Raw genomic sequence first — 72,089 nt, 5'->3', positions numbered from 1 at the left:
TTCACTAAAAGACTTTGATCAAATACAAAAGTTGTACTGACCCACTTCAGTTTGGACTTAACACTGCCAAAATGAAACTCTTATTTAACAAAACTTCTACAGTATAACACAACTCAATGGATCTTTAACGAAGATCTCAAAATGCTAACAAGCTCGTAAGGTAGCCTTGATTGCTACTGATAAATCTTTTAAAAGTGAGCTGTGATATCTGAATGCGAGTTGTGATTTTGACAGAGTAACAGCAAGCTTGAATAGATTAGTAGTTCGCATGATGTATTCTCAGCTGCCCTCTTCACCTATTTATAGGCTTCTCTCTCAACGGTAATATTAAATATCATTTGAATCTTTTTATCTGTTGATTGGCACGTCGATATCTTCTGACATTCGTACACTGCGATCTCTGAAATGTGGCGTCCCACTACTAGTTGCAGTCTGTTTGTACTATTTTTCGGTTGTCGTTCTCAACTGATGACATATACAGTTGAGGGATCAGCTGAAAGATACATTGTAGGAAAACTCATAACTGATCTGTTTCAACTGATCAGTTCCCAACTAATCAGTCAGTTATAAAGCTTCTTCAGCTGATTACGTGTATAATTCATAGCTGGTACGCATTAGTCTTCAGCTTGTCGCTCGTTGCTTCGTTTCCTTTGATCAGTTAAACGTTTCGAAGCTTAGATTAGTTTGTCAAATCACTGAAATTTAGTTTCCAACAATTTCCCCCTTTTTGGTGATTGACAAAATGATCTTTTGAATAAAGAATCTTTTTAGATAAAATAATTTCTAATGTACAGATTCGTACAAAGAAAACAAGTAATCTTCAAGTAATAAATGATAAGAGAATGTCTCTTCTCTTCAGCTGTATCCTCTCTTATTCTTGCATTGACCTAGCTGCTTCCCCTTTTTTTGTCAAGCACATCAACCTTGAGAGAAAGAATCCTAACATCAGCTGCAATGTCTTTGACAACAGTCAATATAGTAGTTTGCAGCAAGTCGATCTTCTTTTAAACAGATAGTTCCATCGATTCAACTCTCTTGCTGATTGAGTCATGAGTAGCAGAAATACTTTCAGCTAGCTGTTTGAATAGATTTCAGTTTATCTGAATTAAATTCACTGGAGGAGTTCAACTTCAGAGAATGAGAAAGCTGTGTATTTTGAATTTGATTTATTTCTTGTATAATTTTGGACATGTTGAGTTGTATGTCCTGAATTTCTTGTTCTTACCGGATCAGATGGGTTAACTATCACCAGTTCTGGAGGATATGATTTCTTCCATCTGAGTTCAGCGTTTGTTGTATCCAAGTTAGCAGCTGCTTCAGTTTGCATCTGGTTGTTTTCCTCAGTTTCAGTTGGAGCTACTTCCTCTGAATTATTCTTGTTAATCATTGATCTGTTCTGAGTATAGCACGCAATCTTTACTGCCTCTGCCCAAAACCTTTGAGAAATACCAGAATCAGCAAGCTTCGTTCTAGCAGCTTCTTTAAGCGTTCAATTTCTCCTCTCAGCTACACCATTTTGCTGAGTAGTTCTATCTGCTAAGAGCTCGTGCTTAATTCTAGTATTTTCCAAAAAATTTGAAAGAATTTGATTGATAAATTCAGTTCCTCGATCGGATCTGATTCTATCAGTTCCAACTGATTTCTCATTTAATATTCTTTTGAAAAGCTTGATAAGTTGAGCAGCAGTTTGGTCTTTTGATTTGAGAAAAATAACCCAAGTAAATCTTGAAAAATCATCTACAACCACCAAGGTGTATTTCATTCTCCCCTAAGCTCATAACTGGTATTGGAACAAATAAATCCATATGTAACAGCTCTAAGCATCGGAAAGAAGATTTACTGCCCTTGTATATAAAGGAAAATTTAATTTGTTTACCAAACTGACATGCTGAACAAATTTTTTCTTTGGTAAAATCCATTTTGGGCAAACCAGTGACAAGATCGTGATTACTCAGATATGCAATATATTTGAAGTTCAAGTGATTTAATCTCTTATGCCAGAGCCAATTTTTAGAATATTTTGAAGCTATAAAACATACTGGTGCATAAGGTTGATCATTCCAACTGACTGTGTAGGTGTTCCCACACCATTTGCCAGTTAGTATGACCTCATCAGTTACATCTTTGACTGAACAAGAATGTTTGTCAAACTGAACTGAGAATCCATTATCGCATAACTGACTAATGCTAATCTGATTATACTTGAGATTCTCAACTTAAAACATCATTGATGATAAAGTTACCATGGAGAAGCTTACTCTTACCCACAGTTTTACCTTTATAATTATCACTGATGTTTGGACCAGTGAACTTGATTAGTTGAGATAGCAGGTTTGCATCTCCTGTCATATGTCATGAGCATCCACGATCCAAGTACCAGATAGATTCCTTGCTTGTACCTGTTACCTGCAATCACACAAAAAATACAACATTGGTACCCTTTTCTATTTGGGTCCAAAATTGATTAGTTCTTTAGGAATCCAGACTTGGATCAGTCTAACTGACTGTCCAGTTGCCGTATTCCAGATGGTCTTTCTCGATCTGTGTGTGCTCGATGTGTAGTGTGCAGGTGAGACAACATGTGATTTGGCTCTATTCAACTGATTGTTCGGTCGATATCTTTTCTGAACTGGCTTGTTGTTATAGTAATTGGAATAGTCATTTGAATGATTCCAGCTGAATTTTTTTGACTGCTGACTGCGTGAGTCAGTTGTAACTTTTGAGCTATAACCAATGCCATATCTTTTAGCCTTGTTCGTTCTTTCAGTAGGCCGTTCAACCAATTTACTTGGCTCAAATTGTTCTTGTATCGCAATTGATTTTACAAAGTGAATGTATTTCTCTTTATCCATTTTCAGTTTCGGCTGAGTATCATTGGGAGACATTTCATCTTGGTTACTGAACCCTAAACCAGTTTTATCAGTAACTGATTTTTGTGAGTTCTGTATATCAGTTAATGCAATAGATGATTTGTTCCAAGCCTGAATAAGCTCAGTTTGCTTTGAATTGTCAAGCATTAGTTTTTGAATCATTGATTGATTCCTGCTTCTTTCAGCGTTGAGCTCAGCAATTTCCCTTTTAAGACTCAACACATCAACTGATACATCAGTTGTAGTTTTATTGTCTATAGGATCATTTTGCTTAGCTCTAGCCTTTTCAAATGATAAGGCAAGCTTATGATACTCACTAACCATGTCATGCAGAGTTAAAATGAGTTCTTCTTTGGTGAAATCAGTTGAGCTAAAGTCAAATACATGTTGACTGCTTGACTCCAGTTCTGTATCACCAGCCATCAGACATTTCACTTCTTCTTCACTATCACTGGAACTGCACGAGCTCTCTGACTCTGACTCTTCACTGTCAGTTTCAGCCCATTTTTTTTTGCTCTCTTCAGCTAAGAGCACCTCATGCTTCTTCCGGAAGGACTTCTTATCTTCTTTGGGTCTCCTCTTGTGCTCATAAGATTTCTTCCTTCTTTCAGTTGAGCCTTGAATGTCCTTCTTGGGTTTGGTACAGTCAACAATGAAGTGACCGGGTTTGCCACAGTTGTAGCAAGCATTTGATTCCTCCTTGGAATTGCCTCTCTGATAGTGATTCTGGAAGTTTCCCTGATTTTTCCTCATAAATATTCCGAACTTGTTGATGAACAATGACATGGCATCATTGCCTAGTTGATCAGCAACTTTCTCTACTGAACCAGATGGTTCTGTTCTAACAGCAGCTAAGGCAGTTGTGACTGCTGAAGTAGAGGGTTCTCCTTCTCGAGTTTGCAACTTGAACTAATATGCCTTTAGATTAGCAAATAGATCATGAAGCTCAACTTTGTTGAGATCCTTAGATTCCCTCATCGCCATAGTCTTTACGTCCCACTCCTTGGGAAGACCTCTGATTATTTTTAAAGCAACTTCGTTGTCTGTATACACCTTTCCAAGTGCATTTAATTCATTGATGATGCAGCTGGTTCTTTCATCATATTCATGCATCATTTCACCAGCTTTCATTTTGATATTGTCAAACCTCTGAACAGCAATAGAAATTTTATTATCTTTGGTCTGTTCATTCCCTTCGCAAAGCTGGATCAGCTTCTCCCAAATCTCTTTGGCAGTCTTGCACATTTTGATTTTACTGAACGTTATTTTGTCCAGTGTTTTGTACAGTATGTCTTTTGCTACATTGTCCAGGATTGCTTTACGTTTGTCCTCAACAGTCCACTCATCTCTGGGCTTTTCAAGTCTGTGAGGTGCCCCCTCGGTGATTGTGACTGCTGTATTAGCTTTCAGAATCTTCATTGGTCCGTCAGTGATGACGTACCACATATCATTGTCTCGTGCAGCTAAGTGAGCCTGCATCCTGATTTTCCAATCATCAAAGTCCTCTCTTGAGAACATAGGGATTTTGTTGAAAGAAGACATGATCAATAATTTGAGTAAAAATATTCTTAGACAAGATACAACCGCTCTGATACCACTTGAAAGGATCAGTTAATAAGGTGATAAGTGTTTAGAAGGGGAGGGGTTGAATATACACTCACTGATTTTTAAATTTTTTCAGAATGATGGGTGCAGTTTCGTTACAAACTGACACTCGGTATCTCTTCAGTCGATAACAATCAGGTCAACTGAAATAGTTGCGGAAGTGAACTGACTGAAAGATAGAATAACTCAAAGTAACTGAATAAGAAAAACAAGCGATATGTTTCTGGATGTTCGGAGAAAAGAATAACTCATACATCATCCCTTCTATCACAAGGATAGGATTTTCACTATGATACTTTGATCAAATACAAACGTTGTACTGACCCACTTCAGTTTGGACTTAACACTGCCAAACTGAAACTCTTAGTTAACAAAACTTTTATAGTATAACACAACTGAATGGATCTTTAATGAAGATCTCAAAATGCTAACAAGCTCGTAAGGTAGCCTTGATTGCTACTGATAAATCTGATAAAAGTGAGCTGTGATATCTGAATGCGAGTTGTAATTTTGACAGAGTAACAACAAGCTTGAATAGAATAGTAGTTCGCGTGATGTATTCTCAGCTGCCCTCTACACCTATTTATAGGCTTCACTCTCAACGGTAATATTAAATATCATTTGAATCTTTTTATTCGTTGATTGGCACGTCGATATCTTTTGACATTCGTACACTGCGATCTCTGAAATGTGGCATCCCACTACTAGTTGCAGTCTGTTTGTACTATTTGTCGGTTGTCGTTCTCAACTGATGACATGTACAATTGAGGATCAGCTGAAAGATACATTGTAGGAAAACTCATAATTGATTTGTTTCAACTGATCAGTTCCCAACTGATCAGTCAGTTATAAAGCTTCTTCAGCAGATGATGTGTATAATTCATAGCTGGTACGCATTAGTCTTCAGCTTGTTGCTCGTTGCTTCGTTTCCTTTGACCAATTAAACGTTTCGAAGCTTAGATTAATTTGTCAAATCACTGAAATTTAGTTTCCAACAAATATGATTAATTTTTCTAAAAATAATAGAATCAAAATTATTTTACGAGATGAGCTTGATTTTATGAGGGAAGCCGGTTTTGAGCAAACGAAGAACTTTTAAAAGATCAAAATTATTATTTCGAAAAATAATTTTATAAACTTGTATTTTCAATTAAATAGGTGATATTGAGCCTAATTTACCTAGGATTAGTAGGCCAATTGCTCCTAAACCCAGAGTCCCAAAACTTAATCCCATTAACATACAAATTAAAATCTATAAAATAGGAATCTAGGGTCTTTTGACACCCCATACCAGCCGAAACACACACACACTCCACACATGTTTTCGAAAAATTGAGGAGGAAGAAACAAAGAGTCTTTCCTGCCCGTTCGTCCTTCTTGGCGCCCCACGCCAACTATTGTATATTCGAGCATTTTAAAATGCAAAGGCAAATTTATGAACTTCTTTGACGCAACATTAAAATCATATTATGCATGTTTTATGTATTTTTGCATTAAAAATATTGGAGTTCAAATTGCTTAATGTTTTGACGATTATTTTTTAAGTTTTGATGATTTTACACTTGTTTGAAATACGTTATGATTCCTAAGGACATGTTGCCATTAGAGTATGGTTAAGGGATGGGAAACAAGACGTTTGGGTAGGAAAAGAGAGCTAGAACTGAGCTAGGCTAATGAAGGATGAAACCTAGGGATTTTTAGGGTTAACCATGTGAGTTGAGGAACAAGATGGCTCGGTTCAGGGGGAAAACACATCATAGCTTGGGCAGAGGCCTGTGCTGGACCCGACTTGATGCTAGGAAGAGTCCTATGGAGGCTGGACATGGCGGCACCCCAAGTGGAAAGCAAAATTGAAGGGTTGGGGGCCTAGGTTGTGCGAGCGGCTCGGCCAGGGTGCAAGCACTACAAGAAAAAAGGCGAAAGACAACGGTTTTTAACCGTTGTCGTAGGTCAAAAAAACTGTTGTTAAAGCCACTATTGTTAAATGGTGCGCTCAAAGACAACGGTGAAAAACCGTTGTCGTAGACATCAAAGACAACGGTGAAAAACTGTTGTCGTAGGTATTGTAAAACCGTTGTTAAAGGCACTGTGGTTAAAAAGATGCGCTCAAAGACAACAGTGAAAAACCGTTGTCGTAAACGTTTAAAGACGACGGTGAAAAACCGTTGTCGTAGCAGTGAAAAATCGTTGTAAAACAAAAATATTGCGACGGTTTTTCTAAACAATTCCGTCGCTACGAGCGACGGTTTTGCTTGTCCGTCGCTCATTAGCGACGATTTGTATTATGATCACTATCACTAAATAGCGACGGTTTATTTTATGATTTCCGTCGCTATTTTTTTCGTAAAATAAAAAAAATTACGGTTATAATTTGATAAACCTAACAAAATAAACTAACAATCTTACTAAATTAATATATTTATAATCTTTAACTTAAAATTTAAGTTTAAGAAAAATCGTAGACAAAACGTGGAAGAAAAAAAACTTTGAGAAGTGAAACTAACTAAGGAAATGACTTAGGGGTGTGAAGAAATGACTAAGGATGTGGATATTTATAGACACTTGTGCGACGGTATTTGAGTAAACTGTCGCTAGTAGCGACGAGTTTCGCTTTAACAGTCGCTAAAGTAAATCGACGACGGTTTGTTAAAACCCGTCGCTACATTTCGCGACGAAAGGTTTTTAAAACCGTCGCTAAATTTAAATTTAGAGACGGTATTTCACAAAACCGTCGCTAAATATTAACAGATTTTTTTAAAAAAATTAGAAACTACGACAACGTTTTTTCAAAAACCGCTGTCTTTAACCAAATAAAACACTAAGAAACGACAACTTTTTAAAAAACAGTTGTCGTAGTTAAAAAACTATTCGAAAGACAATTGTTTACACAAACCGTTGTCTTTGACCCTTGACAGAATCTTATATAGACAACGATTTTTGAAAAAACGTTGTTGTAGCCCAAAAAAACCATCCAAAAGACAACGATTTTTAAAAACCGTTGTTGTAGTCTAAAAAAAATCGCTCATAGACAACGGTTGTTAAAACCGTTGTTGTAGAAAAAAAAAAAGCTCTTAGACAACAGTTTTTAAAAATCTTTGTTGTAACAAAAAAAAACGCTCATAGACAACGGTTTTTTAAAAACCGTTGTCGTAGACACATCAAAGACAACGAGTTTTAAAAACTGTTGTCGTAGATACATAAAAGACAACGGTTTTTTAAAAACCGTTGTCTATAAACGGGGTTTTTTAGGCTACGACAACGGTTTTTGTTAAAACCGTTGTTAAAAGAAAAAAGATAACGGTTTTAATAAAACCGTTGTTGTATGAGTGCTGTTGATTGAAGCTTTCTTGTAGTGTTAAGGGCGTGCATGGGGGCTCGGGGATGGTCAGGAAGGTTTAGGTAGGGTCTTAGTGGGTCCCTAGGCAGGCTGGAGGGTTGGATTGGTAAGGGGGAAGCCACACGCAAACCCTAGGAGAACCTTGGGCTCGCGCGCAGCTTGTTAATGGTAGAGGGTGCATGGCTAAGAGGAATAGGGCGTGGGGTTCGAATTAGGAGCTAGGGCTCGAACATGGCTAGGGAAAGATTTTTTTGTTCGAATCACAGTCGTCGGGGGCGATTCTTGGTTCTTGAGGGTAGTTTAGGTATGAAAAGTTTATATTGAAAGTTTGGGAAGAAAATATTAAGTTTGGAATTAATTCGGGAATTAAACGCTTCACGATTTAGTAATTAAGGAAATGAATTAAAAGGCTCGGGTTTGTGTCTAAGAAAAATATTAGAAGTCAAATTTAAGCTTATACGATGGTTTGGATAGGCTCGAGTCGATAAAAGTAAGAAAACATCAAAATCTGGAATTTTAGAGGCCAAGAGCAAAATGGTCATTTTACGTCCTGGATAGTACGAAAGGCTTGGCAGTGTCTCGAAGAATGATAAGGCATGCTAAATAATATTTTAAAACGTTTATGATGAAAATATGGAATTTTATTATTTATGATAAAGCTGAGCAATTTTACTGTTAAAATGCTATTTTTCGAATGTGACAAGGACACGATATTTTATGATTAAAAAGAAAATGATATTTTGAAGGATCTGAAATGACTGTGAAAAAAAATATATGATAAATGATTTTTTGGAATATCATGAGGGAGAAAGCCTAAGAGGGAGCCCGCTTATGGGAGAAGGCTCCAGAGGAAGCCCAACGATCGTGTTTCTATTTTACGTCAGTGCCTAGTGCCCGACCCCATGTGCAATAGTGAGCTAAGACTGATCAGTCGACCAGAGGATAAATGCTAGTCACTTTCAAGGATCAAACTTCACCCAAAATGATAAATGATTGACAACTTTACGATTTTACAGCTTTATGATTTTACGATTTATTTATGATTACAAGATTATTTTCAATAAAAGTATGATTTTAATGCGTGTGCTTGTATATGTATTATTTGTTCTCATGTCTAGAACGTGCTGAGTCATTATACTCACTAGATTTGAATGCTGTAGGTGATGATATTGAAGGAGGCGCTGACGCTTGAGTAGATCGAGGCAGACAGTACACTCCCGTGGGCCTTTATTTTTCGTATTAGCTTGATAGTTAAAATTTTAAAGGATTTGTTAATGATTTAATTAGAGACTTTTATCCTTTATTTTGAAGTTAGTTTGATCATGTTAAAAGTTGAAGTTGAAAGTTGTTAATTGATGATTTAGAGGTTCTATGCACTTGAGATTTTAAATGTTAAATTATTTTAATTTATAGAAGTTGTTTTAAATAGTGAATTTCGAAAGTGTAAAAAAAATTTAGTAGAATTTTAAAGTTAAAAAGTAGAGGATGTTTCAAATCAGGACATTGTCAACATGATCATCATCTTCTCTATCGATTGATGTAGCATACAAATCATCATCGCTATTCATGATATGATAAGAACTGTCCCAAAATAAATCATCTTGCTCAAACATGTGTTCTGTAATTGGGGCGGGAATATTTGCAGCCCTAGTAAAACTTTCAAAATGTCTAACATTTGTGGTATTTTATTCATCGTCCCATGAATTTAAATCCAATTGTCGTGTTCTACTCGAACCCCATGCAACATCAACTCCTGAGGAAACCGTGATATGATGATCCCAAGACCTTGGAGTAAAATCTCATTCTCGTGTTCTATCATCCCCCATGCGTAGTCTTCTTCGGTGTGAGTCGTGATATGGTGATCCCAAGGGCCTGTGTCGATCCCAGAATATGCTTGGGTTGACTGTTCATCAACGTGATATGTAGAAGGTCCCGCTTGATTTAAATCTATGGTTCCCAAACATTGCATTATTATCGTCATGACTGCATCGAAATCGTAATCACTTACGTTCTGTAACACTGGCGATGAATCAACATACAAATACATGCAATCTAGTGCGGGAAAATCGAACATAAATTGTAGACTATCATCATCCGTGATATAGACATGCTCTTCAATGTAACGAGACAACGAGCTATAAAAATATTTCGTTGACAATTTGATGCAGAATTTTGATCTCCAGCATGCGATGCACAATTCACCAATTGGGAAAATATAATAGACCGTGAGATTTTCATGGGCTTAGTCTCAGGGATACTATATCCAACCCTACTATCTTCAATAATTACATAGCCACCTACGTAAAGTAAGGCATTCACAGTATCCATGTCTGGAGCGAAAAATAATATATAATGTCATACAATCATAAAAAAAATTAATTACGAGTTTATTACACATATATTAAAATATATATTTTATATTGGATTAAATCTCAAGAATCACTTAAATAATTATTCTTAATATTATGTTATTCAAATAAATATTGTCAAATCAATTTAATAACAAAATATATTTACTCAAACATATGTTTGTATTTATAATAAAAAAGCATGTTATGAAAAATTAATATAATATTTTTCAAAATTGTTTTGTATATAAGCACATAATATAATTTGACATTAAAAATTAATATAATTAATTCAATTAAACTTTTAAGTAAGTTAATTTAGAATATATTGTTGGATAAAAATATGTTAATTAGAATTATTAATTTTTTATATTAATTTGCATTAATATAAACATAATTAGAATATTATAGATTATATTAAAGTGACCAAAGTTATATAGTAACTATACACTATTTCATACTATAAACTCTTATAATTTTTTTTAACAAAAGTAACAAAATACTTTATAATTTCGTTAGTATTAAGTACAATAGTATCAACTCATTCTTATGTTCAAATAAATTAATTTTATTAAAAATACTAACCACAAAATATTTTCAAAAAGAACCAAATTATATTTATTTTTTTAATGTTCCTATTATTATTTTTATATTCTGAATAATATTAAAAATATACTATTTAACAAAATTATACTTATTCGTATAATGTTAGTGAACAAAATTATAATTACATTAATACAATATAAATAATACAAATAAAATATTAATAAATTACTTAAATTACCTTCTCAAACATGGTTATGTGGAATTTGTAATAAAATCAACGGGCAATGTTAATATCTGAAATAAATGACAAATATTAACAGAAATATTACACAAACAAAATATTACTTCTTAATATATCATTATAATATTATCAACAAAATTAAAATTACCTCTTAACACCTCTTCGAATGAAATGGATGATAAAATAAACAAATAATATTAATACAAGGCCAAAGGAGAAAATAAGGATTTTACGCAAATGAATTGGAAGAAAGAAACATTTTGCGAGAATGAATCAGAGGAAGGAATCATTTTGGGCAGATGAAATAGAGGAAATGCGTGCAATTATAAGCAGAACGGGTGGTCTAATTATAGGCAGTCCAACACATAACGGTGGAACTCGGGATCTGATACCATGATTGGGTCATTTGTAAACTCCACGCTCTAGATGTTCATTCCTGAGCGTGAGAGGGGTGTGTTAATTGTCCCACATTGGTTGGATAAATAACCTGGGATTTGTATAAATGGGCTTGGACAATCCTCCCCCTTGAGCTAGCTTTTGGGGTTGAGTTAGGTCCAAGTGTTATTGCTCTCTAAAGCACTCAACTCATCAGTTCTGGCGTGACACCATTCCGGGTGCTGAAGAGCCTGAGAGAATGTGTTAGGCTCATGAATGTATGAAATATTGTTGACAAAAGCTCCTTAGGAAGGTGAAAGCCGATGAGTGCTAAGAACCAATGACATGGGGTGAGCAGTAGACAGCTCGGGTGAGCATGAGGAAGTAGCAAAACAATGATAGTCACGTAAGTGACCAGGCTTGATGGACACTCTTTTAGAATGAGATTGCGGTAGTGGGTCAGTAGCTAGTGATGGTAGATGAATATGTGTGGGAATGACATTTTCAGAAAAGAAATGAGAAGAAGAGTCGGGTGGAGATGATTGTTCTGGAAACGGGAAAATTAGCTCATTAAAAACAACATCCCGAGATATATAAACTTCATTGGTGTCAATGTTGAGAGGTTTGTAGGCTAACCTGAGGGATATCCAAGAAATACAGATTTGATGGCACGAGGAGAAATTTGGAGCGTTGGCTCAAAAGTGTAGAGCCATAGCAAAGGCACCCGAACGATCTAAGGTGAGAGTAAGCTGGCAGCTTTTGAAACGACAAATCAAAAGGACTTTTATCAGAAAAGCGTGGAGAAGGAGTTCAGTTGAATATTACTTCTTAATATATCATTATAATATTATCAACAAAATTAAACATTACCTCTTAACACCTCTTAGAATGAAATGGATGATAAAATAAACAAATAATATTAATACAAGGCCAAAGGAGAAAATAAGGATTTTACGCAAATGAATCGGAAGAAGGAAACATTTTGCGAGAATGAATCAGAGGAAAGAATCATTTTGGACAGATGAAATAGAGGAAATGCGTGCATATATGCGCAGAACGGGTGGCCTAATTATAGGTAGTCCAACACATAACGGTGGAACCTGGGCTCTGATACCATGATTGGGTCATTTGTAAACTCCACGCTCTAGATGTTCATTCCTGAGCGTGAGAGGGGTGTGTTAATTGTCTCACATTGGTTGGATAAATAACCTGGGATTTGTATATATGGTCTTGGACAATCCTCCCCCTTGAGCTAGCTTTTTGGGGTTGAGTTAGGTCCAAGTGTTATTGCTCTCTAAAGCACTCAACTCATCAGTTCTGGCGTGAAACCATTCCGGGTGCTGAACAGCCTGAGAGAATGTGTTAGGCTCATGAATGTATGAAATATTGTTGAAAAAAGCTCCTTAGGAAGGTGAAAGCCGATGAGTGCTAAGAACCAATGACATGGGGTGAGCAGTAGACAGCTCGGGGGAGCATGAGGAAATAGCAAAACAATGATAGTCACGTAAGTGACCAGGCTTGGTGTACACTCTTTTAGAATGAGATTGCGGTAGTGGGTCAGCAGCTGGTGATGGTAGATGAATATGTGTGGGAAGGACATTTTCTGAAAAGAAATGAGAAGAAGAGTCTGGTGGAGATGATTGTTCTGCAAACGGGAAAATTATCTCATTAAAAACAACATCCCGAGATATATAAACTTCATTGGTGTCAATGTTGAGAGATTTGTAGGCTTTATAACCTGAGGGATATCCAAGAAATACAGATTTGATGGCACGAGGAGAAAATTTGGAGCGTTGGCTCAAAAGTGTAGAGCCATAGCAAAGGCACCCGAACGATCTAAGGTAAGAGTAAGCTGGCAGCTTTTGAAACGACAAATCAAAAGGACTTTTATCAGAAAGGCGTGGAGAAGGAGTTCAGTTGATGAGGTAGACTGCAATAGATACACAATCGCTCCAATAAACTAAAGGGACATGTGATTGAAACAACAAAGCTCGAGCTACATTCAAGATGTGTTGATGTTTTCGTTCCACAACGGAATTTTTTTGTAGTCGTTCAACACATGAATGATAGGATAAAATTCCCTCGGCCTTGAAAAAATTGGAGAAATTCAATTCTGGAGCATTGTCAGAACGAATAGATTTGACTTTGGAACAGAATTTTGTATGAACCAACTTGCAAAAATCAAGTAAGACACACAATACATCATATTTAGCTTTCATCAAATATATCCAAGTGTATCGTGTGTGATCATCAACAATGGTAAGAAGATACTTATATCCTGCAATACTCAAAGGATGAAATGGACCCCAAACATCAATGTAAATTAACTCAAAAGGAATATCAAAAGTTAGATTGTTGGGAGAAAATGATAATCTCTTTTATTTAGCTAGGTGACAAATTGAACAGTCAAGTACATCACTTGGATTTATTGAACCATCATGAAATAATTGGCCTAGTACAGACAACCTAGGTGAAGAGGGATGACCCATTATATAATGTCATAATTGGCTATGAGTAAGAGAAACATTACAGACTGCAGGAAAAGTGTTGGATGGATTCAGAACATAAAGGTTACCAACACGGCTACCCATCCCAATCCTCCTTTCCTTGGTGATATCCTGAATGACACAATAATCAGAAGAAAAGGACACAGAACACTTTAGATGTTTGGTCAGAGAGCTAACAGAAACAAGACTGAAATGGAAGCTTCCAACAAAAAGCACATTCTCGAGTATCAAGTCAGGGGGACAACAAAACAGATCAATTTGTGTTGCTGCCACTGTGGAATTGTCAGGTAGTGTGACTGTGGAATTTGTAGCTTTATAGGAATGAAAATACGCAAGAGAACAACAAATATGATGTGTGGCTCCCGTGTCTAAGACCCAATGATTATTAAAGCCAAAATAATCATAAAAGGATAATGAAGAGATACCACTGAGACGCGATTCAGATGCCTCAAGTTGTTTCGAATCCATAGTGGTGCCATAGCCAAGCTGCAGTTGAGTGCTCAAGAAGGCAAAGAGCTGCTTGCATTGGTCGGGACTTAGCGAATCAGGTGCACTGCTGGTTGGTTGTGAATTGGCTGGAGTATCAGCAACTTTAAGATGGTTTGCTTGAACTTTAGATGCATAACTGGTGGATGCTATATAAATGGCTGCTTGATTGTCACAAAACAGCGTCACTGGTACGTCAACCACCGTGCACAAATCTCTGAGCAATGAAATCATCCAGACGGCTTGTATTTGGGATGAATTTGTGGATATCCATGCAATTGGTAGCATTTATCACTGGTATGACCCGGATAATGACAGTTAGAACAAGTTGGAAGATCTGATTTTCTACCTTCATCATTTTACCATATGAAGGTCGCTTGACAATCGCTATGCTCGGATTAGGGGATGAGTGTGAAGAGTGAACCAATGACGAACTAGAAATGTAAGAATGTATGGATCATTGATGTAACGCCTCGAAAATTTAAATGTCCACGCAAACCAGATGCGCAAATTATTAAATTCCATGTGCATTTAAATTAAATGTTTTAATTGCATTATTTAATTATGTTGTCAATATTTGCATGTTTAAAATATATTTTTCTATATGATTGCATTAAAATGTATTTTTAAAGGTTATTCGAGTTGCGATCGAGGAACGGAGTCCGAGGGCTGAAAAATAGAAAATGTTTTAATAAATAATTGTTTTTAATTATTTTAAATAAGGGAGATGATTTTTCCTTATTTTTGAAATTATGGGGTTTTGGGGTGATTTTATACGCCGGGACGTAAATTTTATCGGTGTTGGATTTTCAACAAAAATATAAACGTTTTGACAACCCGGCTAATAAATTCACAAATTTTATTTAAGCAAAATTATTTTTTATATCCTAATTAAGACTAATGGGCTTAATTGATGGCTTAATAGGCCTAAAAGCCTTGTTAGTAATTAATTAGTATATATTATGTGATAAACTCCTTTAACCCTACAATTCTTCTAAAAAAGCTCACGCCCCACTTCTGAAATTTTTACCTAAACTACACGGCACACACATGCTTAATAATTGAAGAAATTTTCGAGAATTTGCCAAGGTGATTCAAGCCAAAGATCTTGCTCCGTTCTTCGTCATCGTCAATGGTTTTTCGTGCGTAAATTACGCAAAGGCACGTCATATTCTTCTTTTACTCATCATCACACCATATTATATTTTTATAATTGAAATTGCATGAAAAACAAGAGCACCATGATATATTTTCGTTTGTGCATCCAATGTGATTTTTAAAGCTTGATTTTTGTACCAAAAACATGTTTTATATGTATCTAAAGGGGCTGCCATGAATTAGGATGTTAAGGGGCATGTTTTACACTAAGGCTGCGTTTGGTTTGAAGGATAGGATAAACTAATGATTAGTATGTAAATGATAAAGAAAATGATTGTGGTTTGATTGTAATATATGGTGTAAAATAATATTGTGTTTGGTAAGATTTTTAAGTGTAGGATAATTTTGAATTTTTTGATGAAAAGACAAAATTGCCCTTCCCCTTCTCGGCGGCCGGCCGGCCGAAAATGGTCGGCCGGAAACGGCCAGCGGGGGGGCGGCCGGAAATTTCTGCCGGCGGTCGGCCGGCGCCGACCGGAAAGGGGCGGCGGCCGGAATTTCTACCGGCGGTCGGCCGGCGCCGGTGGTCGGCCGGCGGTCGTGGCGGCGACGGCGGTTGGTGGCGGGAAGTGGTGGTGAGTTTGAATTTAGGAGAAGGGTAAAATTGGAAAAATAGGATGGATTAAGAGTAGGATAAATAATCCTAGGGGGTGAGGAGGTATTATTTTAACCTACCTAATATAACCTAATCATTTATAGGAGGGATTGACTTGGTTAAATAATCACCCGTACCAAACGCCGGATAAAGTGGGATAAAATAATCTATCCCACTTTATCATTCAAACCAAACGGACCCTAAGTCTAATGTAGAAACCGTAAATTAGACTACGTATAAGCCATGCATAATTCTAATATTTTAAATTAAATTGACTTCATTGCATGAATATTTAAATGGTTTCCTTTGAAGTTAATTATTTTAGCCAGCAGTTTAATTTTATTCTTTTCAGTTAATTCAGTGAGGTCGAACTGGAGTTGGAGTTTAGAGATAAAATTTAAGATTTCAGAAAATATTCCCAGAATTTATTTTAGCTAAGCAAATAAGTTAATTTAAGTTAAAAGGAGGTTGAGGATTTAATTTAATTACTTGAGGTGAATAGGAAATAAGCTCATTTAAGTTACTTAATTAAGGAATTAATTCACTAAATTAATTAAAAGATTAGTGAGGCTTTTAAGGGTTATTAATTTACTAGATAATCAACATTTCCCCTTCCTTTTATAGTGAAGATTTCGGCCCCCTTAGTTACTAGAAGATTCAATTGCCAACTCATCACCTTTGACCCCTTATTGGTATTTAATTAGGAGGATAATTCTTTTTGTTTGGAAGCACCATTAAATTATTAATCAACCTCATTCTAACCTAGACTAGCATGCAAAAATTCGGTCACCACCTTCTAGATACATCCATCAACTCACTTGATATCAAACTACAATTCAAAATTCAAATGAGGGAGACTTGGTCTTGATTTCTCCCTTATATTTTGCACCCATCACCCTCACTCCCCTAACCACTTATTACCCTCCCCCATGACCGAAAGTGAGAGCCATTTCAGTGTTAAAAACCGTGGGACTCATAGCTAAAAGAGGGAAGAAACCGAGAGCAAGAAAGAAAGGAAAGAAGCGTTCCACCCCTCCGTGCCGCGTCGTCGTCGTTTCGTTCGTTTTCTTTCGAAACGAAACCAGGCATGTCTAGATTTCTTTCAAACCTCAATCAAGTCCTATTATCATTATTTTTCAGTACATGATCATGTTTTAATGAGAAAAAACCGAAATATATGTCAAGCATTTTTCGAAAATATAGTGCAGATTTTCGGTCCCTCTTGTGCCTTCACGGTTTTTGCTTGTTTTTGTATATTCAGGTTATGGTTCGACTCCAGGCTCCCAAGGCGACATCTAGACATGTTCTAGCATGGATTAGGATCACTTTAGTTCAATATTTCAGTCCCCATGCTTGATTGAATTCGGAAATGACAGCAACTTTCCATCGGTGCCATTTTGTGTCTCAAAGTTTCGGTTTTGCTGTCAAGGAGAAAGGATCTGATCCTAGCTGCCCCAAGGGCCTATAGCCATGGTTAGATCCCTTCCCTAGCAAGTATAAGACGTGACTAAGTCGCCCTTTTGGTGGCTTGGTCCATGGTTGCTCGGTTTTCAATTTAAAACATCAAGAACAGTCCCTCCCCTCTCGGCCCCTTCGATTTTTGGACAACATGTGTGTTCGGGTTTTGTGTATGGTGTGGATCTTAGTTGGCCTATGGCCCTTAGCCACGGTTCATACCATACCCCAAGATGTCTAGATTGTGCCATGGTCAACCAAATGGCCACTGGAACGAGTCGAGACAGCAGGCGAAGCACAACACCACACACGCACGCATGAGGGCCCTCGGTAAGAGTTTTCGGTTGGTTGCTAGAATGAGGCGAATTGTGTCTGGCCTAGGGCCCTTAGCCATGGTTCAAATCATTCTTTGGGATGTTGGTAAGGGTCTCTGGTCGGTGGTTCAAGCCCCAATAGCCGGCAGACTTGAAAACGACACAAGAAGAACACATGTACAACTGCTGTATTTTGGACAGCAAGTTGTTGTGTCGGTTCGGAGGCTCGTTCGAGTTCTTGGTTGGCTTTTAGCCTATGGCCTTGGACTGGACAGTGCCCCATCGAGTTAGGAAGGTCACGGTTTTGGCCGTTTGTGATTCGGATCATTTTTGAGGTCGTACGAGAAATTACGGTGTGATGTGCCAAATTGACTCTCGAAAGAGCGTTTCTTGTTTTGGCCTCCTTTTCACCTAGATTTCGACCCTCATCATTTTAGGAGCATTAGTTCATAATTTTAAGCGTATTTTAATCATGACTATACGTCGGTTCAGTGTTGGTTCGGGTTGGTTCGGAGTCATGATTAAATACGAAGTCGTTAGACGTAATTGTCGTATTTTCAAACTTAATTGCATAGTTCGGTCAAGTATAAGCTATTGCATATTTTTCATGGCATATTTAGGTCGCAGCGAGCCTGGGGACGATCCAATCCAGTTGGTAAATATTACAGGATATTTCTTTTTGCCATTTAAATTTTATTACGTGCATAAAAATAGAAAATACTTATTTTTGAGATTTATGCGATATTGCTTGTGGTCAATTCACTATCATGGGATCATTATTTTACCCGGTAGCCAGTTACCGGTCAGTTCAGTTTGGTACCACCCGGTCGCCAGTGATCGGACAGTTCAGTTCAGTTTGGTACCCCGGTCGCCAGTGATCGGACAGTTCAGTTCAGTGCAGGGGCCACTTGCGTAGACCATAATCTCAACATAAAATCATTTCATATTATTTCAGTACAGGGCTCCAAGGAGCAAACATTTTTACTACGACTTTCAGTTCAGCTATGCACGTATTATAATTGCTCATTACAAGTATTTTCAGTATGCCTCATGACATGATCTTTTAACCATGCAAATTATGTTTTACTCGTTACCTACGATATATGCATGCTGAGTTTTTAGGCTCACTAGACTTGATTGTTGTAGATACCGATGAGGTCAGGGCCGAGGGCGGGGACCAGTGAGCCAGCTTGGGTCGGTAGTAGTGGAACCCGAGGACCTCAGTTCAGCATTTATTTTTAATTGATGGCTCATACATTTTAATTATTGTTGGAAAAACTTTTTACTGTTATTTCAAAAATGTTAATTCTTCCGCTGCCACATTGAACATCAAACTTTATTTATAAGTTCATTTATGAAGGAGGCAATTTTAATTATTTAAAAAGAAAAATTTTAATTTTCCGCAAAGTTTCAAGCAAGGATTTTTAGGCCTTTATATCTAAGGTCCTTTAACCCACACAAAAAGGCTGCACATAAGAATTAGAAACCAGCTCATAACGTGGGCAGCAACAGGGAAGGGACGTGAGTTTGTGCTTGTTGTTGAATTCAAGGAATTCGGTTGTTTTGCATGGTCCCTTGGGGCTTGGCCAAGGCTGGCTGAGGCTCGAGTAGGGTTGGGGGAGAGGGTCTGGTGGAGTCCTAAAGGGCTAGGACGCGCGCAGCAAGGCTAGGGAAGAGTCTACGCAGCATAGGACTCTTCCCGTAAAGTGTTGGTGATCGACCGAGAATTTCAAGGGGTGGCTCGGTTGAGGGATGGGCTAAGTGGTCTAGACGGTGGGTAAGGAAGGTCCATGGAATGTTAGGAAGGGCTGGGCTCGGTGGTGGCCTGGGTAAGAACCTCCAGGAAAGAGATAGCAGCTGTAGCGTGAAAGATGCAATGTGAGCGAGGCTGCTGTCCTTGGTTCAGGGGCTTCGTTGCTTGGGTTCTTTGGGTTGGCTTGGTCTGGGCGTGGTCCAGGGATGGTTGGGTTCATGAGGGGTCGAGTGGTTAGCAGCTGGTAGTGTCCTAGAGGGAGAAGGAGTCCTATTGTCCAAGGAAAAATCACTCACACACGCACAGATTTGGGGTCAAGTTCCAGAAGGCTTTTTGAGCGGGCCAGGGCTGTTTTTTGGGATGGGATTAGTCAGTAAGGTCCCTAGGTGGGTTGGCTTGGGTTTGGCTCAAGGTGGCTCGGGCGTGGCTAGAGTAAATTAGGAGATGGCTCGGTGTGTTCGGATAAGGGTAAAAAACGAGATTTAAGAACTAAAAATTAAATCCATGGGTCTACGGGTGTGGCTCATGACCTGGAAGGGTAGAACAAATCATAAAAATGTTATGTTTAAAATTTGGGATCAAAATAACGAGTTTTGGATTTATTCGGGATTTAATCGCCGCATGAAATGCTAATTAACGAGTTAATTGAAAAACCTAGTTTTAAGCCTTATAAAATTATGAAAAATTATATTTAAGCTTAAATAATTATTATAAGTCTAAGTTTTTAATTTGAAAATTTTATATTAAGTTTGGTTTAATTCGGGATTAAAATGCGTTAATGTGTCTTATTTAAAGATTAATTTAAAAATACTCGATTTAAGCTAAATAAAAATATGAGAAAATTCATGTAAGCTAAAATAATTATTTGGGACATGTTAAGGTCAATGAAATTAAAAAAAAGTCAAAATCGAGGAATTTTACGTCTAGGGGTAAAACGGTCTTTTTACACCTAGAAATTAGTAAACATCATGACAGTGCCCTGAATACTGTTTTATGTTCTAATATGATTATTTTCAATGTTTATGGATGTTGATTGAATTTTTATATGTTAAAATGTTATTTTTAAAACGTTTATGGATTTTATGGTTTAATTATGGACATTTAAAAGACATGTTGCATTCTTGGTTTAAAAGAAAAACGTTATATGCATGTTTAAATTATATAAAGTGATGAGAATATGAAACGTTGAAGGAAGTGGAGTAATTGTGACTAATACTATGATATGTTGGAAATTTCGTGAGGGTTATGGTCCCAGTGGGAGCCCGACGATCGTGTTTCCTTGGATACGGATATGTATATGTATATGATGATATGTTAATACGTAAGGCCAAGGCCCAGTTGACGGGTGAAAGTGTCGCTGGTGTCCCCGCCGCCCAGTACTGTGGTTACATGTAGATGGATCCATCGCCCAACGCGTAGACGTAGACGAACACGAAAGTCACAATTAATGATCTGAATTCAACGAAAGAAAAAAAGGAATACATATATGTTGATGATGATATGTATATGAATATGTGGGGACCCGGACGCTAATCATCTTCTTAATCATCTTTGGGATTTAATTATCAATTAAGATAAAACAGGGTCTAAAAATTTTTCTTTTTAAAATGTAACTGCGGAAGGTAATGGAATCTAAACAATATACATCTCTGTATAAAAACTACAGTTCAGTAGAAAAGTACAATACTGTACAACCTAAGTCTAAGGTTTAATTACTGAATTCCAAGTATTAAACCAAGTCTGCTACAAGTCCGGAATCACCACGCTAACTCGTCTTCTCTCATCGTCATCTCGACCCTGATCCAGCCCCACCTGTTGTCATGCACACATACAAAACAAAACAACAGCCGGATAACTCCGGTGAGAATAAATCCCAGTATAAAACATGGTAAACATGTATATAAACAAACTAATTTATAAAACATGCTATCATGTATAGAAACAATCTATTTCATAATCTATGAAATTAATCAAATAAGCATGCAACTCAAATCAGATAAACATGCATATAAACAATCTTAATCATAAAACATGCTAACCCAACTGGAAGCAGTAATGATGGGTCCCATGATCTAGGAGCCACATCCATATAAGCATACAGTTCTAATCAGTTCATGTCTAGACTCGACTCGACTATAACTTTAGGGATCCCGGTGTGAATAAGACGTCACTGTCTGTCACCTACCCTATCAATCGAGGTGCTGTACGTCTTATTCCTAGACTTCGGCCTGATCTGTATCCGCATCTACAAAGGGGCGGTGATCTTCCCCTAAGCTGTGATATCGCCGAACATCTAGAAGTCTGGATGATCTTGCAGACTTTCCTATCTTAATGCATGAATACAATCAGTAAATTAAGTATGATCAGATAAAACAAAAACAAGAATATAGTATGTGATTTACTGGGCAACTCAAGGATGATCTCGATTGAGTTGTTTCTTCCCGAATATCACATGAATTATACCTTTGTCGTCTCGGTCTGACGAAGATGATGATCTGTATTCAACTCTGTCCATACCAATCTGAAAAGACAATATCGAATACGCTGTATCAGTAAATAACTCAACACACAATCTGTTCTGATCAATACTTAAATCAGTGTACAATCTGATCAATATCTGAACAAGATACAATCTAATTCATGTCATCGACATTGCAATACAATCTGAATACTTACTGAGTCTGATCAATCTCAATCAATACTGATGTTTCGTCGATATAACAATACAATCTGAATAACCCCGTCCATCTGAACATCCCAAATAAAATACTGGAACTCATAATCGGTGTCAATACAGTCATACTCTGAATACTAACATAAGTCTGCTATAGAATCTCAGTCAATATCTTTCAAAAATCGTAATAAATACATAAACAATCTGTTCTTTAATCTGTCTTCAATTCTACAATGTCTACGGTAGTAGAAACGTCATATCTGAATCATATGCAATTCTAGCAATATCATATTTTCAAAACATCCCAAAACGTAACAAAACTTACGTCCTTGTATAGCTCGTGTCGAGAGGAACACGCTGCTGCGTTCAGATTCGAATTCTGATACACGGATTCTTCGAAATCACAAATCTAAAAGGCGTCAGGATTTTTCCCTCAAATCCTCGACCTCCTCTTCTGAATATCTGAAGGAAAACGTGTCATTCCACTATATATAAACTGCATGCACATCATAAAACGTGGCATCATTTTCAAAGTGCACGTCGCACCGCGGGTGCGGTCATGCCAGCACCGCGGGTGCGCTCAAACGGTGATTCCTATCCATTCTCTCAAAGCTGAGACCGCGGGTGCGCTGCCTACACGACCGCGGGTGCGGTGTCATCAGCGCGGGTGCGCTCCATCTAATACCACAGGTGCGGTGTGGCTACGGGTTTTGCACTACATTTTCTGCACACGCACCACGGGGGCGGTCGTGCAAGCACCGCGGGTGCGGTCGTGCAAACTTCTAAATTCTAGTTTTCTGATCATGCCACACCTGGTTTCTGAAGTCTTTCCTTCCCTCATTGCATGTCATGCATTCTCATATCTTCCGAGTCTCCCGTTAATGAAGATTAATAATCTTGGTTTAACAATTCTATAATTCTCGGGCATTACATTTCTCCCCCTCTTAGATCTGAGTTCGTCCTCGAACTCCCAAGTACTTAATTCAGCTGTACGAGAAGGAATGTATACTAGAGTTCAACTCGAACTCAACTCTCTAATTCCAGTCTGGAATAAGAATTCATGAAGTATCCTATCATAATACTTCTTAAACTGACTCTGACCGAATCAATCTTGCCATGCTGGGTATACAACATCTGTATAAACCAAGCTACAGCTCATCACATATCAGTACCATCTGCTGTTATCAAATCTGTTTATCTCAATCAAAGACATATACCATCTTCAGCTTCAAATACCAATCGTCATCATCCGACGTTGGTTTCTTAAGTCTGTCCATTCTGAACTATCTTTATCTTTCTTCTAATTTTCTTCAAAAGAAGTCTATAGTATTCATAGTATACTGTCTTGTCTATAACTATCTCGTTACCCATCTGATAAGCTGATAGTTATTGTCACGCAGTGATAATAAGTCATATCAATTAGTGCTAACATCCAGCCCTAAAGCTGCATCAAAGTCTTCCAATATCTGGATAACACATTCTGACTGCCTGTCAATCTGTGAAACAATCTGACATAATCTATGGTGGCATTCTGATCTTTTTGACCGCTTCTCTGACATCAACCTATGTCATTTGGTCATGTTTGTACGTCATCTTGTACAAACTGATAGATATAGATTGAACAATCTGCCAATCACAATCATATCATATCACAATCTGTAGAAAATGGCAGTAATGTCATTACAAAAGCCATAGAAATGTACTCTCATCTCTATTTAAAACTATACAGTTCTGTAATAAATCTTCTGATTTCTATCTTTCTGTCTTCTTCTATTGACAATTCATACACTCAATACCATTACTGTCAACCTTGCTGTAAAATTTCTGTTATAACTGATTTAATCTGTCTATATCATAACTATCTTCGAATATCATACATTCACAATCACTTGAATGAAAACTGAACTCACTACTGTGCATTTCTGACACTATCTGTGCTTTCAGATTCGAACTATTCTGTATAAACAATCAGTTAATAATATAAAATAAAGAAGAAATACCTACCTGGTATTCGGCTCTGATTATAAATATCAATTCTGTTATACAATTCTGAAACATCCTGATATCACAAGATAATCAATCTTATACAAACACAAATCACATATCGGTTGCTCTAATCGAAACTCTGTTCTGATTATCGAAATACAATTCTGAGCATTTTGATCACATTTCTGAACTGTTGCAACTCTCAACTGTTTACAATATTCTGTATCAAACATACATGCAAACCACAGTAATATCAATCAGATTCGAGATAAAAACAGCCTATACAGATCTAGTGAGTTTAATAAAACTCATAAAATAACGATTGCTGGCAATACTGATAATTCTGACTACTGATCAATCTTCACAGTGCCCAAATCATCTGCCATAACTCATCTGCAAATAGAATATGCTCCCAAACAATATAAGATGTCTCAATTACTGATTTAGATTAATCACAATACGCAAGCAGATATAACATAATAAGGGAATAAGAGAATAAGAAAATCTGTAAAACTCAGCAATTCTGACTTTCTGACATTTCTGCTAATTCTGATATATCTGTTACCTGTATCGTTTACAGTCACTGATTTCTGTCTCAACTGTGTAAATAAATCGGTATACAAACTGCAGATATCACATATTCTGAATACAATCTGTTTCAATTATGATTCATACCTGACTAATTTCTGTATACAATAATCACGGTTCTCTGAATATTCAATAAAATCTTCAAATATTCCATTTACTCAATCAGATGCTGTTAACATATCAAATATCATAGATATAATAAGCATAAAATCGTCAGAACATCTTTCAATATTCTAAACATGCTAAAGAGTATCACTAAATCAGGTATACTCCTGGTCAGTACTCTTCTACTGATTTTTCAATTCTTTCTGTAGCATTCGGTTCATTCAATGTCATTCTGTACCTTCAACGTTATTCTGCCTTAAATTCTAAAACAACAATCAATATCTGATCAGAATTCAATTCTGAAATTTATCTTTCTGATATAGAGCAATTCTGAAATCTTATCTAAGCAAACATCAGCCAACTCATGCATTATTGGCAAATCTGCCAATTCTAGACTCGATTTCAGTAAATCTACTGAATACATAAGGATACCATCTGTTCCTTTCTGTATTAATCGAGTCATAGACAATCTAAATATCACAGGAATTCTAAATCTAGAATACTATGAAATTTCTAGTCACCAACCATATCTGGTCTAAATTTTATACTCTTCTGAAAAGAATCTACCACCGTTCTGTACTTGTTCAGCATATTAACATCAGTAATGCAGTCGAATCAGAAAAATACAAGTACATTATAATTTAACTCAATCTTATTCTCATCTTACTGTAGTATACCATATTCTACAAAAATTTCTGATATCACTCTTTCTTTCCCAACAAATAGGAATCAATACCACAGTACAAACAAACCCCACAGATACATCATATATCAATTGAATTCAGTCTAAGATAATCATAGGGAATGCATTAGTATATATCAATACATATGCAATCTAATCATAAAGGATAGTACCTGTTGTGGATTCTGGGTCTGTTTCTCAATTAAACGCTGTTCCCTAAGATCTTCGGAACCGTCGCTGGGGACAAACTTTAGCAAAATGCCCCAGCTGTTTACAGATATTGCATCTACCAAGCACTCCTTGGCATTGCTCTGAGGAATGTCTCCCTCCGCAAGTCCTACAATAGACATCAGTATGACTAGGACTGGAACCACTTGAACTAGAGGAACCACTTCCCAACTTCTTAAATGACTTCTTTTGAACTTTCAGCAAATCTTGCTTTCCACTCGTGCTGCCTCGATCAATTCGAAGAGGGGACTGCTGTGTCTGAGGTGGCTTCACACACAACCTGGTCAATTGTCTAATCAGACTCATCTCCGCTCTCTTTGCTCTACTCAAGATATCAGCGAAATGAAAAGGTCGTTGCAAATTCATAAATGCAACTACCTCCGAATTCAACCATCTGATAAACTGATTCACTATAGCTTCATCATTTCCAGCTATCTGAGGAGCAAAGTGCAGTAGAGTAGAGAATTTGGCGGTATATTCATCAATATTCAACTGCCCTTGGCTCAAATTCTCAAACTCTGCTTTCTTGTCCTCTCGGTACGAGACTGAGAAGAATCGTTGATAGAATTCAGTTCTGAATATTTCCCACGAAATCACTGTACCTCTCTGTTCCCACATTCTTCTACTGGTAATCCACCAATTCCTGGCGGCTTCTCGTAACTGATAAGGCACCATTTTAACCCTCTGTTCATCTGTACAATCAAGTAAATCAAACAAGATTTCTATATCATCAAACCAGTTCTGACAGTCTTCAGATGTCTCGGTACCACTCAGAATCGGCGGCTGTAATAACTCAAATTCTTTCATCTTTTCTTCTAGCTGAACCTCTGATACATCCATCTGTTCAGACGAAGTGCTACCCCTTTCTGGAAATCTCCGAGGCGGTATATCTGAGTATCAAACAGATTAGTACCCAATCTATACAGTCTGTCTCAGCCCTCCTCTGATCATATACCTCTGATCCAGACTCGGTTCTGATTCAGGCTTAACCATTACATGCTGCAGTCAACTCAGATAACAAACAACATGTAATAGGGAAATCAATAAATCATGCTAGCACACACAACGTAGTCAACATTGAAATAAATCTTATGCTAGCAATCACATGCAAGGAAAGAAAATTCAATCTACCCCGCTCATTCGCCTCTATCTCAATCTAAAAGATCTATCAACTCTGACTATCTCACTCTAAAGGATCTATCGCTCTGATACCACCTGTTGTGGGGACCCGGACGCTAATCATCTTCTTAATCATCTTTGGGATTTAATTATCAATTAAGATAAAACAGGGTCTAAAAATTTTTCTTTTTAAAATGTAACTGCGGAAGGTAATGGAATCTAAACATTATACATCTCTGTATAAAAACTACAGTTCAGTAGAAAAGTACAATACTGTACAACCTAAGTCTAAGGTTTAATTACTAAATTCCAAGTATTAAACCAAGTCTGCTACAAGTCCGGAATCACCACGCTAACTCGTCTTCTCTCATCGTCATCTCGACCCTGATCCAGCCCCACCTGTTGTCATGCACACATACAAAACAAGACAACAGCCGGATAACTCCGGTGAGAATAAATCCCAGTATAAAACATGGTAAACATGTATATAAACAAACTAATTTATAAAACATGCTATCATGTATAGAAACAATCTATTTCATAATCTATGAAATTAATCAAATAAGCATGCAACTCAAATCAGATAAACATGCATATAAACAATCTTAATCATAAAACATGCTAACCCAACTGGAAGCAGTAATGATGGGTCCCATGATCTAGGAGCCACATCCATATAAGCATACAGTTCTAATCAGTTCATGTCTAGACTCGACTCGACTATAACTCTAGGGATCCCGGTGTGAATAAGACGTCACTGTCTGTCACCTACCCTACCAATCGAGGTGCTGTACGTCTTATTCCTAGACTTCGGCCTGATCTGTATCCGCATCTACAAAGGGGCGGTGATCTTCCCCTAAGTTGTGATATCGCCGAACATCTAGAAGTCTAGATGATCTCGCAGACTTTCCTATCTTAATGCATGAATACAATCAGTAAATTAAGTATGATCAGATAAAACAAAAACAAGAATATAGTATGTGATTTACTGGGCAACTCAAGGATGATCTCGATTGAGTTGTTTCTTCCCGAATATCACATGAATTATACCTTTGTCGTCTCGGTCTGACGAAGATGATGATCTGTATTCAACTCTGTCCATACCAATCTGAAAAGACAATATCGAATACGCTGTATCAGTAAATAACTCAACACACAATCTGTTCTGATCAATACTCAAATCAGTGTACAATTTGATCAATATCTGAACAAGATACAATCTAATTCATGTCATCGACATTGCAATACAATCTGAATACTTACTGAGTCTGATCAATCTCAATCAATACTGATGTTTCGACGATATAACAATACAATCTGAATAACCCCGTCCATCTGAACATCCCAAATAAAATACTGGAACTCATAATCGGTGTCAATACAGTCATACTCTGAATACTAACATAAGTCTGCTATAGAATCTCAGTCAATATCTTTCAAAAATCGTAATAAATACATAAACAATCTGTTCTTTAATCTGTCTTCAATTCTACAATGTCTACGGTAGTAGAAACGTCATATCTGAATCATATGCAATTCTAGCAATATCATATTTTCAAAACATCCCAAAACGTAACAAAACTTACGTCCTTGTATAGCTCGTGTCGAGAGGAACACGCTGCTGCGTTCAGATTCGAATTCTGATACACGGATTCTTCGAAATCGCAAATCTAAAAGGCGTCAGGATTTTTCTCTCAAATCCTCGACCTCCTCTTCTGAATATCTGAAGGAAAACGTGTCATTCCACTATATATAAACTGCATGCACATCATAAAACGTGGCATCATTTTCAAAGTGCACGTCGCACCGCGGGTGCGGTCATGCCAGCACCGCGGGTGCGCTCAAACGGTGATTCCTATCCATTATCTCAAAGCTGAGACCGCGGTTGCGCTGCCTACACGACCGCGGGTGCGGTGTCATCAGCGCGGGTGCGCTCCATCTAATACCGCAGGTGCGGCGTGGCTACAGGTTTTGCACTACATTTTCTGCACACGCACCGCGGGGGCGGTCGTGCTAGCACCGCGGGTGCGGTCGTGCAAACTTCTAAATTCTAGTTTTCTGATCATGCCACACCTGGTTTCTCAAGTCTTTCCTTCCCTCATTGCATGTCATGCATTCTCATATCTTCCGAGTCTCCCGTTAATGAAGATTAATAATCTTGGTTTAACAATTCTATAATTCTCGGGCATTACAGAATATGTTGAGGATGACATGAATATGTTTATGAAAATGTTTATGAAAAAGGATTAAGGAAATGTTTTTATTTAAAAGTTTTATGCATCATGAAAATGTTTACGAAAATGTTTATGTTTATGCATCTTCATGAAAACGATATTAAGTAAAGTATTTTTCACTGTTATATGTTAATTGTATTACGTATTACTCGTTATCAAGAATATGACGTGTTGAGTCTTTAGACTCACTAGGTGTGATTGATGCATGTGATTATGAATATGTTTATGGAGGTCTTGATGGTTGGCTTGACTGGACTAAAGGTGCACATATCCCGAGGACCGACGCTAGTTTTCCGCACTAGTCATGATTTATAATTTTAAGTGACGTTAAAGATATTTTTTTATGACAATTTATGTATGAGTAGTTTTTGAGAGGTTATAGTATGGGCTATACTTTTCAAATGTTATTTTTAGATTTAGTAAAGTAGTTGGTTGTTTTACTTTTAAAATGATTCCAAAATATTTTTTTATTCGACCGATGCTATGTGAGGTTCGAAAAAAAAAATTCTGGTACTTATTAAGAAAGCAAAAAAGGGCAGACGTTTCAATTGAAGTTCTTCCTGAACCACCAATGAGAAGATCTTTGAAATTACAGGAATCGGATCCATCATCAGAACTTGAGCACGAATCTGAGCATATGACTCATTGAGTCCCATCAGAAATTGCATGATATAGTCTTGATTTTGGTACTTCACCCAATCCTTCATAGAACCACAATTACACACCGATACCGGTTGGAAATCCTTCAATTCATCCCAAAAAGTTCTCAGTAACCACATAGTTTTGATTCCATTGAACCTTGTTGTAAACCAGTCAATAGCCTTTTGATTTGAAAAATTTGAGGTGCATTACTTTGATTGAACCTTTCGCGGAGATCTATCCAAATCTCATGTGCGATAGCCATATACATGAGGCTATCAGCTATTTCTCGACTCACAACATTAAGTAGCCATGAAATCACCATACTATTGCATCTAATCCAGGCACTATACAACAAATCTTCAGGAGGAGGACGCATGAACGTTCCGTCAACGAAAACAAGCTTATTCTTAGCAGTGAGTGCCATAGACATTGCACGTGTAATGCACATGGGCTGTTCCCGATTGGGCTTAAGTCCCCTCACGGTTATCCCATTACCCATTACTCATAGAACTTCTCCAGCCCAGGCACTGGAGCTTTTGCCTTCCCAGGATTAGAACCCAAGACCTCCTGGACTTATATAGATCTTGGCATCAATCCTGTGAGGGGTCATGTGGCGGCGAACCATTAAAAGCACGCTGCGAATGCTACTTTTCACGGCGTGCACCCATATGTGCGCTGTTAATAGTGTTACACTTGATACTATTAACAGCGTGCATTAAAAGCACGCTGCGGATATTACTATCGACGGCGTGCATTCAAAGCACGCTGTGGTTACCAACTTGATACTATGAACGGCGTGCATTAAAAGTACGTTGCGGATATTACTATCTTCAGCGTGCATTAAAAGCACGCTGCGGATATTACTATGGACGGCGTGCATTAAAAGCACGCTGCGGAAACTAACATGATACTATTAACGGCTTGCATTAAAAGTACGCTGCGGATATTACTATGGACGGCGTGCATTAAAAGAACGCTGCGAATAGTAACTTGATACTATCAATGGCGTGCATTAAAAGCACGCTGCAGATATTACTATGGACGGCGTGCATTAAAAGCACGCTGCGGATAGTAAATCATTTTTTTTAAAAAAAATCGTGTTCAGACATTAACGGCGTACATTAATCGCACGCCGTCAATAGTATTATTCACGGCATGCTTATTATTAGCACGCTGCGGAAAAAGAGTTCGAATTTTTTAAATTAGCGACGGGTTTCGAGTAAACCTGTCGCTAATTTACAAGAGCGACGATTTTGACCCCACATTTAGCGACAGTTTAATGAAATCCGTCGTCGATTTACAATCAGCGACGGTTTTTATTAACCGTCGCTAATAACATACATCGGCGACGGTTAAGCAAACACCGTCGCTAAAAAAATCGCAAATTCACTATTTATATCCGATCTCCGTTCCATTTTCCTCCACACCACTTCACAACACTTAAAATTTTCTCTACTTATACGATTTTAGTTTCGATTTAGATACGTGTTTTTTTTTCAAATTTTTGTTAATTTTTTAATTGTTAATTATAATAATGAGTATTATTAGTATTATTATTATAGTTGTATGGTAGTTTTTATAAAAAATTAATAAATTGTAAAAGTAAATTTTTGTTTTATTTTTATGCAAAATTTAGAGACGGTTAATACCGTCGCGAAATTATAAAACGATCTCTAAATTTAAAGACCGTCGCTAAATTAGCGACAGATTGTCGGATGTAATTCGTCGCCAAGTTGCGACGGTTTTGTCGCAAACCGTTGCTAATATTTATTTTTCAGCGTGCACAAACTTGCCGTTTTTGTTGTAATGGGGATCTGATCGGCGACGGGAAGGTGGCGAAGGAGGTAAGGAAGAGGGTGGCGGAGTGGGGAGGAGCCGCCCATGATGCCATGAAAGAAGGCGGTTCTTCATGGCGCACGTTGGATTTACTTATTGATGGCGTGATGGGGAAAAATATTGATCAATTTATCTTCACTCGAGAAAATAATAGTCATGTCTTAGTAATATTTTTTGTAATTTTAAAAGACAAAATTGATGTAAATCCCTAATAAAAAACACAAATTGGTGTCCAGTCCTTATGTCAAAATATTTAATTCTTCAATCCTGACACATTTGAAAAATTTATTTTAAACTCCCTAGTCAACTAATTTACACATTTTCTCATTTTATTTTTATTTCTCCTTCTCCTTCGTTTTTTTTTCCATTTTATTTTTTCTCCTTTGTTCAAGCTTAAGTTGGAAAAACTAAATCCATAGCCACCTAAGCCCGCCGATGTCAACATCCACCGGCGAAGTCGAAACCCACAGACAGCGAAGGAAGCCAGAAGCAATCTATTTTTGGGGTAAAAAAAATACACAAATATTACATGCTATGTGTGAGGGAAAGAGGGCATCGCAAAGCAGATTCATTCTCTCCAAAACACTAATTGCTCACACAACCGGAGGACCTCCGATTTTCTATATTTCCTGGTAATTTGCAAAATCTTTGATCCACTTTTGTTTGATTGAAGAAATACCTTTATTGTACATTTTCTCATGTCCTTTATTGTCATATGCTACTGATTTTGCTCTAGTTATGCAAAATGTTTTTTTGGTTCCATTAATCAACATTATGTGGATGCTGTGAGTCGTAGGATTGATGACATGTGATCAAAGCATTTTCTAAAGATTTTAAATTCAAGGAATATGAAAAAGAATATATTAAAAATTAGAGTGGTGTAAACTATATTTTCTGTATCCCACATTTTTTGGTATCTAATTTTGTGTTGCTGATAGTATGGCATTTGGTGGTTGTGCTTCAATCTATATTTTTTTTCATCACAGGCATATGCACCTTACGAGCGTCCAGCTTTGACGAAAGCTTACTTTGTTCCAAACTGATAAAATGCCAGCTCATTTGCTGGTGTGCATGATGTAATTGATCTTCTATTGCTAGCTTTAGCTTGCATTATTCTTTCTCAAATCATCTATTGATGTTCATTTGTTAATCATGCATGTTTTCACTTGTGTCAGATAATGTCATTATTCCGTTGGCAACCATCCATGAAAATGTGGGGAACATTTGGTGTTATCACATTTTCGAGGTTCCGTACTTGTGTTGGCTCAGGGGGTAAAAAGCAGATGCTTGAATGGTACAAGGAGAAAAGGATAGAGATAACAACATATAATCTCTCTTCTTTTCTCTTCTTGTTTGTTGCATGCATGATCTCTTTATATTTATTGATAATATTGATGCGATTCCGCTGAAATGTGTGAGCCGGGTAAGGAGCTCCAACGGATCAAATCAAGAATTTATAGTGTTTGGGAATTTGAGTTGAATGGATGACTTCGATCGTGGCCTACAAACAAGAAAGTAACTCGTGAATGGGCGCCGGAGAGGTATCCGGCGTGACCACTCCGATGCTTAAGTCAGCAGGTGAAGATGATGAACACAAGCAATATTTGAGGAAAAATACGTATAATGCTTAAAGTTCAAAGTTTTTTTCATGATGCTTCAATCTCATTAATACCTGCTATTTATAGGAGAGGAATGGGTAGTTACCTCGGTTTCTGCGCCATCTACTAAGTCGATTTACCATACTAGCTTCTGATGACTTCTCGGACACTCCAAATCCAAGTTGTTCTGACAGATTAGATTGCCGGTATCAATCACACTCGAGTGTGATTCACTTCTCTAGGTGGTGCCATTCTCGAGGTTGCCCAAGTGGTGGTGTAACCGGGAACTCCTCCCGGGAAACTCTTTCAAAGGCCCGGGTTACTGGTACATTGCCCGGGAAGAAAAGACTTACCCGGATAGCTAGGAAATTGACCCTGTACACGGGTCGTGACCTTGGGTATCGGGTGATTTTCAACCCGGATCATAATGGGGGTATCACCACCCATCCCTAAAATAGTCGGGCTAGAGCTCTGCTCGCTGTCCCGATTCAGTCACACACCATAATCTCAAAGCATACCGTAAAGTGGAGTAATGGGTACTGGATCTCCTAAGTGCCCACGCCGGGATTTAAGATCTCTCCCGCATTGAGTATTTGTTGTTAGTGTTCTTGAGAATTCCAAAAGATTTCGTCATGGTGCATGCACCAGCATTAATTTCGCCGAAAATCGCTCTTTCTCAAGGTAATAATGAGCCTGCTCTACGTACACGTCTTTTCACCTGTATGCACAATTTCATAGGCTTTTTGCGATCGTCCAATTAAATTCAGATCGAGGGCGGAGATTATCGCCTTCCTCTATAAATAGCAACCTTATTCATTCTTTCGTCATATCTCACAGATTTTCATCGGGTAAGTGAAATGGCAAGCTCGAGCAATTCGAAGGTTCCGGATATGGCGGAGGAACTTATGGTATCTGCAATAGAGAAACGGAAAACGGCTATGTAGGACGAAGTCTTCCACAAAATAATCCATTTTTGGGAAAAACTATACGAGCTGGAATCCTCTCAATATGTAGAGGGGGTTCCTACTCCTGAGAATGTGGCTCTTATGCGAAAATACCGTCGGCGCCTCGGTGTTGCGGATTACGTGGACATATTTACTCATCATGGTGTCTACGCACTAATGCTACAAAGGGAGCTGAAGATCTTGGAAGATATAGCCGGGTCGGATAGCTTTGGCAAGACCGCTACCGGAAACCTCACCGGTTGGTTGTATCAATGGAGGGTTGTTGTCGAAAAGGAACATCTTCGTGTACTTTCTGCTCATTTTTTTAAGCAATGAAATATCCTTTTTGTTTTGTTCTGGCATATACCCGATGAATGATAAAACCAATTTAAATGAAGGTAAATAGCAAATATTAAAGTGACTAATGCTCCCCAAACTCAAAAGAAGATGCTTGAGTTGTTGGTATTTCGGCCTATCAACTGATATGCCGAGGTCACGAATTTCCCCGTCCACAATAGGATAAGCCGGGATCTGGCCTCTCTCGGTCTACAAAATAATAAACCGGGGCCTGGAATTTCCCTGGCTACAAAATAACAAACCGGGGCCTGGAATTTCCCGGTCTACCAACGTGGTGTTGTAATGATGCGCGAATCGTCACTAAACTCTCGTTGAAACGAAACGTTCCATATCCCGAGATGTGTCGTTTTGACGCTTGGATAACTGATCATGCCCTTTCGTCTGCTTATCACAATTCACGAGGGCTATCCTTGTCGTCCACGTGTACAGATTTGCTGGTTTCGATTAATTTTGTCTTTTAAGTAATTGAGGAAACGTTTCAACTGGCTTGAGACCCTTCGATTCCCTCTATACTACAGGACGCTTGCCTATAAATAAATCATATGGTAGAGATGCCAATTGATCCTTAATCCAAAATGTCGAGTTCAAGTGGTTCCAGCGCTTGCAGCAGCACTCATGTCATAGTGACGAATGCCATGCGTCCTCATCTGGAGGAAATAAAGAAAACCATTGAAGGGCTTATCTGGGTAAAGGTCATGAACGTGTGGTTCAAGGTTCAAGATTTGAATAACACCTATCGCAATCATATCGCCCCTACCCGAGCACAAAGAGCGAGGGCGATGAAGTACACCCGAGAATTTGTAGTAGATCGAGTGACAGATCTGGCTGATGCTGAAGTTTTACGACACATGATGCTGTGGAAGGAATGGCATGCGCTGAATAAGATAATGACCGATGAATCCTTCGTCAACCTCCGAATCCACGAGTTGACCAATTGGATAACAGAGTGGCAGGATTCTGTATCTTGCATAATGAATATTATAACAGTTCGTCGCTATTTTCTGTAATACAAATTTTTACTTGATGCATACTGCCTTATTATTATTCTTCTGTAAGCAAATCTGAGGGAATTTACTCACGCTCGAACACCAAATATTCAATAAATCGTAATAACCCCGTGCTTAAAATTGAGCGTCCTTGTAACGTAACTGGTTAAAATATGATCCCAGGGTCTGGTACCTCCCGGACTCCGAACATAATCTAGGGTTTTTCAATATAAATAAGATGTCGGGACCTCGCATTACCCGGACTTAGAGATCACCAACCCGGGACAATAAGCTTTCCGGGCTAAAAGACAATCTTACCGGAGTCTAAAAAACCCTCCGGCCTATTAATGCGGTGCCATAATGACACGTGCTCCTTTGCTCCAACGGTCATTAATGTTTCGAATCCCGAGGAGTCGATAAGCCTGACACTATAATGATTGCGTGTGTAGTGACCCGTTCCAGAATCACCTACTAATCAGAACTTAAGCATGCAAAATTAACATTTAAAACTGAATCAGGTAAACAGCGGAAAAACAGTAATACAACCCAATCGAGTCTGTAAGTACAAAATACTTAAACAACCAGATCGAACTAAATACCAAGAACAAATACCAACAACTACAGGTCAACCTCTGCCAGCTCCCTGTTCACTCCCTCCTGGACCGTCCAACCTGAGACCTGCCCCATCGAATAGGGTGTCCAAAACAGAGATAAACCGAGGACGTGAGCATAAAACGCTCAGCACCGAAAGCATGAGTATACAAGACTATGACATGCATGTATGCAAAATGTACTGGATACCAGGATCTGGGTATATCGAAATACTGCTCAGGTAAATGACGTCAAGGTATGTAGCACTCTGCGCCGTCGCACCAGGAGGTGGCTCCCATACCAAAATAAACCTGTGGATATACCGGTGACCTGACCACCGTCGGCCAACGGGGTCCAACCATCCACAACAAACGAGGGCTGAGCACCCTCTCAACAGGCTATCTCAAAAATAGTCAGGCTCAACATGATTATGCAAATGCCGCATAATAAACCATGCATCATATGACAGATAATAATGCAACATATAAACATGCAACACATAGTAAAGCATACTCAATCCTGCTATCTCGGATAGTACTTTCGTACCTCAAATCAGTAGATCCTACAATCAGCCCTAGAATCAAGCCTGCGTCCGTAGTCAGCCCACTGATGCCGCTAGCTCCCAACTAGAGCACAGCTCCGCTACAAAACCAGTAGCTCCCCGCTAGTGCCTAAACCTCGGGAAAAGACTAGAAACCCATCAGAAACGACTAAAACGCTCTGGAACACTCGGAATTGGCGAGTAACAAATGAAGCCTCGCGCCTCTATTTATAGACAACGATCGGAAGATCCGATCCGGCACACTTCGGACGATCCGAACTCTGATCGGACGATCCGAACCTTGCATGTCTTCCACGTGTCCAGACACATGTCTTCGGACGATTCGAACCCTCTTCGGACGATCCGAACCCGCTTCGGACGATCCGAACTCTGTTCGGTCCTTCCGATCCCACCGAAATATAATTAATCCAATAATTAACTCAAATTAGGCATCGGGATACTACATTCTCCCTCCCTAAAAAGGATTTCGTCCGCGAAATCGAGTCTGAAGAATGACAATTCTGAACAACAATACATTCAACTTAAGAATGAATTACAACTGAAAGCACAACTGAAATTACAATCATAACTGAAAATACTACAACTAGAATAACTCTGGATGCTCTGACCGCATGCGACTCTCTAGTTCCCAAGTAGCTTCTTCAGTACCTCGGCGCTGCCACTGCACTAAGACAAGAGGAATAGTCTTATTCCGCAGTACCTTATCCTTCCGGTCTAAGATCGAAACCGGTCTTTCCACAAAAGACAAATCCGGATTCAGCTGAACTTCTGTCGGATGCAAAACATGAGACTCATCCGCTACGTATCGTCTCAACAAGGACACATGAAACACATTGTGAACACTAGACAGATACGGTGGCAAAGCTAATCTGTAGGCCAAATCTCCCACACATTCTAAGATCTCAAAAGGACCAATGAATCTCGGAGATAGCTTACCCTTGAGTCCAAATCTCAGAATCCTCCGAAAAGGTGATACTTTGAGAAACACTTTCTCGCCTGCATCAAAATGAAGAGGTCTGCGCTTGGTGTTCGCATAACTCGCTTGTCGATCCTGAGCAGTCTTAATCCGCTGTTTGATCACAAGAACTTTGTCCATGGCCTGCTGAATCAATTCTGGACCCTCGACCTGTCGTTCTCCGACTTCCTCCCAGAACAGAGGAGTACGACAACGTCGACCATACAGTGCTTCAAACGGAGACATACCAATACTCCTATGAAAACTGTTGTTGTATGCAAACTCTATCAGCGGCAGATGATCCTGCCAAGCTGGCCCGAAATCCATCACACAAGATCTCTACATATCCTCAAGAGTACGAATAGTCCTCTCTGACTGACCGTCAGTCTCTGGGTGATATGCAGTACTCAAACTCAAGGTAGTGCCCAAAGCTTGCTGAAAGCTGCCCCAAAATCTAGATGTAAATCGAGGATCTCTGTCACTAACGATACTCACGGGCACACCATGAAACCGTACAATCTCCTGAATGTACAACCGTGCCATCCGATCGAAAGTGAAATCTCTGTTATACGGAAGAAAATGGGCAGACTTAGTAAGTCGATCCACTACCACCCAGATAGCATCTCTATTCCCCACAGACATAGGCAAGTGAGTCACGAAGTCCATCGTGATATGCTCTCACTTCCACTCCGGAATAGGAAGATTCTGCAACAAACCTCCAGGTCGTCGATACTCAGCCTTCATCTGCTGACAGACAAGGCACTTGGAGACATACTGATAAACATTACGTTTCATACCTTTCCACCAAAATCGAGTCCTCAAATCCTTATACATCTTGTTGCTCCCTGGATGAACACTCAACTTGCTACGATGAGCCTGAGACAAAATCTCCTCCCTCAAAGTGTCATCTTCCGGTACAACAACACGACCAGATAAGCACAAAAGACCCTCGGACTGATAGTGGAAACCAGAAGTATTATCTCCATCAGCCAACCGAGCTAATTTCTGAATCTTAGAATCAGACATCTGAGCATCTCTAATTCGAGAATACAAAACTGGCTCGGACAAAATAGTAGCTATACGGATACTCTCTGTTCCCTTCCGATGCTTACAATTGAATCCCATCGAACAGAAATCCTGAATAATCCCAGATACAGCACAAGTCTGAAGAGCAGACAATCTCACCTTGCGACTAAGAGCATCGGCCGTGAGATTCGTGGATCCTGGATGATACTTGATCTCACAATCGTAATCCTTGAGTAGATCCATCCAACGACGCTGACGCATGTTCAACTCAGCCTGAGTGAACAGATACTTCAAACTCTTATGATCAGTGAAGATCTCAAATCGCTCACCATACAGATAATGACGCCAGATTTTCAAAGCAAAAACGATCGCTGCTAATTCCAGATCATGAACGGGATAGTTTTCCTCATGAGGCTTCAACTGTCTCGATGCATAAGCAATCACATGCTCATTCTGCATCAGAACACACCCTAGTCCCTGTAAAGAGGCATCGGTGTAAACACTGAAACCACCAGATCCAGACGGTAAAGCCAAAACAGGCGCAGATGTCAAACGTCTGCGAAGTTCCAAGAAACTCTCTTCGCACTCTGATGTCCATTCAAATGAAACATCTTTCCGAGTGAGCTGAGTGAGTGGCTTAGCAATCTGAGAGAAGTTGACAATGAAACGGCGATAATACCCAGCCAATCCCAGAAAACTGCGGGTCTCGGCTACTGTCGTCGGACGCGACCAGTTCAATACCGCTTCCACCTTGCTTGGGTCAACTGAAACTCCCTCGCTAGAAATGACATGACCAAGGAATACAACCCTGTCAATCCAAAACTCACATTTACTCAACTTCGCATAAAGCTGATTCTCGCGAAGTGTCTGTAAAATAATCCTTAAGTGTTGTGCGTGTTCTTGCTGATCATGCGAATAGATTAAGATATCATCTATAAACACCACAACAAACTTATCCAAGAATTCCCGAAAAACCCGATTCATCAGATCCATAAAAACTGCTGGTGCATTCGTCACCCCAAAAGGCATAACCAGAAACTCATAATGCCCATACCGGGTCCTGAATGCAGTCTTCGATATATCTCCCTGATGAACTCGAAGCTGATGATAACCAGACCTTAAATCAATTTTGGAATACACAGAGGTACCTTGCAGTTGATCAAATAAATCATCAATCCGTGGCAACGGATACTTATTCTTTATCGTCGCACGATTCAACTGCCGGTAATCTATGCAGAGCCGCATAGAACCATCCTTCTTTTTGACAAAAAGAACTGGTGCTCCCCACGGGGACACACTGGGTCGAATATACCCCTTGTCAAGAAGATCCTGCAACTGCTGTTTCAATTCTTGCATCTCCGATGGAGCTAAACGATAAGGAGCTCTAGAGATTGGTGCCGTGCCTGGCACTAAATCAATGCCGAAATCCACATCCCGAACGGGAGGAAAACCAGGAATCTCCTCGGGAAAAACATCCGGAAAATCGCAAACCACTGGAATGTCACTGATACCGACACTATCTGCGGACGAATCAATAGCATAGATAAGGTAGCCTTCCCCGCCCGACTCTAAAGCACGACAGGCTTTCAGAGCAGAAACCACGGGCATCGGGGGTCGCGCTCCCTCTCCATAGAAAAACCAACTGTCGCCCTCAACTGGACGAAACTGCACAAACTTCTGATAACAGTCCACAGTAGCTCTAAACACAGTCAGCACATCTATACCCAGAATGCAATCGAAATCCTCCATCGCAAGAATCATCAAATTAGCAGTTAAAACATTACCCTCAAACTCTATAGGACAACCCAAAACTAGACGTTTAGCTAGCACCGAATGACCCATCGGCGTGGAAACGGATACCATAACGTCCAAAGAAGTGAAAGGTAACTTATGACGCTTAGCAAATCTCGCAGATATGAATGAATGAGATGCACCAGTGTCAATGAGAACGTAAGCAGGTAATCCACATAATAAAAACACACCTGCGATAACTCTCTCGTTCTCCTCAGCCGCCTGATCCTGGTTAAGAGCAAAGACCTGCCCTTGAGTACGCGGTCGGAGGTTAGAACCCTGAGTAGACTGTCCCTGCTGTGGCCTCTGATGAACTGAAGCCTGAGAACCAGATCCTGATCCTCTGCCCGTCTGTGGACAATCTCTCTTCATGTGGCCCATCTCACCGCACTTGTAACAAGCACCTGCAACCTTGCGACAACGCTCCGTCGGATGATCCTTCCCGCAATGCTGACACGGGCCCTTCTTCTTCCCAAAATGGTAAATTCCTCCAGATCCAGAGGAAGAAGAAGTAGATCTAGCCTTCTTGAATGCTTGGGCGCGGGGACCCAAAGAACTAGTAGGACGAGCAGACTGCATGGCTCGACCTCTCAACAAACTGCCCTCAGCCTGGCGACAACGATTTACAAGGCCCTCATACGATGTCGGATCATCGCAGACAACAACCCGATCATAAATCTCCTGATTGAGGCCCTGAAGAAAATGGTTATACTTGGCCATAGCATTGTCACTGACATGCGGAACATACGGAAGCAACTCAAAGAACTTCTGCTGATACTCATCAACAGACAAACTTCCCTGCTTCAGATTGATCAACTCAATCGCCTTGGTCTGCAGAAGAGCTGGCGGAAAGTAAAGCAGCATGAAAGCGGCTCGGAAATCGGCCCAAAGAACTCGACCCTGTCGCTGAACTATCGGTGCAGAGGTAGACCTCCACCACTTGCGCGCACCACCCTCCAGCAAGAAATCAAGGGTATCAATCTGCTGCTCCGCCGAGCACTGAAAAGTCTTGAAGCAGCTCTCCATCCTCTCGAGCCAGTTCTCCGCAACATCCGGAGTCTCACCGCCCGAAAGAGGTTTCGGCCCCATCTGCAAGAACCGATGCATACTAAAACTCCGAGGCTCATCACGACGGTGTTGACGACGTTCTCGATGCTCTCGACGACGCTCCCGATCGTCGCGGTCTCCCCAGCGTCCAACGCTGCCATGACTACTAGCATCGTCGTCAAAACCAGACATCTCTTAGCTACAAAAGTTACCAGAGATTAAACCCAAAAGAACAGTTCTAAATCCCAAAATCTTAATGCATGCTCTGATACCATAAATGTAGTGACCCGTTCCAGAATCACCTACTAATCAGAACTTAAGCATGCAAAATTAACATTTAAAACTGAATCAGGTAAACAGCGGAAAAACAGTAATACAACCCAATCGAGTCTGTAAGTACAAAATACTTAAACAACCAGATCGAACTAAATACCAAGAACAAATACCAACAACTACAGGTCAACCTCTGCCAGCTCCCTGTCCACTCCCTCCTGGACCGTCCAACCTGAGACCTGCCCCATCGAATAGGGTGTCCAAAACAGAGATAAACCGAGGACGTGAGCATAAAACGCTCAGCACCGAAAGCATGAGTATACAAGACTATGACATGCATGTATGCAAAATGTACTGGATACCAGGATCTGGGTATATCGAAATACTGCTCAGGTAAATGACGTCAAGGTATGTAGCACTCTGCGCCGTCGCACCAGGAGGTGGCTCCCATGCCAAAATAAACCTGTGGATATACCGGTGACCTGACCACCGTCGGCCAACGGGGTCCAACCATCCACAACAAACGAGGGCTGAGCACCCTCTCAACAGGCTATCTCAAAAATAGTCAGGCTCAACATGATTATGCAAATGCCGCATAATAAACCATGCATCATATGACAGATAATAATGCAACATATAAACATGCAACACATAGTAAAGCATACTCAATCCTGCTATCTCGGATAGTACTTTCGTACCTCAAATCAGTAGATCCTAGCAATCAGCCCTAGAATCAAGCCTGCGTCCGTAGTCAGCCCACTGATGCCGCTAGCTCCCAACTAGAGCGCAGCTCCGCTACAAAACCAGTAGCTCCCCGCTAGTGCCTAAACCTCGGGAAAAGACTAGAAACCCATCAGAAACGACTAAAACGCTCTGGAACACTCGGAATTGGCGAGTAACAAATGAAGCCTCGCGCCTCTATTTATAGACAACGATCGGAAGATCCGATCCACTTCGGAAGATCCGATCCGGCACACTTCGGACGATCCGAACTCTGATCGGACGATCCGAACCTTGCATGTCTTCCACGTGTCCAGACACCTGTCTTCGGACGATTCGAACCCTCTTCGGACGATCCGAACCCGCTTCGGACGATCCGAACTCTGTTCGGTCCTTCCGATCCCACCGAAATATAATTAATCCAATAATTAACTCAAATTAGGCATCGGGATACTACAGCGTGTGTCCCTTCACATACTTACCGATTCCCGAGGATCATCTCGTCCATCTGATCGGATGCAAATCGATGGTAGAGATCAAGTCCCTCCCTTTATAAATAATGGTTTACCTTTCTTGCCGAAACCATTTTGAATTCGAGTTTTTCAGCGGAGCTCTTGCGATACTTCTCTCGTTCTTCCTCGTGCAAAGTCGTTTTCCTCCGGCGATCTCCCCACCGTCTTCCCTACCCACTCGTAAGTTTTCCTTCTCCAAAATGTCTGATTCCACTTCTTCCACGTTGGGAGCCAATGCGCGCGGCTCGCCTAGCGATGAATCCGCCGCATTGTGCTCTATTGCCTCTCAATCCCCCCCTCCCCGTCGCTCTATTACTCAATCGGTTAAAAAACCAGTAGCCCACCAAACTAAACCTCTTTCTTCTTCTAAACCCTCTAACTCTAGCCATCCCAGAGCTCTTGCCCAAAAGAAAGGTAACGGTAAAGCCCGGACTGTGGGCCCTCCTCCTACCGAGGCCTCGGGAATTCCTTTGTTCTCCTTTCTGAGCAGCACCCTGCACTCGGAGGCTGGTGAGGAACTTCGGGCCTTAGCTCATATTCCTCCTACTCTTTCTATTCTGATACCCGGGCCTTCTGATAGAGCCAAAAACCCCCCTCCCGGGTACACCACTTTCTTTCGAGACCAAATTAAGAATGGTCTCCGATTTCCTATTCACCCTTTTTTCATTGCGGTTGCCAAGTTTTTTGGTGTACCAGTTAATCAATTTCACCCTAACTCCTTTAGAATAATGGCTGCCACCTATGTTCTTCTCCGAATGAACGAGTTTCTCATTAATCCTCTCATGCTTCACTATTACTTTTCTTGTCGGTTCGGGGATAATGCCTTTTCCTTGACCGCCCGGCAAAATACCCGCTTCCTTGATGACATACCCTCTTCGCAGAAAGGGTGGAAAGAAAGATACTTCTTTATTCGACTTCTGGGTGATCTTCCCTGTCTGTCGGGTTTTCTTTCTTCTCTTCCCACACAACCTTCCCTTCCCGGCACCTATAAATTTGAAGAGCCCTTCCTTATCAGTCAAGATCTGGTAGAGGGGCGCAAATATTCGTCCTCCACCCTCATCTCTGATGAGAATCTGACTACTTACGGGTTGAGTCCCCGACCTGAGGATCTGGAGGACCGCATAATTGATGAGGTGGCGGGCTCGGGCTCTCAACCCGGTAATTCGCCTTTCTGCCCTACCGCTTTTTTCTTCTTTGTTTCCCTATTCATTTACTTATCCTTATTTCTTCTCTGTGCAGATATTTCCGAGATGCAGTCAGCTTTTGCTAAAATAAGGGCGGCTGAGAAAATCGCCCGGGAGAAAGATCTTGCAGCTCGCCGTGCTACTGTTGAAGCAGAAAAGAAGCGGGCTGCCGAGGAGGCGTCCCAGAGAGTCGAAATTACCAGGGAGGATCCTCCCCGGGATGACACCTTCCGGGTGATGGCTGAGACTTCAGAAGAAACTGAGGATCTTGTCCCTCTAAGTCAAAGGAAAAGAAAATCTGTGGCAGAGCCCGAGCTGGTCATTCTTGAAAGCCCATCTGAGGGTGATCCAGGTGCTTCCCAATCTACCCGATCCCGGCCTTCCCCACATCCTACTGAGGTCCCAACCCCTGAGCTTCCTTTGAATAACATTTTTTTCGAGGGGGCTACTGCTAGTGGTGCAAAGCGTTTCAAGGAGATGCTTCGTCCCGCTGAAGCAATTTTTTTGAAGAGTGTCCCCGCTAGCAGCAGGTTTCTTGAGGGATCAAATCGGATTTTCTCTGTAAGCTCTCCTTCCTTTCGTCTAACATTCTTACCGGCCTATTATTTTTTAACTTTGTTTTCGTTCAGGCTGCTCAAATGATAGTCTCGGCCATCGAGGAGGTGGCTGCAGCAGCTACCAAGACGAACAGGCAGGCTCGGGCGACTCAAGATATCCAAGACCAACTTCGGGGGGAGATCGCCCGAGCTGAAAAGCTGCACGAGGAGAAGGTTACCGATCTCCTTGCTTCCTTGGAAATGGACAATCAACAATTGGTCTCGACTCAGCGTGCTTGGGACGAAAGTTTGGCTCGAGAAGAAGCTTCTCAAAAGCAAATTTCTTTTCTAGAGTCCCGAGCTCGTTATCTCGAGGAAGAAGCCACTCTTCAGCAACACCGGTTTGTGGCGGCTGAAGACAAGCTCAAGCTCTTCCAACTTACCCAAGGGGAGTGGAAGACAGTTTTCCTCCAATCTTCGGATTTTCAAGCGGCGGTTGAGGATAGATCGTATAATTACTTCAAAGTCGGCTTCGAGAAGTGCCGAGAACAATTTGAAGAGGAGGGCTTGATCCCGATAGACAAAGAGGGCTTTCCGGACATAGATAGAGCCATCGATTCCCTTCCCAAGGACGTGCTGCTGATAAGGAGACCGAGATCGCTCCCGAAGATGCCGGGGAAAAATCTACTGCCGAAGATCTAGTCTAAAATTTGTTTCTTTGTATTTCCATATTTTCTTTTGTAATTTACGCCTCCGGGCTTATGTTATAAAAACGATTCTCTTTCTCGCCATATCTCGATCTATTCTTTTCTTCAACGTCCGCATGATACATTTGCTCGCATAACACTCTTCAAGTGTTAGGAAACGCTCAGGCGAGCTAAATTCTTTCCGGGATCTCGACCCTTATGGCGAATCAAGTACTTTATATTCGGTAAGAAGTTAAGATGCCAACCTTGCTAGACTCGGATTCTACGCACGGGTTCATATTCCAAGAGTGGGAAGCTTGGCTTACAAAAGAAATCTTCAGACCTTCATAATCGAGGAACGGCCCCCCGAGCCAGGGTGTAGTGCCCTGGGCTATTGAGAACCAAGGTGCGGAGCCTTGGGCCAGGGATCATGTCCCGGGACTTGGGAATGGTGGAGGTACGGAGCCCCGAGCCAGGGTGTAGTGCCCTGGGCTTTTAGAACCAAGGTGCGGAGCCTTGGGCCGGGGAGCATGTCCCGGGACTTGTGAATGGTCGAGGTACGGAGCCCCGAGCCAGGGTGTAATTCCCTGGGCTTTTAGAACCAAGGTGCGGAGCCTTGGGCCGGGGAGCATGTCCCGGGACTTGTGAATGGTCGAGGTACGGAGCCCCGAGCCAGGGTGTAATTCCCTGAGCTTTTAGAACCAAGGTGCGGAGCCTTGGGCCGGGGAGCATGTCCCGGGACTTGTGAATGGTCGAGGTACGGAGCCCCGAGCCAGGGTGTAATTCCCTGGGCTTTTAGAACCAAGGTGCGGAGCCTTGGGCCGGGGAGCATGTCCCGGGACTTGTGAATGGTCGAGGTACGGAGCCCCGAGCCAGGGTGTAATTCCTGGGCTTTTAGAACCAAGGTGCGGAGCCTTGGGCCGGGGAGCATGTCCCGGGACTTGTGAATGGTCGAGGTACGGAGCCCCGAGCCAGGGTGTAATTCCCTGGGCTTTTAGAACCAAGGTGCGGAGCCTTGGGCCGGGGAGCATGTCCCGGGACTTGTGAATGGTCGAGGTACGGAGTCCCGAGCCAGGGTGTAATTCCCTTTGCTATTAGAACCAAGGTACGGAGCCTTGGGCCGGGGAGCATGTCCCGGGACTTGTGAATGGTCGAGGTACGGAGCCCCGAGCCAGGGTGTAATTCCCTGGGCTTTTAGAACCAAGGTGCGGAGCCTTGGGCCGGGGAGCATGTCCCGGGACTTGTGAATGGTCGAGGTACGGAGCCCCGAGCCAGGGTGTAATTCCCTGGGCTTTTAGAACCAAGGCGCGGAGCCTTGGGCCGGGGAGCATGTCCCGGGACTTGTGAATGGTCGAGGTACGGAGCCCCGAGCCAGAGTGTAATTCCCTGGGCTTTTAGTTGTTTCTCCCGGATCATAAGATTCAAAAATACAATTCTTTCGAGAGAAGCAAGTCTTTTATTTATACCCTCAATGAATCGATTACATCTGTTACGTATAATACTGCTTTAAATTAAATACATTCCAAGGTCTCTTGAGAGAACGTCCTTGCGCATCTTCCAGATAAAAAGATCCTGAACTGACCCTCCGGGTGATTTTGTAGGGCCCCTCCCATTTTGCTTCTAACTTCCCGACCTCTCCAGCAGGGTTGACTTTCTTCATGACTAAATCCCCAATTTGGAAATCTCGGACTCGGACCTTCTTATTATAAGATTTCATTACTTGACTTCGGTATGCTTCCATTCGGATGAGCGCTCGGTCTCTCTTTTCCTCCACTAAGTCCAATTCTATGGCCCGGCTTTGGTCATTCGCGTTCAGATAAGATTCTATCCGGGAGGAAATCTTTCCGATCTCTACTGGAAGGACTGCCTCAGAGCCATATACCAAGCTGAAAGGTGTTTCTTGAGTAGGGGCCCGGGGAGTAGTTCGGTAAGCCCAAAGGACGCTAGGTAATTCTTCAACCCAATCCTTTTCTTTGTCTTGAAGTCTTGTCTTTAATGCTTGTACAATAATTCTATTGACAACCTCTGTTTGACCATTTGCTTGAGGATAAGCAACAGAGGTGAAAGATTGAGTGATCTTCATTTCTTGGCACCATGAAACAATCCCTTTGCCTTGAAATTGTCTGCCATTATCTGAGATTAGTCTTCGAGGTATTCCAAAACGACACACAATATTTTTCCATAAAAATTTTAATACTTCTGACTCGGTAATTTTTGCCAGAGGCTCAGCTTCTACCCATTTGGAAAAGTAATCGACTGCCACCAATAAGAATTTCTTCTGAGCCCGAGCAGTTGGGAAAGGTCCCACAATGTCCATGCCCCATTGATCAAAGGGACAAGACGCCCAGATAGGCTTCATCAGAGAGGCTGGGTTGTGTCTGAAGTTTGCATGATGTTGACAACTCTCACAGGTTTGAACCACCCGAGCTGCATCTCGACTAAGGGTTGGCCACCAGAATCCAGCAAGCATTGTTTTTCGGGCCAGAGACATTCCTCCGAGGTGCTCCGCACAACATCCTTCATGAATTTCTCGGAGTACATAATCTACTTCTCTTTCGGGTAGGCATTTTAAAAGAGGTCCCTAGAACGATCTTCTATACAAAATAGTATTCAAGAGAACAAACCTGGGAGCTTGTCTCTTAATCTTCTGAGCTTGAGTTCTGTCCCCAGGTAATTCATCTCTTTCAATGAATCTCATCCAGGGTGTCATCCAGGAGTCTTTTGGATCTGGGGCCATTTCTTCCTCCGTGGAGAGGATCAGACGGGAGACATGCAATACTTCCCGGGTGTTTATTTCCGATAATGAGGCGGCCATTTTTGCCAGAGTGTCTGCCTCGCTGTTTTCTTCTCGGGGTATTTGTTCAATATTCCAATCCGTAAAGACCTCTGCTCGGGCTTTGATGAGTTGTAGGTATTTTACCATCCTGTCCTCCTTAGCTTCATATACACCCTTTATCTGTTGAGTGATGAGTTGCGAATCAGAATACAGAATAATCCGGGACGCATTGACTTCCCGTGCAGCTCGGATTCCAGCTAATACGGCCTCGTATTCGGCCTCGTTGTTGGTTACCCGGGAATCAATCCTCGATGCTAGTTTAATTTTCTCTCCCAGGGGGGATATTATCACAACCCCCACTCCACATCCCGCAAGGCTGGATGCTCCATCTACAAATACTCTCCATACCTCCTCTTTGTTGGGCTGGATCATCTCAGATAAGAAATCCGATAGAGCTTGCGCTTTAATAGCCACCCGGGGTTTGTATTCGATATCATGCTCCCCCAATTCTATCGTCCACTTGATCATTCGTCCGGATACCTCTGAATGAGTCATGATTCTGCCTAGAGGGCTATTGGTAAGAACCACTATTTGATGTGATAAGAAGTAAGGCCTTAGCTTCCGGGCGGTCACGATCAAAGCTAAAGCAATCTTTTCCACTTCAGTATACCGGATCTCAGGTCCTCTTAGAGCATGACTGACATAATAGACAGGCCTCTGATCAAAGCCTTCTTCCTTGATCAACACTGAGCTGACAGCGTGCTCGGTAGTGGATAAATACAGGAATAATTTCTCCCCGGGTTCTGGCTTTACTAAAATACGGAGCTCTGCAAGATGGGCCTTCAAGTCTTGGAAGGCTTGCTCGCACTTATCGTTCCACCCGAATTTTTGGGCCTTTCTCAAAACTTGAAAGAAAGGGTAACTTCTGTGTGCTGACCGGGAAATAAATCGGGAAAGGGAGGCAATCCTCCCAGTCAGCTTTTGTACTTATTTTACAGATTGGGGAGAGGGCATGCATAAGACAGATTTGACCTTCTCCGGATTTACCTCGATTCCCCGCTCTGTCACCATGAATCCTAAGAACTTGCCACTCTTTACGCCAAAAATACATTTGGCAGGGTTGAGCTTGATCCCATGTTGCATGAGAGTGGCAAAAGTTTCCTCCAGATCATTAATGAAGCTAGTAAATTCCCGGGTCTTGCCCAGAATATCATCCACATAGACCTCCACGTTCCGCCCCAGCTGCTTTTCAAATACTTTGTCCATAAGACGCTGATAAGTAGCCCCTGCTTTCTTCAACCCGAAAGGCATTACAATATAACAAAATGTACCTCCCGAGGTGACAAAGCTGGCTTTGTCTTGATCACTTTTGGCCAAGGGAATTTGATGATACCCTTGGTACGCATCCATGAAACTCATCAATTCATATCCCGAGGTGGAATCCACCAGCTGATCGATCCTAGGCAGCGGGTAATGATCTTTGGGGCATGCCTTGTTTAGATCGCGGAAGTCTACGCACATACGCCACTTCCCAGTAGATTTGGGCACTAAGACCACATTGGAGAGCCATGTAGGGAATTGAATTTCCCTGATATGCCCCGCCTTCAAGAGTTCCTTTACTTGCTCGCTAATGACTTTGTCCTTTTGAGGACCAAAGTGCCTCTTTTTTTCCTTCACTGGGTGAGATCCCGGTAAGATGTTCAAATGGTGCTCCGATATAAAGGGAGAGATCCCTGTAAGCTCCTGCTGAGACCAGGCAAACAAACGGATATTAGTTTTTAAACACTTAATTAAACTCACCCGGGTGGATATGTCAAGATCCCGAGCCACCCGGATTTGTTGGCCTGGCCCAATTTCCACCGCCTCCTGCTCTTCCTCTGCTACAAAATGTATCTCTCCTTCCTCCACTATCCTTCCTCTTGCTTCATCCACCTTAGCCCTCTTCCCCTCCCTCTTAGATCTGCCCTGATCTGCTCGGACCGCCTCTACATAACACTTCTGAGAAGACGGTTGATCTCTTCGGACTTCTCCTACCCTGGATCCCACAGGAAACTTTATTTTCTGGTGGTAGGTAGATGCCACAGCCCTCAACTCGTTCATGGCTGGCCTCCCAAGGTTGATGTTATAAGATGATGGGGGGTCCACCACAGTGAAAGAAGTCATCACTGTTTTCTTGAGATCGTGAGAGCCCAAGGTCAGAGGTAAAATAATTTCCCCCTCCGGATAAACCACGTGACCGGCGAAGCCAAAAAGAGCGGTTTCCACTGTTTCCAGGTGATAGCCCTGCAAATCCATTTGCATGAAAGAATCTTTGAAAATTACATTTACAGAACTTCCCGAGTCTACGAAGATTAGCAGGATATCGTAATTCGCCACTCGGGCCTGGATTACCAGGGCGTCATTATGGGGTAGATTCACCCCTCTCAAATCCTCCGGGCCGAAACTAATGGCCACCTCACTCCTTCCGGCCCTTTCCACTTCTAAACATTCTCTCCTACTCTTTGACTTCCTTGCCCGGTTAGAGTTTCCATCAGTAGAGCCTCCAGATATCATTTTAATCGTCCCTATAACCGGGGGCGACTTCTTTCTCTGCTCAGGCTCGGGCCTCCTTCTCCTTCCGGGTTCGATCCTGGAACTATTTCTGATACCTCTTCCCCGAAAGCTAGACCCTAGTTGCCGGGGCGTCCACGGTGGCAATCTCGGCATCTGGGCATTGTTGATGGGTCTCGGAAGGGAAGGCGCGACAAAGTTTCCCTTCAAAACTTTGCAATCCTCAGTGTTATGGTAGCCTAACTTGTGAAGAGAGTAAAATCTTGTTTTTTCTGGCCGGGACAATTGATGGTCCGGGGCCAAGTCTCTACTACACTCCTCGGGCAATTTTCAGAGGCACATGATGAGAGAAATCCCCTGAACTGCCCCTCTTTTGTCCCCTCTCCTCAGGTTTAGATACCCAGTCTCCTCTTTCTTTCCTCACGGCTTCCCTCTTTTGTTTCTGAGCTTCCTCCATATTTATGTACTTCTCTGCCCGGGATAGCAGGTCCTCAAAATCCCCGGGCACTTTCTTTGTCAAGGATTTGAAGAATTCACCTTCTCTCAAACCTGGGTTGTAGTAGCCCGAATCCCAAATTGGGTAATTAACGGATTATTGGTGATTAAGAAGGTTTAATGTGTAATTTTGACCGTGGTCATGATCGGACGGACCGAAGATGGTTCGGTAGCAACGAAGAGTTCGGACGTTCCGAAGTGGTGTTCGGAGGATCCGAACATGGCCTATAAATAGTGGTCGGATTTCCTCATTTTGACTCGCCAATTCAGAGAGTTCCATAGCATTTCAGTCGTTTCTGACAGGTTCTAGTCGTGTTCCGAGATTTGGGCACTAGCGGGGAGCTGCTGGTCTTGTAGCAGAGCTGTGCTCTAGTTGGGAGCTAGCGGCATCAGCGGGCTAGCGACGGACGAAGGTTTGGAATTTTATCAGTATTTATCTCAGGATTATCTAGTTAAGTCTGGTAGATAAGTTTAGTGATGATTTTCACTTGATGAATAGGCTTGGATTAGACCTGTTGTCTGGTGGTTCCAGTGGATTAGGATTGCTGTGATAGAGGTACGAAAGTACTATCCGAGATATCCTGGTTGAGTATACATTCATATATGTGTTGCATGAGTATGTGGTGCATTGATATATGTCATATGATGCATGCTATTATGTCACGTTTATTACTGCACGTTGCATTTCATGTTGAGCCGTATCTTCTTCGAGATAGCCTTTACTGTTGAGCTGTATCTCTTTCGAGATAAGCTATATCTTGGGGCCGCTCAGCCCTGTCTTGTGGACGCATGGACACCGAGAGTACACAGTGGCCGACGGGTCGGGAGGGCTTCGGTGGTCCGGGACATTTTAGGTCCACGTCTGTCTTGTAGTGGATGCAGTGACCCAGAGGTTGGACCGCGCGGCACTATCCACTTGGCGCCTCTAGACTGAGCATTGTTGAGATCCTTTTGTGACTCCTGTTTCTTGACTACCCTGGTATCATATCATAGCATGTGCATTTCATATAGGTTTGTATACTCATACTTTTGTACTGGGCGTTCTTATCGCTCACGTCCTCGGTTTTGTTTATTCTTGGACACCCCATTCCCTCGGGGCAGGCTTCAGGTTGGACAGCTCAGGAGGAGCAGGAGGAGGACGTTGAGTAGCTGGTTGGTTTAGTTTATCGGTATTGTTTTGATTCGATATGGTTGTATTGGATATTTTATTTTGAGTTATTCTAGACTTCGATTGGGTTGTATAACCATTATTTTGTTGACTTTTCCGCTGTTATCTCTGATTATTGTTAATTAAGTTAGTTGCATGCTTAGTTCTCAACTAGTAGGTGATTCTGGAACGGGTCACTACATTTATGGTATCAGAGCATGCAAAGATTTTTGGGACATTAGTAATTCTGTTTTGAGGATTTAGGAGTTGATTTTAGTTTCCTTTCAGATGTCAGGAGATGGAAGCAGTCACGGTAGTGTGGGACATGGCCGTTATGGCGACGATGAGGCTGGCCGAGAACATCGTCGTAGAGATCGTGATGGAGGACGTCACCAAGATCATGATGAAAGGAGACGTAGGAACCGTGTCAACATTATAGATTTAATGAAGATTGGCACCAACAGAGATGAAAGAGTTGAAACAACAGTTAGCAAGGTTAGCTAACGGAGACCACACATCTGGTTTTGCATTCCATACAGATGGAACCTTGTGTCTGTCAGGAAGAATTGTAGTTCCAGAAGATTCTAAATTGAGAGACGAGATTTTATCTCAAGCTCATAGGAGTAAGTTGAGTATCCACCCTGGAAGTATGGAAATGTATAAGGATTTGAAAACCAAGTTTTGGTGGAAAGGTATGAAGAGAAGTGTTTACCAGTTTGTAGCCAAGTGTTTGGTGTGTCAGCAAGTAAAAGCTGAACATCGAAGATCAGGAGGATTACTTTAGAATCTCCCTATTCCTGAATGGAAGTGGGAGCATGTAACGATGGATTTGGTCACCAATTGCCGTTGCCTTCTAAGAATTGTAATGCAATTGGGGCTGTTGTGGACCGACTGACTAACTTGTCTTAGTGCAGTGGCAGAGTCGAGGTACTGAAGAAGCCACTTGGGAGTTAAAGAATCGTATGCGTTCAGAGCATCCAGAGCTCTTTTGAGTAAGTACTGTAAGTTGTACTATGGATGTATGTTTTTCCGTTGTAAACCAAATATCAGTTGTGTTTAGCAACAATTGAGATGTAATAACAATGATTGTTATTTCATTTTGTTCATCCTCTAAGCTTGATTTCGAGGACGAAATCGTTTTAAGGGGGGGAGAATGTAGTAGCCCGAATCCCAAATTGGGTAATTAACGGATTATTGGTGATTAAGAAGGTTTAATGTGTAATTTTGACCGTGGTCATGATCGGACGGACCGAAGATGGTTCGGTAGCAACGAAGAGTTCGGACGTTCCGAAGTGGTGTTCGGAGGATCCGAACATGGCCTATAAATAGTGGTCGGATTTCCTCATTTTGACTCGCCAATTCAGAGAGTTCCATAGCATTTCAGTCGTTTCTGACAGGTTCTAGTCGTGTTCCGAGATTTGGGCACTAGCGGGGAGCTGCTGGTCTTGTAGCAGAGCTGTGCTCTAGTTGGGAGCTAGCGGCATCAGCGGGCTAGCGACGGACGAAGGTTTGGAATTTTATCAGTATTTATCTCAGGATTATCTAGTTAAGTCTGGTAGATAAGTTTAGTGATGATTTTCACTTGATGAATAGGCTTGGATTAGACCTGTTGTCTGGTGGTTCCAGTGGATTAGGATTGCTGTGATAGAGGTACGAAAGTACTATCCGAGATATCCTGGTTGAGTATACATTCATATATGTGTTGCATGAGTATGTGGTGCATTGATATATGTCATATGATGCATGCTATTATGTCACGTTTATTACTGCACGTTGCATTTCATGTTGAGCCGTATCTTCTTCGAGATAGCCTTTACTGTTGAGCTGTATCTCTTTCGAGATAAGCTATATCTTGGGGCCGCTCAGCCCTGTCTTGTGGACGCATGGACACCGAGAGTACACAGTGGCCGACGGGTCGGGAGGGCTTCGGTGGTCCGGGACATTTTAGGTCCACGTCTGTCTTGTAGTGGATGCAGTGACCCAGAGGTTGGACCGCGCGGCACTATCCACTTGGCGCCTCTAGACTGAGCATTGTTGAGATCCTTTTGTGACTCCTGTTTCTTGACTACCCTGGTATCATATCATAGCATGTGCATTTCATATAGGTTTGTATACTCATACTTTTGTACTGGGCGTTCTTATCGCTCACGTCCTCGGTTTTGTTTATTCTTGGACACCCCATTCCCTCGGGGCAGGCTTCAGGTTGGACAGCTCAGGAGGAGCAGGAGGAGGACGTTGAGTAGCTGGTTGGTTTAGTTTATCGGTATTGTTTTGATTCGATATGGTTGTATTGGATATTTTATTTTGAGTTATTCTAGACTTCGATTGGGTTGTATAACCATTATTTTGTTGACTTTTCCGCTGTTATCTCTGATTATTGTTAATTAAGTTAGTTGCATGCTTAGTTCTCAACTAGTAGGTGATTCTGGAACGGGTCACTACATGGGTGAAGGCCGTAGTCTTAGTCTCAGCGGCACAAGATGGGACGTCTAGGGCTACCCGGTTGAACCTTTTGATATAAGCCCTCAAACTCTCTTCCGGGCTCTGCTTCACCTCAAAAAGACTAAAAGCAGTCTTTTTGTATTTCTTACTGCTACTGAAGTAGTGTAGGAATACCTTTTGAAAATCTCTGAAAGAATGCACACTTTGAGGGGGCAATCCCTCAAACCATCTCTGGGCGGAGTCCACCAGAGTTGTCAAGAACACCTTGCACTTGATTCGATCAATGTAACAGTGCAACATGGCCATGTTCTCGAATCTGGCTAGATGCTCCTCCGGGTTCGCATTTCCATCGTAATCCTTTACTTTGGCAGACTTGAAATTCCCGGGAAGAGGTTCCCGGACAATAACATCAGCAAAGGGGCACCCTCTGGCAACGACCCGGGTAGTTCTACGGCTCTCCAACTGTCCCTCCAAGACCCTCATCTTCTGCTTCAACTCTCTCAACTCCTCTGCCGTAGTCGGAGCTTTTGACCCGACACTATAATCTACGTTATCTCCACTCACTTCCTCCTCCCCCCCACCCCCGATCCACGCTCCTGCTCCTGCTCCTGATCCTGCTCTTGCTCTTGTTCAGGCGGCGTAATCGGCCGGGACACTTCTTTCCTGGCCATAGCTTGAATAATTGCGTCGGCCATAACTTTCTTAAGCTCCTCTTGGGTCATGGTTACGAGATTCTGTCCAATGTTATTAACACCCGTTTGTCTCGAGGACTGTCCTCCATCCCCCTGGGCTCGGGAGTTATCTTGGTCTGTTCTCCTAGTACGAGCCATATCAACGTCTCAAGCTCAATATTTTCCCACAGACGGCGCCAATGATGCTATTCCGCTGAAATGGGTGAGCCGGGTAAGGAGTTCCAACGGATCAAATCAAGAATTTATAGTGTTTGGGAATTTGAGTTGAATGGATGGCTTCGATCGTGGCCTACAAACAAGAAAGTAACTCGTGAATGGGCGCCGGAGAGGTGTCCGGCGTGACCACTCCGATGCTTAAGTCAGCAGGTGAAGATGATGAACACAAGCAATATTTGAGGAAAAATACGTATAATGCTTAAAGTTCAAAGTTTTTTTCATGATGCTTCAATCTCATTAATACCTGCTATTTATAGGAGAGGAATGGGTAGTTACCTCGGTTTCTGCGCCATCTACTAAGTCGATTTACCATACTAGCTTCTGATGACTTCTCGGACACTCCAAATCCAAGTTGTTCTGACAGATTAGGTTACCGGTATCAATCACACTCGAGTGCGATTCACTTCTCTAGGTGGTGCCATTCTCGAGGTTGCCCAAGTGGTGGTGTAACCGGGAACTCCTCCCGGGAAACTCTTTCAAAGGCCCGGGTTATTGGTGCATTGCCCGGGAAGAAAAGACTTACCCGGATAGCTAGGAAATTGACCCTATACACGGGTCGTGACCTTGGGTATCGGGTGATTTTCAACCTGGATCATAATGGGGGTATCAAATATACTTGAAATCTGGAAGTTACTTGGAGAAAATTACTTTCTTTTCTATTTTTTAACCTTACATATACACTTAGTTTTAGTCATGTTGAACTTTTTTACTATTTTAAACGGGTTCGTTTTCGGAAACAACGTGACGAAAATGAAGATGCACGGACCTACGAAAAAGATTGCACGATTAATAGTTTCTGAGCACATATTGCATGCCGCAAATATTTTATAAAAAAAGAGGTGTTAAGTAAGGATTCATGTGTTGGAATTATTTTGTGGGCTCACATAATTTAATTAATTGTACATGGACAAGCTATCTAATAAAGGACCCAATAAAGTGATCTAATTAATTATGAGTTTCCAAAGTATTAAATAAATTTGTATGGTCCACCTTATGTGTAGAAGCCCAGCCCAGTTAGGTCTTCTATGGGTTGAAGACTGCTAAGGTTATATAAGGTTACATAACACAGAATACATACGGCACACGTATTCTAGATCTCTCTCTTTCTCCCATCAAAGGCAAGAATATGTCGATTCTCTGTTGTCTTGGATGATCCATAACTTCGACGCTAGATCGAACAATGGATTCTGGTACGTGTTTACTGTTATTTATATTTTTTGATAATTCGACATGAATTCTTGGCTTGTTGTGATATATGGATTTAATCACATTATTTATAGATTTATTTTATTGAATCTCCAACAAGTGGTATCAGAGACTCGTTCATGTTGAATTATGAGAATTTTTCAGATCTGAGACGATTTTCTTGTCTATAAATTTTTTGGATTCAGATCTGATTTTTCTTAGAGTTAATAGATATCGATACCAAGATTAGATGTGTTGGTGTTTAGAATAATATTAACGTGCACTTTTCAACTTTAACGTTGATTGGTATTTTATATAATTTTCTCCAATGGATAGTTCATTTGGATGTTTGCGATTTATTTTTATTTAAGGATATTATTTGTGATTTATGGTTATACATATTAGTGTTTTCTGTTTGTATTCGTAGCGCCATTTCAAGCCGGATCATTTTTGTTGTATTTTCAAACAAATTATACTGCAAATGTTTTAATCTGTGCCTAAATTAACCTAGCTATTTTATGCTCAAATTCTCATATTTGATGCTCAATTGTAGCCACATTATACCATATCTGCGATATATTATACCCGATTATTAAATATTGTTCACACGGTCTTGTGATTTTGTAGACCAAAATCATGGTAATAAATTCATTTCTCAACTCTTTTTCATCAAATATCTATATGAGTTAGTGATAAGACAACGAAGGGTTCTTTGCATATTTGTGTTCAAATTATCATGTTTTATGCTCAATTTTAGTCATATTATACCATATTTTTAAGATATTATGCCCAAATTAATATATTTTGTGCTAATAGGAACTTGTCCTTCCGATATGACACCGGAAAGAAATGCTGATAAAACTCAGTTTTAAAGACTTTCCAAGTAATTTCTGTACATCGTTGTTCCAATGCTCTCTTGGTTGTAATCCACCAATTCTTTGCAACTTCTTGTAATTGATGCCCAATCAGTTTCATTCTTCGTTCATCTGTGTAGTCGAGTGAATCAAACAACATCTCGATATCATCTAACCAGCTCTCACAGTCAACAGAGTTCTCGGTGCCTTTCAGTGTCGGTGGTCTGAATGACTGAAACCGTTCCAGCAAGGTTTCCATCGGTGTAGCTGTCACATCCATATGGTCATTGGATGTACTGCCCTGTTCTGGCGCTCTGACTGCTGCTCTTCGGGGAGGCATATATGATTATCAAAATGATTAGTTTTCTCACACATAAAATGAGTCTCAGTCCTCCTCTAATCATCTTACTTCTGATCCAGAATCGGTTCTGATTCATTCTTTATCAGAACACATTTCAATCCATTAAATAAATCAAGCAAACATGTACTTTCAAAGCAACAAAATATGCTTTCATGCTAGCATAGAACATAAGTATAATAACAATACAATATTCCCATACTAGTATCAATAAGTAAGCAAGGAAAATGACTCAATCTACCCCACTCACTCGCTTCTATCTCATGCTAAGGAACCTACGGCTCTTATACCACCTGTTGTGGGGACCCGGGTGCCGGGTACTAACTCTTCTTCTTAATCATTCTTTGGGACTAAATGGATCAATTGTTTATGCTACTTGATAAAAAAAATTTCTTATATCAAAGCATTACTAGCCAAAATATATACAAGCATACAATAAGTTAAACTTCTTTATTATACAAGATCAAAGGTAAAGTCTACAACACATGATCCACGTACAAATTTATTTCAAATACAATTCACATAACTAGTGTTTATTGTTCTTTACTACAAGTCTAGGAATAAACCAACACTGTCTTGTCTAAGCCCGGATCACCAGGCTAATCATCACTCGTTCAAGCTCTTCTCGATGCTGATCCCGTCCCACCTGTTGCCATGCACACATATAAACACGACAACAACCGGAAACTCCGGTGAGAATAAATCCTAGTATAAAACATGTATACATGCAATGCATAACTCATATACAAAAGCATAAACCATGTATCAAAGAATATGAATCATAATTTATGACACATTAGTGAATACAGATACAACTCTTGACTCGACTCACATCTAAGTCTAGGGATCCCGATGTGAATAAGACGTAACAATTCTCCCACCTACTCTCCCAATCGAGGTGGTGGTACGTCTTATTCCTAGACTTCCGTCCTCTCTGTATCGAATATCTACAATAGGAGTCAACTGATACCACCGAACATCTAGAAACTTGGCAACTCTGCCAATTACTCATCTATCTTAAGTGGATTTATATAACTCAATAGACAAAGTATAACATATCAAAGCATAAACAATCTAGTATGTGGTTTATGGAAACTCCAGTCCAATCTGACTCGAGTCGTATCTCCCGGTTCAACATTGATTTATACCTTTCTTTGTTCGGTGTTTGGTCGGATGAAATCAATCTCAATCTTCGAAACCTTCAATACCAATCTGAAATACATGTATAAGATGCATTATATCAACCTTCAACTCAACGTAGGAATACCAATATGCAATCTCGATACATTTTGACGGCATAACAGCGTAGTTTCAATATACCCAGCAATAGAATATCATTCAGATATCAATCCCCACATCTCATAATCAACAAATACACAAATCTGATATCACATCTCAATCAAATCAACTCTGAAAAGCATAACAATTTCATAGGATATCTGTTCTTCAATCTGGTTTCGGTTATGCGATATCAAACATGTCAAGAATATCATATATGAATCATATCTGATTCTGAAAATATCAAAATTTAATAACGTATCAGAAACATAAGAAACTTACTTCTATATGAAGTCTGCCTCGATAGGAACACAGTATTGTACTCGAATTCAAAATCGAACGGACGGATTTTCCACAATTCAAATTCTAGTATCAAGACTCTACAAATTCTCCCTAGCCCCTTAATTGTTTCCTTCTGCCGTTTTTGAAGAAATGAAGTTTGTATATATATATATATATATATATATATATATATATATATATATATATATATATATATATATATATATATATATATATATATATATATATATATATATATATATTTAACATATATATATATATATTTGTGTTAAGGTGAAGCCATTTGTTAAATATATATATATATATATATATATTTAACATATATATATATATATTTGTGTTAAGGTGAAGCCATTTGTTAAATATATATATATATATATATATATATATATATATTTAACATATATATATATATATATATATATATATTTAACATATATATATATATATTTGTGTTAAGGTGAAGCCATTTGTTAAATATATATATATATATATATATATATATATATATATATATATATATATATATATATATATATATATATCATGTATGGTGAGGGGCAAATGGCTTCACCTTAACACAACACATCTCGCGCATATACGCGACATCAACCGGCGCATATGCGCGAGACCTATTGGTCTCGGCAGTCTTTCCTTTAGCATATCGCGCATATGCACACACTACTTTCGGGCATATGCACGAGACTTACTGTCTCCGCACAATTCTTCCCGCACAGCTCGCGCATATGCGTGCACTAACTTCGCGCATATGTGCGATGTCTTCTGCCCATCTCGCGCATATGCGCGCCTCCTGGTCGCGCATATCCGCTCCTCCTGGTCGTGCATATGCGGCGCACATATGCACGAGGTGTTCTGTCCTCGCACATACCCTCTCATATGCAATCTCATTTCATGTCTCGGCTGGCCCCTTCATCATCACGTCTGATCATAAATCAATAATCGCAGATTAACAAATAAAACTTCCGGGCATTACAGAAAAGACCCCAGAGGGAGCTCATTTACGGGAGAAGGCTCCAGAGGGAGCCCATTTACGGAAGAAGGCCCAGAGGTTGCCCGTTCGTGGGAGAAGGCCCCATAGGGAGCTCGAAGATCGTATTTCCACTCGAAGAGGATAGGCCAAGGCTCAGTTGACGGGTGAGAGTGTCGCTGATGTCCCCGACCCCCAGTACTGTGGTTACATGTATATGGAACGATCGATTTTATGAGGAAAAAAAAGTCACAATTAATTATCTGAATTCAATAAAAGGAAAAATGTAAATGCTCATGATGAAAGGATATATGATATGAGAGGATAAAAAGAAAATGTTGAGGTTTAAGTTATGCATGTTCATATGAATATGTTTATGATGATATGAATATGTTTATGATTATATGAAAATGTTTACGAAAATGTTTGTGAAAAGTTTATGTTTAAAGTCGATGCATCATTATGAAAAAAGTGTTTTGTTTAAAGTTTATGCATCATGAAAATTTTTATGAAAATGTTCATGTTTAAAGTTATGCATCTTCATGAAAATGATATTTTAAGTAAAAGTATTTTCACTGTTGTATGTGATCTGTATATGTAGTACTTGTTATCAAGATTATGATGTCTTTAGTCTTTAGACTCACTGGGTGTGATTAATGCAGGTGATTATGATAATAAGGTTAATGGAGGTTTGATGGTTGAATTTTCTGGACTGAAGGTTCGTGTAACCCGACGCAAGTTTTCCGCACTAGTTATGAATTATGATTTTAAGATAATGTTAAAGATATTTTATGACATTTATTTACGTTTATGAGTTGTTTTGATAGGTTATAGTATGGGCCATATTTTTCAAATAATTTTTTTAAGTTGGTAAAACATTTGACGATTTTATGCTTTAAACTATTTCCTTTGGATTTTTAAATATCAGTTGGTTTGGTTATTTTAAACATAGTGTCAAGATATTTTAAAGTATATATATATATATATGTGTGTGTGTGTGTGTGTGTGTGTATTTTGAATTATGGACATTAAGGAGGAAAAAAAAATTTAGTACGTTTTAAGAAAATGAATAGCAGACGTTTCATCTATGGTTAGCGATTTGGACTCTCCAGGCTCTGCATCACAGCCCCAAACAGCCCCTTGCATGGCCTCCTCAACCCCTAGGGCGTAACTCCCCTTTCCTCAACCTTGGTCACCAAAAACCCAACCAAAAGCACACGGCCACTTAGTCTCCTACACCAAAACTCTACACCAGCCATAAGACATAATCTCAACGTCTTAAACAACCCTTAGATCGTCCAAAAACAGCAGCCCCTTGCAATCATAGAAGAAAACTTGAGATAGAGTTAAAACAAGACAAGGTTTTTATGTCAAACTCAATCAAAAGTGCAATCATGATGTAGTTCATATCATTCTCATACAAATACATTAAAATCAACATATATATGACGTGTGAGATGAGGAAATAAAAATACAAGTGTGCCTTGATGTAATTTATGCAAGAAGATCGAAAAACCGAGCGTCGGTGAATTGTCGGAAGAACATTTCTTGGAGGATATGGCTATGGCCGAATTTTTGCTGCACTTTGCTGCTGAAATGCACGAAAACCTGCTGAAGGGGAGAGGGGTGGACGGCTGATGGGTTGGGAAATAGGTTTAGGTTATGTTTTGGGGTTAATTAAATAGTATAATAAATCTAATGGGCCTTTAATTGCATTTTAAAGTTAAAAATGGATCTTGAGTCCATTAAGCTAAAAAATAGGCCCATCAAGCCCTAACACATTCCCAAAAAATATTTTGTTTAGGTAAGTTTTTGAAAATATTGTCCGAGACCTCAAAAAGTCCCCCGATTCGATAAAATTTACGTACCGAATAAAAATATGCTCAGGCGGGAAAAAATACCCAACAAAGCCCATTTTTTGGAAAAATACCTTTAAAACACCTTATATTAATTAATAAAAATTAGTCATATAATAAAAATAATTTTCCTAATAATTTCTCAGACTCCGTTCCTCGTTCGAGCGTGAAATGCAACTTAAATCTTTAATGCGTGAAAATTTAAATAAATCATTAAATAAAACACAAATTCATGATATAAACATGCATTTAATGCTTTAAAACAATTTAATAAAATACCAAAGAAATTAAATAACTTGCATGCATGTGGTTCACGTGTACCTTCAGTTTTTCGGGACGTTACAATCTACCCCCTTTAAATTGAATTTTGTCCCCGAAATTCCTTTATCTTCGATAAACAAAAAGTTTAGACTCTTAATTATGATATCTCATTAACTCACGCTTCCACTAAGCCACTTTGATAAAATAAGTGTTAGGTCGTTCTTATTGTTGCTCAATTCGCAATTTAAGACGACTTAAGGTTCGCAATTTAAAACGACTTAAGGTGACTTAGCTTTATTCCACTATGACCTCGAATTTTGACTTATCTCAATATTTGTAGAACCCGTAACTTAAACTACGTATAAGCCATGCATAATTCTAGTATTTTAAATTAAAAAGATTTTATTTCATGAATTTTTAAATGCTTTTCCTTAAGTTGATTATTTTATGCACTAGTTTGATTTTTATCATTTCAGTTAATTCAGTGAGGCCGGACTGGAGTTGGAGTTTTGAGATAGAATTTAATATTCAGAAAACATTTCCAGAATTTATTTTAGCTAGCAAGTAAGTTAATTTAAGTAATAAGGAAGTTTAAGGAATTATTTAAGTTACTTGAGGTGAGTAGAAAATAAATTCATTTAAGTTCCATAATTAAGGGATTAATTCACTAAATTATTTAAAGGATAGGTGAGGCTTTTGAGGGTTATAAATTTACTAAATAAACAACATTTTCCCTCCATTTATAAGTTAGATTTCGGCCACCCCTTGGAGATGCAACATTTCTTTGCCAACTCACCATTTGACCCATTCTTTGTTAAGTTTAGCATGCAAACTTTTTGTAATTAATTAATTATTGATCAACCTTAATTAATTAATATTAGAGCATATCCTAACCTAGTCTAGATGAGAATATCGGTCACCTCATTCCCCCCAAGAAGACTTGATCAAACAATTTCAAAATTTAAATGAAATGTAGACTTAGTCTTGCCCTTTGAATTCCTTTATTAGTGGATCTTCCCCTCATCTCCTAACCATCATTCTCCACTCCTCCATCACCGAGATTCAGAGAGTTTTAGAGGCAAAAATCGTGAGCCACTTAGTCATTAACAAGAGAAAATAATCGAGTGAAGAAGCAAGAAAAGAAAGCGCTCCACCTCCTCCGCGCCGAATCGTCTCATTCTTTCGTTTTTCTTTCAAACGAAACCAGGCATGCATATATTCTTCCTTGACTCTTCAATCAAGTCCTACTATCATTATTTTTATATTTCATGATCATCATTTCATGCAAAAACCGAAATATATCAAACATTTTTCAGAAAATAAAGGGTGCAGAATTTCGGCTTTCATGATGCTCTTCACAGTTTCTTTTGTTTTGATGGTTTACGGTATTGATTCGATTCCAGGCTCCCAAGGCGACATCTAGACATGTAATAGGATGCATTAGGACCATGTTGGTCCATTCATTTAACCCCATGCACGCTGGAAGTCGAGAAGATGACAGCAACTTCCCATTTGTGTTCATATGAGTTTCGAAAAAATTCAGGTTGCTGTCAAAGGGAAAAGTTTCTGATCATGGCTACCCAAAAGGCCTATAGCCATGGTTAGATCACTTCCCTAGCATGTATATGACGTAACTAAGTCAGCCTTTTGGTGGCTTGGTCCATGGTGAATCGGTTTTCAAATAAAACAACAAGAGCAGCCCCTTCCCCCTTTCGGCTTTCCCTTGGTACAACATGTGTATTTCGAAAATGGTGGAATGGTGTGGATCTTGTGTGGCCTATGGCCCTTAGCCACGGTTCATACCATACCCCTAGATGTCTAGATCGTGTCATGGTCAATCAAATGGCAATTGGAATGATTCGTGACAGCAAAACAAAAGCAGTGCATCCTACATGCAAAATTTGTTCTCGGTTGGAACGTTCGGTTGTTTGCTGGTGTGATGCGAATTGTGGCTTGCCTAGGGCCCTTAGCCATGGTTCAAATCATTCCTTAGGATGTTGATAAGAGGTTCTGGTATGTGGTTCAAGCCTCAATGGCCGGTAGACTCAAAAACGACGTAAAGAAACGCAAGCATGCTGCTGTATTTTGTGGACAGCATTTTGCTGCTGCGGTTCAGTGTCTCGTTCGAGTTCTCGATTGGCTTTTATCCTATGGCCTTGGGCACGACAGTGCCTCATTGAGTTGGGAATGTCATGTTTTTGACCGTTTGTGATTCGGATCATTTTTGAGGTCATACGAGAATTTACTGTGCGATGTGCCAAATTGACTCTCGAAAGAGCGTTTCATGTTTTGGCCTCCATTCATCTAGATTTAGACCCTCCCCATTTTAGGAGCATTATTTCATCATTTTAAGCGTCTTTTAATCATGACTACATGATGGTTCAGTGTTGGTTCGGGTTGGTTCGGAGTCATGATTAAATACGACGTCATTGGGCGTAATTGACACATTTTCAAATGTTATTGCATAGTTTGGTCCCATAAATCTATTGCATATTTTTCATGGCATATTTAGGTTGCAGCGAGCCTGGGAGCGATCCAATCCAAACAGTAAATTACATGATATTTAATTATGTGAATTAATTATATTATGTGCAAAAATATTCATTTTGAGATTTATGTGATATTGCTTCTGGTCACTTTACTATCATGATTAAATTCGGTCACCAATTACCGGTCCGGTCGTCAGTTACCGGTTATGAGAGCATCTGGTCGCCAGTTACCGGTCCGGTCGCCAGTTACCGGTCAGTTCAGTTGTTTCACCTAGTATACTGTGGCAGTAGTCTGATCAGACGTACATTATTAAATCCGGTCGCCAGTTACCGGTCAGTTCAGTACAGTGCAGGGACTACTTGCGTAGACCATAATCTCACCAGAAAATTATTACAAGTTATTTCATGACAGGGCTCCAAGGAGCAACCATTTTCATTTATGATTTCCCAGTTCAGTGATGCACGTGTTATAATTAATAATGACACGACATTTTTACGATATGCCTCATGACATGATATTTTCACTAGCATGAGATTTTACTATTTATTTACTTGTTATTTACGATATATGCATGTTGAGTCTTTAGACTCACTGGACTTGATTGTTGTAGGTGCTGATGATGTTAGGGCCGAGGGCGGGGACAGTGAGCTAGCTTGGGTCAGCAGTAGTGGAACCCGAGGACCTCATTTACAGCACTTGCCATTTTTTTTATGCTCAAACATTTTATCAGTTGTTGGATACTTTAACTTAATATTTTGGCGAGTAATAATTTCTTCCGCTGCCATTTAGAACATCAAACTTTATTTATCAGTTCATTTATGAATGAGGCAATTTTAATTATTTAAAGAGAAAAATTTTAAATTTTCCGCAAATTTTCAAACACGAATTTTCGGGCCGTTATAGCTAGTATCAGAGCAATGGTTCTGTAAAGGGTTGTACTACTATTGACCACGAGAAGCTCACGAAGTCACGTCTTCGGTCTGTAAGTTTTACATTTACGCATTTTATTTAAAGCATGAATTATTTGACAGCATGTTTTCATGAATTATTTTACGTCCAGATTTATTTTATTACTCAGTATTGAAATTTAAATAAATGATAGAATTGTGCATGTTAGTTACGTATGGGTTATATATGGAATAGAATGCCCCCTAGACGCATTCTTGAGCGCACTAGAAATGACGAGCCTCGCCAAGAGGACAGGGAGGAGCAGAGATAGGAGAGAGACCTACCACCTCCACCACCCCCTCCACCTGACATGAGTGCCCAGATGCTAGCTGAGATGACTCAGTTCTTCGCACAGTTTGCGGGGAACCATGCTGTGGCGACTAGGCCGACAGGGCCCGAGGCTGTATATGAGAGATTTATGAAGATGCGACCGAAGGAGTTTTCAGGGACGTCGGACCCCATGATTGCCGAGGGCTGGATTAAGTCCCTCGAGGTCATCTTTGAGTTTATGGAGCTTGGAGATTCAGATCGAGTTCGTTGTGCCACTTATCTGTTCGGAGGAGATGCCCGCTTATGGTGGGAAGGAGCTTCAGTAGCCCTTAACTTGGCTACACTGACTTGGGCACGCTTCATAGAGGTATTCTACTCCAAATATTTTACTGAGGAGGTGCGCACCAGGTTGACCACTGAGTTCATGAGCCTGAGACAAGGAGATCTGACTGTTACGGAGTTCATCCGTAAGTTTGAGAGGGGTTGTCATTTTGTGCCCCTAATCGCGAATGATGCTACAGCCAAGTTGATGCATTTCTTGGTGGGTCTACGGCCGATCTTGCGCCGTGATGTTAGGGTATCTGACCCTACTTCTTATGAGGTCGCTGTCTCCAAAGCTCTAGCCGCAGAGCAGGATCAGCGTGATATCGAGAGAGACCGCCAGGGCAAGCGCCCTGTCCAAGTACCACACCGCCCTCCTCCTCAGTAGCATCAGCATCAGCATAATAGGCCTTTTCACGGTCCGCCCAGAAACAGAGGATGACCTCAGCAGCAGCAGCAGGGACGCACAGTCCCGAGACCGTTTGAGCACCCAGTCTGTCCCAAGTGCTCACGCCGCCATCCTAGAGCATGTATGTTTGGCTCAAGGAAGTGTTACAAGTGTGGTAGCCCAGACCACATGCTGCCGTATTGCCCTCGGAAGAACCTGCCTACCCAAGGCAGAGTTTTTGCTCTCCATGCCACGGAGACGAACCCCGATACTATGCTGATGACAGGTACCTTACATCTTTAAGTTTACATTTGCATTCCAATGTTTTGGGAATCGGGATTAAGATTTTGAACTTAGAATTGCGATAGGATTGCATGCTCTACTCAGTATTATTTTCGAGATTTAGTTAGGAGAACTGTGACCTTTGCATGTCTATAAGCTTAGCTCTTGTGATTATTTGGGTTCAGCTTAGTGTTCCGAATTTTCAGGGAGAATTTTCATAGCTGGCTCAGCTACCAAAGCCCTGATAGATTCAGGGGCTACCCATTCATTTATTTCAGAGGTCTTTGCGAACTTTCTCAAGGTTAAGACCATCGGGCTAGATGTAGCCTATTCAGTATCATTGCCTTCCGGAGAGGAGATCACAGCCACCAATGTGATCCGAGACATAGACCTTGAGTTGCATGGAAATCTTGTTTATGCGGATCTTATCTTATTGCCGATGCCAGAGTTTGACATCATTCTGGGGATGGACTGGCTATTGCGGAACAGAGTTTTGATCGACTTTCAGCGGATATCTATTATAGTCCGACCGCCTGGAATGACGCAGTTCTTATTTGAGCCGGACAGGTACTTTCCTTTACCGCGCATTATTCCTTATGTTCAGGCTAGGAAGCTCATGCATAGAGGGTGTCGGGCGTTTCTAGCGACCTTTGTATCTGTCCCCGAGGCACCCAGTCAGTCAGCCGCAGATGTTCCGATTGTTAGAGACTTCATAGAGGTTTTTCCTGAGGACGTCTCTGGTATGCCACCTGAGAGAGAGGTGGAGTTTTCTATCGAGCTTATGCCAGGTACGGCTCCGATCTCATAAGCACCGTACCAACTTGCACCGACAGAGATGACAGAGCTTAAGAAGCAGATTCAGGAACTTCTTGACAAAGAGTTCATTCGCCCTAGTTTCTCACCTTGGGGCGCGGCAGTCTTGTTTGTTAAGAAGAAAGATGGCATGATGAGGCTTTGTATTGAGTATCGGGAGTTGAACAGGGTTATAGTGAAGAATAAATACCCACTTCCGAGGATTGAGGATATGTTTGACCAGTTGCAGGGAGCTTCGATTTTCTCTAAGATTGATCTGCGTTCAGGTTATCACCAGTTGAGGGTGAGAGACGCCGATGTTTCGAAGACAGCTTTCAGGACTCGTTATGGCCACTACGAGTTCCTTGTGATGCCGTTCGGTCTGACGAATGCGCCAGCGATCTTCATGGATCTCATGAATCGCGTATTTCAGCCGTACCTCGACCAGTTCGTGATAGTGTTCATAGATGACATTCTCGTTTACTCCAAGAATCGGGAGGATCATAGCAGGCATCTGACCACAGTGTTGCAGACATTGCAGAAGCACAAATTATTCGCAAAGTACAGTAAATGCGAATTCTGGTTAGAGAAGGTGGCGTTCTTAGGCCACATTGTTTCCAGCAGAGGCATTGAGGTAGACCCAGCGAAAGTTGCAGCAGTCCGAGATTGGGTTGTGCCGCAGAATGCATCAGAGATCCGCAGTTTTCTTGGGCTAGCAGGATATTATCGAAAATTATTAAGGGATTCTCCTCGATTGCAGTTCCACTCACAGCACTGACAAAGAATAATGTGAAATTTGTTTGGGGCGAGGAGTGTCAGATGAGCTTCGATACTTTGAAGCAAGCTCTTATCTCAGCACCAATTTTGGCCATGCCGTCAGGGCCCGGTGAGTTTGTTCTATAACCCGATGCTTCGAAGCTCGGTCTTGGTGCAGTATTGATGCAGCATGGGAAGGTAATAGCTTATGCTTCTAGACAGTTGAAGACTCATGAGAAGAATTACCCTACCCATGATCTAGAGTTGGCCGCAGTAGTTTTTGCCTTGAAGATTTGGAGGCACTATCTGTATGGAGAGAAGTGCCAGACTTTGCCAACCACAAGAGCCTCAAGTATTTCTTTACGTAGAAGGAGCTGAATATGCGTCAGAGGCGTTGGTTGGAGCTTGTGAAGGACTATGATTGTGACATTAGCTACCACCCGGGTAAGGCTAATGTAGTTGCGGATGCATTGAGCAGGAAAGTTGCAGCGATGGCCCATTTGATAGTTTCGAGACCTCTTCAGTTTGAGATGCAGAGGTTTGATCTTGAGACTTATCCTCGAGGTAGAGTTCCCCGTCTATCTACCTTGACCATTCAGTCTTCCCTTCTGGACCGTATTCGCAGTGGTCAGTCATCAAATGAGCAGTTGGCCAAGTGGAAGCAGAGAGATGAGGCCAAGGGCAATGTCTTGTACTCAGTCAGCTATGGTACTGTGAGATACCGAGACAGGATATGGGTCCCTAGCAGTGATTCTGTAACGTACCGTACTTTTACTACTTGATATTTGCGGATAAATTAAAAATTTTATTAAATAAAAACATCCATACGGTCGTTACCCAACATTCATAAAGATATTTTTAAAATAATCCATCACCAATTAAAAAGTTGCTAAAACAACGCTGTCTCAAAGCATCTCACATTCAAATCATAAAAATTCAGAGTATTCAAAACTGTGCTAAAAAAAACATAAACTTGCGGTCCTCGGGTTTAGCCTGCCGCTCAGCCCAAGCCTGCCCCTTGGTCGCCACCTCCTGTCTCCTGTTCATCGTACTCACCTGCATCGATCAAGTCTAGTGAGTCTAAAGACTCAACACGTATAAACTGGAAATAACGAGTACTACATAATAAAATCGCATGCATCTTTAATATAGGACATACATAACTTTAAATTGAACTTGCATAAACTTCAACTTGATATAAACTTGAACTTGAACATACATACTACGACGTGCCATGATCATAAACTTTTCTTAAACATGCTTTCATACTTCAACATACTAAACTGCATAATTTTACGTAGAGGATGTTTCAAAGCAAGTGACCCTTAACATGATAAACGCCTGATCAGACACACCACAGTACTGGGCTGACAGGGACGTATCCACTGCCGTATACATAAGATCCCGGTTCATAATTTAACAGGCCAGTTGATCTACGTTCATAATTTAACGCTTCACAACCACGATCTAACCCGTTCATAATTTAACGGGTGGATTGGTCCCCGTTCATGATTTAACGCTTTCCAATCCTTAACTTTCTTTGGTCACGAGACAATTAGCATGCCTCAAAACTTAAAACATTTCCTTTGCACGTCATACATACTTACTTGGCGTTGAGGGATTCGTTGGACTTCGACTGGGGCCGTTGCTGCAACTTACTAACGTGAATTTCATACTTAACTTGCATTACTTAGACGTAGAAAACTCGTGCTTACCCTCAAGCTCAATCATATCTTAGGACCTTCTACAATTTCCCACGACACGCCCTTAATAATCCTTGCACTAACCCATAACATCAAACTTAAAATGAACTTACAAATATTTCCCAAAAACAAGGGTACACGGACCCCGTGCTTGGGTCCGGATGGGGGTCCGTGTAGGTACTGCATGTCAAGTGTCTCGAAAAAGAAAGGACACGGACCCCGTGTGAGGGTCCGGGTTGAGGTCCGTGTGGCTACTGTCTTGGAACACCAAATGGAAAACAAAGGCACGGACCCCGTGCTCGGGTCCGTGTGGGGGTCCGTCTGCACACTGTACGAAGAAACCTGCGAGAAAACTTATGCACATGCCTACACACCCAAATTGACACTTGAACACTATGATTCAACACCTTAAGGACACCATAACATTGCATAAAACTTATATAAACACTTCAAGATACGACGTCCACCATACTACCCAATACAACGCTAATTAGCAATTGACATCAATCGAATTCCTACGACTTTAAACTAATTCGAATGCCTAACGACGTCCAACAAAACCTTGAAAAATACAACAAACCTCAATACTAACATACTCATACGCAGCAACGATCGCCCGTCGATTTCCCACGAAGCCTGCAACATAAAACTTCAAAAATACAATGATACCAAACTTTTCTTAAAATTTCAGTTTGAGCAGTCACACGAAAAATATCATAACTCTCTCATTTTTCGTCCAAAAATCTTGAATTTTACATCAAATCGAAGGCATCGAAAAGTTCTACGTTTTTGCCGTTGAAAGTTTTCCCAAAGTATGAACAGAAAAATCACAGTTTTGACATGAACAGTAAAAACGAGTTTTAGATCTAAAAATTTTCCTTCGAAATTGATCCGATCCATGATCCGCTCAAACTACTATCATCATACATAACTTTTACGCATAAAAACAACGAAATTCGATATATGACTTGATCGACACAGCAAGAACAGAATATACGTGCCTTTTTGATATTAAGCGTTACCGAACCGGCGATATCGAAGCGGGGATGAAAGCGAGGTTGATCCGGGACGAGCGTGGCGCTAAAACTTGCGATAAAACTCATGAAACTTGCTGGGATCGTGAAGGGGATGGGGCGGCTGCTGTAGGGAAGGAGAATCCCTAGGTTCTCTTCTCTCAAAATAATAAAAACTGAATGATAGAGTGTGTGTGTGTTTAGGCGTTACAGGTGTGTGTAAAAGCATGTAATGTGTGTGTGAGGCGTGTGTTTTAGTGTAATTAGGAGACT

The 72,089-nt window shown here is 40.6% G+C and overlaps 1 protein-coding gene and 1 long non-coding RNA gene across 2 annotated transcripts; one reads left to right on the top strand and one right to left on the bottom strand.

The window, feature by feature from the left end:
• Positions 1-32,023: 32,023 nt before the first annotated feature.
• LOC140803842 (uncharacterized) lies at positions 32,024-33,069 on the top strand. Its single transcript, XR_012111942.1, has 3 exons — positions 32,024-32,316; positions 32,671-32,749; positions 32,860-33,069. It is a non-coding gene; the product is annotated as an uncharacterized lncRNA (long non-coding RNA).
• Positions 33,070-48,033: 14,964 nt separating this feature from the next.
• On the bottom strand, positions 48,034-55,345 carry LOC140842968 (uncharacterized). The gene is made up of 3 exons (XM_073211182.1): positions 54,863-55,345; positions 49,276-50,982; positions 48,034-49,122 (listed from the first exon to the last, which is right to left on the bottom strand). Exons 1-3 carry the CDS (start codon positions 55,343-55,345, stop codon positions 48,034-48,036), a joined length of 3,279 nt encoding a protein of 1,092 aa, XP_073067283.1.
• Between the last annotated feature and the right edge of the window lie 16,744 nt (positions 55,346-72,089).

Source organism: Primulina eburnea, chromosome 10, assembly GCF_022965805.1.
Source record: "Primulina eburnea isolate SZY01 chromosome 10, ASM2296580v1, whole genome shotgun sequence".
Classification (NCBI taxonomy): Eukaryota; Viridiplantae; Streptophyta; class Magnoliopsida; order Lamiales; family Gesneriaceae; genus Primulina; species Primulina eburnea.
This window is presented reverse-complemented; position numbering and strand designations above follow the sequence as displayed.

Coding starts and splice junctions, on each gene's coding strand:
- LOC140842968 (XM_073211182.1), bottom strand. CDS start 55,345: ATGAGGGTCTTGGAGGGACAGTTGGAGAGCCGTAGAACTACCCGGGTC. Junction 50,983..54,862: donor AGACTACGGCCTTCACCCAT/GTAGTGACCCGT, acceptor AAAGTTTTGAAG/GGAAACTTTGTCGCGCCTTC. Junction 49,123..49,275: donor TGACAGAGCGGGGAATCGAG/GTAAATCCGGAG, acceptor GTTTTGAGAAAG/GCCCAAAAATTCGGGTGGAA.